Below are 71,658 nucleotides of genomic sequence, written 5' to 3'. Positions count from 1 at the left end.
GTAAACAATGATTTATACCTCAAATATGCGCAATTTTCGAAAAAACATAGATTTATTGTATACATGTTATAAGACTGTCATCTGATGAAGTGTTTCTTGGTTAGTGACTAATTATATCTCTATTGGTCAGTTTTTGTGATAGCTACCCTATGCGGTAAAAAAATTGTGAAAATATGCGGTTGAAGCTTTTGCTATGCTATTGTGTTTAGCTAATAGAAATACATATTGTGTTTTCGCTGTAAAACATTTTAAAAATCGGAACTGATGGCTGGATTCACAAGATGTGTATCTTTCATTTGGTGTCTTGGACTTGTGATTTCATGATATTTATATGCTAGTATTTACTTGTGGCGCTATGCTAGGCTATGCTAGTCAGCTTTTTTACTGATGAGGATGCTCCCGGATCCGGGATGGTGACCAAGTAGAAGTTAAGGTATGCACCTGATTGGCAACGACGTTCAGATATTCTGCGGCATTCAAACGTTTATCTTCCAGTATCGCTGGGGCCCATGTCTGCAACTAAATCATACCCTACAACCTCAAACTGCCACCACAGTAATTACGTTAGGTTTCAGCAGGGTCACTCTATTTCATGGAATCGGAGGTCTACCACGTGAAGTGGCCACTCGTTTATTGAAATGTTTTTACTCCAAACACACAGGGTCCCAGTGGAGAAATGGAAACAGTGCCAACAAAAGAGGAGAGTTGTTAAATGTTACCTTGATTAAGCAACTCTTTGTGTTTAAACACAAAAGGAGACTGAAGGTGACAACTATATTGACATGTACTTTAGCGGGCACGTTGTTCTAAAATAATATTCTGACTGAAGTAGTTATCTTGAAACAAGTAGCCATCTTTCAGCTGGCATAATATGGACATGTTACGCTTTGCAATGTTAATGACAATGGATTAGTGATCGAATAGCGGCAGACGTGACAAAATGTTTAGCAAATTCAATTTTACAGAGTTAAAATGTAATTACGTTAGGTCAAAGTTCACTGTAGTATCCTGTAAACTAGTGTTTTCCGTAACTCGTAGCTGACGTAATATGGACATGTTTTGCAATGTTACTGACAATGGATTTTTTTCTGATTTTTCAGGGGGTGCTGCAGCACCCTCAACACTCCTACTTCCCACGGATATGTCCTGATATGAAAGATGAGGTCATTATGCTTCCAAAACGTACTGCTAGCGATGAGTGTTAATGTTCAGATCGAGAGTTGGGGCTCTTAAAACTCTCCAGAAGACGCCTTCGTCCAATGACTTATGTTTCTCAAAGTCTGATTTAGCGTTTACTTGTGTAAATTACTGTTACATACCAAAGAAAATCAGGAAGCCTGTCTAGACTTGGATAGCTTTGAATTAGCTAAATAAACCAAGTTGAGTGAATGTTATTGTTTGTTAGCCATACTGTTACATAGCTAGCTAAGTTAGTTAACGTTGGCTTGCTAAATAATTCATGAAATAGTATGAAGCAAGTTAGTTAGTGAAATAAAAACATCTATTTAAGGTGTAAAGTGGTGTCTTTTCAATGTTATCAGCTGTGATTTATCGTAGCTACGTGTCTGGTTTATTTGTAAATGTGTTTAGAGTCAACACACTTGCCACAAAACAACTGGGAACTCAGAAAACGAGCTCCAACTGGGAAAAATAGATTTGATACGGTCATCCAACTCAGAATTCCAATATGGCTGCCAATGCAATGCCATATATGGATATGTGTGTGTGACGTCTGAACTCAGTAGCTCATTGGTCCTAACGATTTGTTTACGTTTTTTGCATCGTCACCCATCTAGTTATTTGTAGCTAGCTAGCTAGTGCTAGCTAAACAATTGCCAGCAGATCGTTTTGTGAATAGAACTCGTGTGCATCGCAATCAAATGAAACCGATGAAATCTATCTATACCTATTTCTAACGAGCCATATCTCTTGACTGTGTTGCAGGCTACATGCATATTTGTGGTGTTTAACAAGGTGTTAGAAGTGGTTTTATATCAAATTTACCTGCGCATGTACCTAGCTACCAGCCTGTAACTATATTGCAGTGTCTTTCAGAGTCGATATCAGAGATTCAACAAGGTTGTTCTGAGACCTAACAAACATTGTTTACCAAAACCAATTTAAAATACAAAAACAACAAACCACAACGGGACATTTCCTTAATCCCACCTGGCCTATCAGAGGTTAAGATGGAGCCACCAGCAAATTGCTTACACCTATCCAATACGTCTATATCTACACAACAAGTTTCTAAGGGCTACGGTTTATTTGGGTTTCAGGGATTAGTGCCAATGGTCCAAGACCCAGATCAACACTGCATTTATGTGGTCTAATGGCCAACCCCACAATAACAACAGACTCTATCTGCGCTATTAGGTATAATAGGCCTGACTATACTAGGGTTAGTAGGGATCAGGCTTTCCTGACCTRTCATGGTATGTAGGGCATTGGTCACCAACCCTGTTCCTGGAGAGCCACAGGGCATGCAGTGGAGGGTTTGTAAGTGTTGGGCTTGACCCCACTGCTTACCCCACAGCTCCACATGGTTAAACAGTGTCTAATGTGATGTCACAGCATGCTATTTAATTACTCTACAACATAGCTACAAGTTTAAGAGCAGGTAAGGTAAGTCGACTAGGCCTACTTATTATAGGCAGGGTTGGATGATGACCACTTAGTACCCGCAGGGCAGGTCATCAGTTACCTTGGTCTTTAAGGGGAGGGCAATATCTGTACTTGCAACGTCATCGTAGGTTAAGACTGATTCGTCAGTGTGTGTTAGCATTAATAACTGCATTAAAACCTGAAATGTTTATTTGTAAATGTTTCATGATGTATCTGATCATTTATGTGCCGGAGCGGTCTCAGGCACTGCATCTCAGTGCTAGAGGCGTCACTACAGACCCTGGTTCGATCCCAGGGTGTATCACAACCGGCCGTGATCGGGAGTCCCATAGGGCCGCTCACAATTGGCCCAGCATAGTCCAGGTTATTAGGGGAGGGTTTGGCCGGGGTAGGCCGTCATTGTAAAATAAGAATTTATTTTTAACTGACTTGCCTAGTTAAAAAAAGGTTAAATAAATAAATAATCATATTGATCTCTCTTTTTCTAGTTCAAGAGCCAAGGAGAGAGGATGTGCATGGAGAGGAGAGGCCCAACCCACAATGTATTTATGCACTTTTGTAGATCACTTGCTCTGACCCAAATGATAAAAGATTCCACCAGGATATGTGAAACAGTGCAAAGTACGATTGACTTGATATTGGTGTCTGATAAATCMAAAATATCKCAGAGTGGAGTAATAGTATATGGAATCAGTGATCATTTTATTACATTTTGCACAAGGAGGATTTTTAAAGATATATTTAAGTGTTACAAACGTTCGAATCAGAGGATCAAAAAAACTGTGTTGAAAAGTTTAGGGAGGAGGTAAAATTGACTGGTCACTGTGCTAGATAGTGTAGGGGTAGACAGTGCATGGGAAGTCTTTAAATGTAGATTCTTGATGTGGTGAATGTGATGGCTCACATTAAACGGGTCAGGGTAAAGCAGAGATCTAGCCCTTGGTTTAATCATGATCTAGAATCTATCCAAGCAAGGAATAAGGCCTTTAAAAAATGTAAGAACTCTCAAGAGCAGCCTGATTTTGTCCTATATAAACATCACAGAAATGAAGCACAGAGCAGGATGGATGAAGCTAAGAGGGGTTACTTTGCTGAGAAAATAATTGAGAACAAAAATGACCCTAAAAAGCTTTGGAAATCATTTAAGGAACTAGGCTGTAGTAGTACTACCAAAAACAAACTAAACAGTATTGGACTGAACATCAAGGGGGAGATGGTATATGAAAAAGCAGAGGTTGCCAATGAATTCAACTATTATTTTTTTTACTTCTGTTGCCAGCAAGCTGGTTAGCAAGCTGCCCACCAGTTCTGGTTTGTATGGAAGCAACCAGGTCAAGAAGTATTATGTAGAGTTAGGGGTTCAGCCAAACTCTTTTTATTTTGCAAAGGTAGCAACAGCCAAAATAGTCAGTATGCTGGCAGAGCTTAAACGCTCCAAAGCCACAGGCCTGGATAATATTCCTGCAAGGTTTCTTATAGATTCTGCTGAGCAAATTGGCCCTTGTATTATGCATATCGTTAATCTCTCTCTTGAACAAGGTACCTTTCCTAGGGACATGAAACAAGCTAAGTTATATCTCTGTATAAGAAGGGGATAAAGTCTGGCCCTGGGAATTATAGGCCTGTATCTATCCTCTGTGTAACATCAAAGATCCTGGAGAGAGTTGTACATGAGCAAATGTATGAATATGTTAACAAACAGGGTCTAATGTATGATTTTCAGTCGGGTTTTAGAAAAACATACTCCACTGATTCATGTYTACTTTACTTGACTGACTTCATCAGGAAAGAGATTGATGAGAGAAATCTGTTTTGAATGGTACTGCTTGGCCTACAGAAGGCCTTTGATACAGTTAACCACTGTCTCCTAATCTCCAAACTGGAGGCACTGGGGTTAAGCAGTATCCCTCTAGGTTGGGTAATGTCCTATTTATCAGGAAGGGAGCAAGTAGTAGAGGTTAATGGTTCACTGTCTCAGGCAAAACCAATGAGTTGTGGCATTCCGCAGGGGAGCGTGCTTGGGCCTCTGCTGTTTTTATTGTATATTAACGATATGAAAAATGCTTGTTCTTGCCATCTTTTTCTTTATGTGGATGACTTTACACTTCTGGTGTCTCACAAAAGTAAAACTATGTTGGAGAGCCTACTTAGCACTGTGCTTACTAATATTAGMAAATGGCTTGGAGATAATAAGCTATCTCTGCACTTAGGGAAAACTGAAGCAATTATTTTTGGATCCAGACCTAAATTGTGTAGGTTGTCTGAAATCAGAGTGGAGTTAGGGGGTGAGGTGCTGACTACTAAAACCTCTGTTAGCTACTTGGGATGTATCCTTGATGGAAGCTTGGGAGGTGTGAGCATGGCCAATAAAGTGCTAGAGAAGGTTAATGCCAGGACTAAGTTTTTGGCTAGAAAGTCCAAGCTGCTTGATAAGGACTCCATGAAAGTGCTAGCTACTGCCCTCATTCAATGCCATTTTGACTACGCTAGTACTTCCTGGTTTGGGGGTTTATCTAAATTTATGAAGGGGAAGGTTCAGATAGCCCAGAATAAGCTGATCAGGGTAGTATTGAAGGTGAGTCCACATACTCACATAGGCAGGAGCTGCTTTCAGGAACTAAACTGGCTGCCTGTTGAGGCTAGGGTGTCCCAGATTAGACTAGGTTTGGTTTACAGAGTATTTATGGTCCTGCGCCCAGATATCTAAGTGATTACTTTCTTCGTGTTAGGGATGCACACAGTCACAGCACCAGATCAGGTGTTGCTGATGTGTGCTTATACAGGTTCMGGAGTAATGCTGGGAAAGGTACTTTCTTGTATACTGGAGCCTCAGAATGGAATGAGTTGCCTCTGCCCATAAAAACAACGTCTTCTCTGGGCAGYTTTAAAAATAAAGTAAAAATATGTTTGATGTCTTCTGTGCCCATATGAATAACCCCTATGATGTAACTGGAATGATGAGATAGATGTTCTTCTTCTCTGTTTTTGTTTTATTATTTCACTGCCATACTGTGTTTCGATCATGTCTAGCCATCTGGCCTCAAGAGGACCACAATGGAAATAAGTCCCAGACTTCATTGTGTGTTATCCTCGATGATTTTATTCATGTGCATGTATGGCTTTTTCAAGTTTTATGTGTGCTTGTTTTTTTTAAATGGTCGAATTAATAAACTAAACTAAAAAAAAAGGAGGGACGTGGAGCGAAAGATGTATGTTAAATACAATTTCACCAATATGAAATGGTGGCAGCATCTCACACCAAGCAGTGAGATCTCCACTTCAAATTCAAAGCACACTGGACAACATGTCGCGATAGTAGCCTTCACACTGAGCAATTTCACAAGCTGATTGTTTACACTCGAGTCTCTTCCTTCCTTCTGTGTGTACGATAGCTGTAAATAYATCGGGAGACGATGAAGGCCATTCTAATAATGTTGTTGACCCAGCCATACTGTACTAGCAAGGGAGCCTTGTCCGCCGCATACAGCGCAATCTAGAAAATGTATCGGGATGCTGTGGCTTGTGGCAAATTCAGAGCTAAAATTACACAGTGACATATCGATTAGTCATGACTAGTGCTTAAGGCTGTTGCGGTGACCGTATTACCGCCACACTGGCGGTCACGAGTCACGAAGGCAGTCAAATTCCACGTGACCGTTTAGTTACTGTAATTAGGCTTCTCCAAGCTCTGATGCTGCTGATGGTCATTAGTAGCCTACCAAACTTGCTAACTTCCTGGTACTCAGCACTCTAGTGTCCATCTAATCACTCTGACATCAATACAAATGTAATAAAACACTTCATGAGAGCCCATGAGCTCATGTTGAGCGACATTTCTATAGGCCTCTATTAAAAAGAGGAGGATCCCATCAGCTTTCTATAGGCTAGGCCTACTRTATTTATTTCTCAACTTTCCTAATATTAAGCACATTGCTTATCTTTACGACAGGAGTATATCCTACCTGGCTGGCATGAAAATGGAAAAGCATTCTCCGTTCAATAATTATAATTATAATACTGGTTTTTCTCCCCAATTGGTAGTTACAGTCTTGTCCGATCGCTGCAACTTCTGTACGCACTCGGGAGAGCCATGCGTCCTCCGAAACATGACCCCGCCAAGCCGCACTGCTTCTTGACACACTGCTCGCTTAACCCGGAAGCCAGCCTCACCAATGTGTCGGAGAAAACACTGTACACCTGGGCGACCGTGTCAGCGTGCATGCGCCCGGCCCGCCACAGGAGTCGCTAGAGCGTGATGGGACAAGGACATCCCGGCCGGCCAAACCCTCCCCTAACCCGAAAGACGCTGGGCCAATGCGTTGCCTCATGGGTCTCCCGGTTGAGGYCTGCAGCGACACAGCAAGGGATCGAACCCGGATCTGTAGTGATGCCTCACGCACTGCAGTGCCTTAGACCGCTGCTCCACTCGGGAGGCCACTCCATTCGCTATTTAAGTGCACAGATGACATGTATTTTTTCCCGCTGGTCCTGTTTCAAGACAGGTGCATGATAATGGTCCATTCTAAATCAAAACAAATTTCACTCATATATTATTTAGTATATGTAAAGATAACATTAAATAAAAAATAGTCTGAAGGGTAACAATATCACTTGTGAATTATATTTTATCACTCGTGAATCATTCAGCATAAGCATAAGGCAAGAAACAATGCCTTTTTTTGTGTGACTTTTTCGAATCATAATCGCACACCTCATGTAGCCTAGCCCATAGGCCTATATGTTTTGATAAGTGATCAACTAAAGTGGCCAAATAACGTGTGAGTTTCAAGTTTGGGGAAGTTAATTTTCACCATAAAAAAATGCACCTTTATAATAAAAGCATTACATGCAATATTCCATCTGCGGTCACTTTTGATAATGGTGTTTTCCGCTAACGGAACATTCGCGTTTAGAAGGGGACAACGCAGCACTCCGCAAAAGGCATGGATTTTTTTAGGGTGCATTACGGCCACACAAAGGGGATGCCCCCTTTATCAAGTTCTTGTCAAATTTTTTCAAATCATCATTACAGTCGCATCTTGCAGCCTTACAATGTATAAAAAATCKAATCATATAGCGCAACGTTTGTAGCACAACATTAATAATGCTAAATTAAGCATATAGGAAGTTACCTGTTTCTTTGTTAACCGCTCAACACAGAATAGCCACATGTGCGCACTCCCTCAAATACTTTTGCGAAAATATCCTTTCTATTTTATTCAGCTTTGTTCACTTCTATATACCATAAAATAATATAAAATAAGCAAATCTTGTCTGTTAAATGGTTGGAATGATGGGTTGTAGGAAGCTCCTGTTTTCTGATTGGAGGAGATGGGGGGGGGGAAGGTAAACGTCATTATGACCGTTTCAGTTCCACRGTAGCCTGTCAAGTACAATATCATTTTGTTATTTGACAGATATAGTGACAATATAGGGCTGTAAAGGAACATTATAAATGAAGGCTAACAGATCATTTGACCTTATCGAACTAAGAATATGTTCAAATAGAATATTGCCTATATTTGYGACTTTATAAGTGTATTTAGCTCACATCGATTAAAGGACAGGATATCTTGTGGTAAACAGGGTCTGTGAAGTCTATAGTGTGCAACCCTTTTGGGTAATGTAGAACGGAATAGCATTCACAAATTTCAACAAATTCTCCAAAATAAGTAATGATCATCGTTGGGATAAGGGTTTAGTGTGTAATAATTAAGCAATAAGGCCCGAGGGGGCGTGCTATATGGCCAATATTTCACGGCTAAGGGTTGTTCTTATGTACAACACAACGTGGAGTGCCTGGACACAGCCCTTAGCCGTGGTATATTGGCCATATATCACAATCCCCAGAGGTGCCTTGCTGCTATTGTAAACTGTTTACCAACGGAATTAGAGCAATAAAAATAAGTGTTTTGTCATACTCGTGGTATACGGGCTGATATACCACAGCTGTCAGCCAATCAACATCCAGGGCTCGAACCACCAAGTTTACAATGGAGAATATACTACATTTGCATTACATTTAGTCTTCATTTCAGCTACCTCTCTTTCTAGCCCCTGGGCTTGTTGAGTTGTTCTCATTCCACAACCTCTTCTGCAAAACGTTATGATTTAGCTTTTTACCCGAAACCATCCCACCAGGTGCATAATGCCTGCAATCTTTCTGGACTTGCAAGAGGCAGAGTGACCTGATAATGGTGTTCTGGTTCCGCAACCAGAAAAGACCGTGCTTATCTGCGATGATTGCCTCATCCAAGCTCAACAATCTCTATAAGGTTTATCAACATACCGGGCACAAAAATGTGTTAACCTTACTGGAGTCAGGTCCAAAGTTATTGGCACCCTTGATAAAAAATKAGCAAAAAAGACGATGAAAGAAAAAATACAAATACTGAGCTATATTGAATGCTAAAAAKATATGGKRAWATTATATTATTTTTAGATTAATATATTGGCTTAGAGAAAAATATTTGGTTTCAACACCTTTCAATACCTCACCTTGCGAGGATGACTGCACTGAGCCTTTTCYTAAAATGTTTTATGAGATTGGAGAACACATTGGGAGGGATCTTAGACCATTCCTCCATACAGTATCTTTCCAGATCTTTGATATTCTTCGTCTGCGTTTATGGACTGCCCTCTTCACTTCAAACCACAGGTTTTCAGTGGGGTTCAAGTCCGGAGACTGAGATAGCCATTGCAAAATGTCAATTTCTTTGTGGTCAATTAACAATTTCTTTGTGGATTTTGATGTGTGCTTGGGGATATTKTCTTGCGGAAAAGTGTCAGCCTCCTGGCAGAGGCWACCAGGTTTTGGGCTAAAATGTCCTGGTACTGGGTAAAGTTCATRATGCCATTGAGCACATCTTGATCAAGGGTGTCAATCATTTTGGACCTGGCTGTACKCTGTCGTGGTGGGGCAGCATGMGTCACGTGTCTCCATGACCCTGTTGGCCRAACCCTCAGTGTTGCCGAGGCCATATGCTCCGCTAGGAGTTAAAAAGGAAAGCAAGTCACATGTCACCACCAGCCTATATATGACTTCACAAATCTCAAGCTYACTGAAATTACAGCTTGAATACTCAGTGTCTTTTTTTYCCCTTAATGGCCCCCGTACTCACTCAGGTTGTACCACCGATATACAAAGATTTGAGACAACGGTTTTGAAAATATTTTGTGCCAAACAACTGTTGTGTTAAATGTGTTGTATAACCTAAGCGTGTATGTGTTTGTTTTTCAGGTTTGATAGATGCCTACATCCAGCCCTCTACAAGAGTAGCGTGTGTGTATATTTATAGGTATGTTATTTCTTATTAATTCTTGTATCCATATTAGACCCAAAGGTTGTCAGGTCAAGCTGTTTTTCATATATACATACAAATGATGGACATTTAACCAGAGGAATGGAGAATTAAATTTATTGTCTGAGTGAATAACATAAAAATTCCACTTTTGTATATGCAATAGGTTATGACAATTCTGAATAATTGAAGTGACCTCATGGTGAGAGCAACAGTGAGACAATGATTGGATTATTATTTACATTCTTTAATTCAAGTTCTGTTTATACACATCTCTCTATACACGCAAAAACAACCCCAATATGAATGAGAAAGTCCGTGGAAGGGTCCAAAAGGGTAAGTTAGTTGGTTGCATTAAAACAGTGAAAAACATATCCACATTTGGCTTTGTATTCGCACCACATCTATTCCCAGCTCTTAAGCAAGAGGGCTGAGCTCATTACATCCACATGGTCATAATAACTTAACATTGAATTCAGTTTTGACCAGTTCAGCCAGGCTGAAACTCTCCCCCAAAATAGTCTTTATCAACAGGTCATGTTGCCCTTTGAGGGTAGAATGTGGTTTATTAAACATCAAGGAGTACAACTGTGGGTTACGAGACCTCTATGGGGTCGTTAACTGAGACCTCTATGGGTTAACTGAGACCTCTATGGGTTAACTGAGACCTCTATGGGTTAACTGAGACCTCTATGGGTTAACTGAGACCTCTATGGGTTAACTGAGACCTCTATGGGTTAACTGAGACCTCTATGGGTTAACTGAGACCTCTATGGGTTAACTGAGACCTCTATGGGTTAACTGAGACCTCTATGGGTTAACTGAGACCTCTATGGGTTAACTGAGACCTCTATGGGTTAACTGAGACCTCTATGGGTTAACTGAGACCTCTATGGGTTAACTGAGACCTCTATGGGTTAACTGAGACCTCTATGGGTTAACTGAGACCTCTATGGGTTAACTGAGACCTCTATGGGTTAACTGAGACCTCTATGGGTTAACTGAGACCTCTATGGGTTAACTGAAGACCTCTATGGGTTAACTGAGACCTCTATGGGTTAACTGAGACCTCTATGGGTTAACTGAGACCTCTATGGGTTAACTGAGACCTACTCTTTGATTTTTGGAGGAACGGCTCTGCATGTAAGTCCATCTCTCGTGAGTTATTAGCTACAATATCTGCTGTACAGAGACTATTCCACAATGGGGGGGTACTATGTACACATAGTTCTGCAGTAGACTAAAAACACCTGTTGCCAGTCAACATATATAAGGACCGGTCTAATCTAATCTAGTTTGCCTGTCCTCTGATCATGCAGGTAACGTCAGTGTCACGCCCTGGCCATAGAGAGGGTTTTAGTCTCTATTTTGGTTAGGCCACCTGTGCTTTGTGGGTAGTTGTTTTCTGTTTTGTGTCTGCACCAGACAGAACTGTTTCGTTCTGTTCTATTTTGTTTCAGCGTTCAGTTTGAATAAATTATCATGAACACGTACCACGCTGCGCTTTGGTCCTCTTCTTCAGACGAGCGTTAGACAGTGGAACAATTCTCTATATGGTGTCAAGGGGGAAGGATACTGACGATTAAAAAACAACATGTACAGAAATACTGAGATGAAAAAAAGTACATTTTTAAAAAGCACGAGTAAAAACACTGACCAAGCTCTGTCCCACTCCCAAAATAATATCACCCAATAATACACTGGGTAAGTACAACACCGCTCATTCAGCTCTCCTCTCCTTCTTTCCACTCTTCTTTCAGCTCATCCTCCACTCTCATCCCAATCTAGGTCAAGTTACCTTCCCCATTGGCAATGGCATCAYCGAGTCCCTCTTCCCTTCTCCCCACCCTGGGTTCCTAATATGACTGCCCCATCTGGTGGCGGAGTGCTGGAACAACAACTCTTTTTTCCCCGGGCCAGACTGGGGAGKTTCTCTCGAATCCACAGGTAAATTGTGGGAAAGTCATTGGTTGGCCACGCTCCAGGTGGCCGGGGGATCAAACACAGCAGGTTGGATGGCAGCGGTAGGTACAGTTGGCAGACCCCCTCAACTGGAGACTCTGAAACAGAGACAGAACGAGTTTAGGATCTTGGAAATCAAAGCTCTTCGCTAAAACGTACTTGTTTTCGTTTTAGTGAGTGAGAACGATCATAGTTTTAGTAAGTGAGACATTTTTTTTGCTGTTCCACTACATGCCATTCTACTGGGTCGTGCTGTGAGCCACTGACCTGTGTGTTCCTCAGGCAGCAGCAGGTGTCTTCTACAGGGGCWGGGWGGTCTGGCTGGGATCCTCCTATCTGGTCCCCAGCTACAGACGCTTTGTGACGGACCACCGCTGTGACATTAAACGCTTGCTGCAGGACCAAACACATTCCCATCAGAGACTTACGCATTTATAAATGATTCATTAACCATTCATAAACTAATTACAAACCCCTTGTGAAGGGAGCCTTATTGTAAAATGCCATTTTGCACCATAAAGCTCACAAAATGTTACATGAAGTTATAATAGCTGATAGTAGGAGAGTGCAGTAAGAGTGACCCACTCTCCATTTGTTCTTGGCAAAGTTCTTGTTCTTGGCGCTGACAGACTCACACGGATGTTCTTATCCAGGGCTGTGTCTCCAGTCATCCTGAGGGAGGGTGAGAGACATGAGAGCCAGGCTCTGCTGGGGGGGGGGCGCAATAATATGTGGAAGATGGTGTTGTGTCTTAGGCAAAAAAAAACACCACAGGGACACACACAACGATTTATGCATCTCTCTCAATTGAGAGTGGAGGACTACCGTACCTGAGTCGAAGATATCGTGGAGAAAGGGGGTGGAGAGAGAGGCACGTGAAAAAAGAATAATCCCAGTTAAACGAGATGTAAAAGACTGAAGACTGGACATACTTACATTAGGAGTTGTGATGAGGGGGGGGGGGGGGGGGGGGGAATCGATACAGTAAATATCGCAATATTATTTTATATTGATATATATCGTATCGTATTATTTTGACAATGTCGCTTTATTATTTTTGCGCTAATTAGCTGTACCTGCACCAAAACTCCAGTGTTTTTCCATATACTGAGCAATATGTTTGGCACATCGAATTGCAATAAAATCACAGTATCGAATCGCAATACATATTGTATCGGCACCTAACTATCATGATAATATTGTATTGTGAAGTCCCTGGCAATTCCCAGCTCTAACCAGGAGTGGGCAATCTTAGGCCAATTTATGACTAGTCCATAATGTAATAACTGCCAATAATGTAATTGCTTTTTAAATTTACAATGTAATAACCAGTCTCCTGACCCCTAGCGATRAATAAAGAGAAAAATAAATAGATAGCTGTAGTACCCATGATACTATAATCCACACCAGCCTCCCCTGCCAGTATCATAGTTAGGTGGTCCATCAGATGGAAGTACATCAGAGAGATCAGACAACATAAACAGACTGAAGGAATGAGTGTGTGTGTATTCACCAGGTAGGTGGAGGCAGGAGGTGGCTGTGTGTGTGCGACTGCGTGCAGGTGTATGTGTCTATGTTACGACTAACCAGAAACGTGGAGGCTGCGGGATGATTGCAAAGGTACCACCACACGGTCCTTTAGATGTCGATGTACTGAACGAACAGCGCCACCAGCAGGTAGAGGAAGAGCAAGGAACTCAAACAGTTGGCTGCTGTCCAACGTGAGGTCATGGAGCCCGGGAGGGACGGACATGTTCCGGAGTGATGATGGCCGAGAGGGGCAGAGCCGAGAGACCCACATAGTTACTGCTCCTAGACGGAGGGGGACATACAGGTAGTGGGGTTAGTGTGTGTGTTTGTGGTGCAGTGTGAGTTGTCTACAGGAATAAACCTAGGTGTCTGTAGCCTGGTCATAGATTTGGGCTCTTGCCAAGTTAAATGTAAAGGCCACTACAGAGGCGGACAGAGAAGAAGTCAATAAAGGACAGGGTAATGTTCCCGAAGGCACAACACGTGAGGAAAAACAGTGAAACAGGAGGTACTGTCTGAACTTGTGCAATATCAAATGCTTGTTTAGTTTTTTCCGTTGCAACACGTTTGGTTGTGGTGTGTGCTCTAATGAACACAACCCAGCTTCAGTTTTATTTTATTTTATTTATTTTTTATTTCACCTTTATTTAACCAGGTAGGCAAGTTGAGAAAAAGTTCTCATTTACAACTGCGACCTGGCCAAGATAAAGCAAAGCAGTTCGACACATAAAACAACACAGAGTTACACATGGAGTAAAAAAAACATACAGTCAATAATACAGTAGAAAAATAAGTCTATATACAATGTGAGCAAATGAGGTGAGATAAGGGAGGTAAAGGCAATATATAGGTCATGGTGGCGAAGTAAATACAACATAGCAATTAAAACACTGGAATTTTAAATTTTTTGGGGAATGGAACAGTAAAGAACATCAATAGAGGACAGCATCAACARGGTTGAGTTCAGGTGGATGACAATGTACACGTTGAAGATAGTASTAGGCCTAATGTAATGAATAGAGATGATAAGATTAATTGCTAGATCTACTTGGCAGAGACGCATAAGACAATATCTAGACAAATCATTTCTTTCTGAACTTTCGACAATRTTGTTTTCTACTGAACACAGCCTGGGCACACACACACCAACGAGAGTAGACCTACTGTGTTCGGACGTTACACATAACATGTCCATATATGGCATTTCGTTGGCAGCATTATTGGATTTTCTATCCGGTGATGTCCCTGGAACSCGGACCACGTTATACCTCACCTTCCAACCTGAAGATCACTGATGTCATGATTGAACTTTTTTCCCAGAGTTCCCAGTTCTTTTGAGCGCGGCAACTGACTCTTTCAAACAAGACAACCGCGTTAGCTYTTCTAACACGTCACTTCCTGCTTCTAGGGGACTGCAGTAGTACATTTCTTCACTAGGGGGTAGTAAAAGCATAGGGAGCAAGGATAGGGAGGGACAGTCCATATTTTTGAGTTTGAGGGAAAACATAATAAAGRAAAGGGGGTGGAAGATGGGCGTCGGCGGTAAAATGGCGGACAGGGAAAAAAGGAGGAAAGAGGGACATTTGTTTAATTATGGAGTGTTGGAGTGCACAMGCCTCCTGGAAGATTTGGTGAAGGAGAAGATGGTGGACAGAAAAAAAGTGGACCCTTGCCTAATGGCAGATCTCTTTGCGGTTTCAGGGTGGGTGAGAAAGGAGTTGGGCGCAGTTGAATCAGTGAAGGTAACCTGTAGTGCTTGTGATATTTGTTTGTGTCTCTCCTGATCAGAGGGAGCAGGCGTTCCGTGTCACGCAACTTGGGCAGGATCTGTTTCCTGCTTTGGTATTAGGAGCAGGGCACCATTGAAAAGAGTGATTTCTGGGGTAGCGTTAATTGTGTAGATGGAGCAATTGAAGTTGAAGATTCCTGGTGTTTGTGACGCCCGCCGCTTGGTGCGTCGCAGACCTGGTGGGGAGCGTGGTGAAACAGCAGTGTCACTGTCAGTCCTTTTGAGTTTCGAGTCAGAGTCTCTACCCGACAAAGTCATGTTTAGGATTTATCAGATATCCTGTTAAGAGTTTTTGTGCCAAATCCGCTGCTTTGTTTCAGGTTCAACGTTTATGGTCACGTCGCAGCAGTGTGTAGGAAGGAGATTCCAAGATGTGGGAAGTGTGCAGGCGGGCATGGGACAGAGGATTTTGTCGTTTGGTGGATAATTGTGTGTTTTAACTGTAGGGGTGCTCATGCTGCTGTGGAGTCAGAGGAGTGGCCAGAGAGGTCAGAGTCAGAGTGGTGCAGAAGGTTCTGAGGCAATGAAGAAAGTAGAGGAGGATGGGTCAAGGGTGAGGGATCCTGAGAGGATTCCAGTGAGTAGTAGACTTGTGCCTGTACAGAGGGATTGGCCAACGAGTGATTTATGCTTTGGTAAGGTTGGATTCTTAGCGTTCATAGCAATGGTTATCAACTGTACCACAGAAATCACAGAAAATAGATGGYGGCAGCTGTATTTGGGTATGTGAGATTTGACTACAGGAAAGATGCAGGGCGTGATGAGGGGTTGTGTCCCATCGTCCCAGGCCGTTGGCATGGTGCAGTAGCAAATAGGGTCAAAGTAGTGGAATGGGGTCGTGGGTTTTTAATGAGTGTAGGTGGTGGTGTCTAGGGCTATATTTCACTTTCTTAGAGGAACAATACTAATGAAGAGAATTTAATGTAGGTAGGCCGTGACTGGCCTCACACCCCAGTACAGTAGGTGGCGGTGTATGCACCTAAAAGTTGGATGCGATCCGCCAACCAAATCCCAAAGAAGAAGAAGAAGCATAATAAATCACAATTTCCAGGCTCAATGGATCCGATCCGTGTACTGTTCGTTCAATCAATATCCAAATTTAAACAACAAAGACGGATAATCACCCTGAACTACACCCCGTCGTTCTCTGCAAACATCAAAGCAGTGACTCGCTCCTGCAGGTTCACGCTCTACAGTCTACAACATCCCTAGAGTACGACCCTACCGCACACCGGAAGCAGCACAGGTCCTAATCCAGGCACTTGTCATCTCACATCTGGACTACTGCAGCTTGTTGGATGGGCTACCTGCTTGTGCCATCAAACCCCTGCAACTTATCCAGAACGTTGCAGCATGCCTGGTTTTCAACCGTCTCAAGTTTTCCCATGTCACCCCGCTCCGTCGCACACTCCACTGGCTTCCAGTCGAAGCTCGCATTCCACAAGCTCGCAGCAATAGGAACTGCCCCTCCCTACCTTCAGGCTATGCTCAAACCCTACACCCCAACCCGAGCACTCCATTCTGCCACCTCTGGTCTCTTGGCCCTCCCCCACCCTACAGGAGGGCAGCTCCCACTCAGCCCAGTCCAAGCACTCCTCTGTCCTGGCACCCCAATGGTGGAACCAGCTTCCCCGTGAAGCTAGGACAGCAGAGTCCCTTACCCATCTTCTGAAAGCACTTGAAACGTTACCTCTTTAAAGAGTATCTTAAACAATCCCCCCTCCTCAACTCGACCCCCCCCCCCCTTCTAGCTCTTACTTTGCCGATAACAATTTTATAGAGGAAAAGCTATTGAGATGGATTGTTCAATCATTCAATTATTCTCAATGGTAATTAGTGAGTATAGGTGAGTATATCTGTAGAGAAACAGGTGTGCATACTGCGTATGCCTGCTTATGCCCACCACTATATCTGCACCCACTGGGTGAGATTGAAGCTGGCAGTGTTGACAGTGACACTACACATATAGAGGCCYACAGYGGAGGTCTCATAATACCCAGACGGGATTTTAGAAACACTTCAACTAAGGGCGTTGTTGTCAGGACCAGCGGTGCCCTTTATGTCCCAGGTTGCTCTGGTGCAGGCAGGKTCGGCGTAAAAGCMSTTTGTGACAACTGCTGATGTAAAAACAAAAAAGGCTGTGTGTCATTTTGMTTGATTGTAGTAGAAGTAGAAGTGACGTCCTCTTACCTGTCAGGTAGGAAACAGCAGTGCCAAAACATCAAAATGGCTGGGATGTCCATTGTCCTCTCCACCCCAAACACCTCCCCTCCCACCGTCTTCTGTCTGCCGTCCGCACCCCAGCATTGACCACACAACATGGTCAATACACAGTCAAACCAAACAGAACCTCATCCCCGGGCTATTGCGCACGGCGCATGTTAGCCTGGGGTATCAACCACTCAAAGTTGGCCTTACARCGAGTGACCACAGAATTCCACGGGACCTACTGAGTAAAGTATTTGTCAWTATTYCAKTTTAKCRAATAACACGAATGCGAGGCGTGCCTCTGTGCTTCTGGTGTGCTTGTGTACAGRGGAGGGTTTGTTGGTAGATTAAACAAATGTCTATATCCTGGGACATTCCCCCGGCACTCTGTATTGGCTAACGAAGGCCGAGTTTGACACGTTGGCCCACCAGACTCTTCGCGCATGTGGGGCGGAAGTGTCTGCGCACGAAGGCAACAGGCAACAGTAAAAGTGTTGATACAGCGTGCAAGGGTATGACACAGTCTGCCTCCTCACCTTCTCACCTCCTACACACACACATAAACACACACACAAAACAAACACACAGTTAGTGCCTACATACACCTTACAGACCCATGCAAACACACACAAAGAAACATAAATAAATCTAATAGGTTTATCGGTGCAGACTTTAAGCCTTTCTATGTGGAGAATGATGACCAAGTGTGTGTCTGTGTGTGCTCAGGGATTGTAAGGGACTGTAATTCAGCATCTAGCATCTCTATGGAGAATGAAGATTCTACACAAAGAGTCAAATACAAAATCAWTTTAGTTAATCGCACACTGTCCCTGTCCCTCTCTAGAAAAACAGAGGGAAATGAGTATACAAAAYAATAAGAACACCTGTTCTTTCCATGACAGACTGACCAGGTGAATCCAGGTGAAAGCTATGATCCCTTATTGATGTCACTTGTTAAATCCACTTCAATCAGTGTAGATGAAGGGGAGGAGACCGGTTAAAGAAGGATTTTTAAGCCTTGAGGTGATTGAGACATGGAATTGTGTATGTGTGCCATTCAAAGGGTGAATGGGCAACACAAAAGATTTAAGTGCCTTTAATTGGGGTATGGTAATAGGTAGGTGCCAGGTGCACCGGTTTGTGTCAAGAACTGCAACGCTGCTGGGTTTTTTGTGCCAGCCAACTTGGCACAACTGTCGGAAGCATTGGTGTCAACATGGGCCAGCATCCCTGTGGAACGCTTTCGAAAACTATAGTCCATCCCCGACGAATTGAGACTGTTCTGAGGGCAAAAGGGGGGCGGTGCAACTCAATTTTAGGAATGTGATCCTAATGTTTGGTATGTCATTATACTCTAGTATATATAGAGCCGTACCATGCAAGGTCAGGGAAGGACAGAAGTGTTGTGCCTGCCGGTATGTGTAGTGTCACTGTCAACACTGACAGCTTCAATCTCACCCAGTGGTGCAGGTGTAGTGGTGGCCATATGCAGGCATACGTAGTATGCACACCTATTTCTATACAGATATAGAGTATACTCACCTATACTCACTAATTGCCATTAAGAACGATTGAATGATTTAACTATTGAACCATAGATCTTAATTCCTTTCTCCTCTGTCATTATTAGGGGGAAGACTAGCTATAGCTAGCTATCAACACCATAACAGACAATTGCTGATAATTCATTCATACTCACCTGATGGGAGAGAGAGGGTGATGGTCAAAACCTGTTATGACAAGGCGTGTCAGTTGGGGCTGGATAGTCTTGAATGACGGTGTACACACACACACAGACAGACACACGCCTGTTTGACATGATAGCTAGATAGCTTTAAATATAGGCTCCCTGTCTTGTCTGTCAGTAAAGCCACCAAGCATTGAAGGAAGGCAGCTAGCTAGTTAGCTTGCTAACTAACTAACATTACTTGTTGGTGGCCCTTATTATAACTAACCTGGCGAAAGCTAGCTAGCTGGAGGGATGGTCAGGTAATGTTAGTCACACAGTTTTCCCATTGAAAAACCACTAGCACACGTATCCTGTTGCACCCCTCCTCCCCACGTCCATACCGTGTCGGTTCATTAATTACATTTTGTGCACAACATTAGAGAAATTAATTCATGCAGTAGAAACAGCGAGGAACAGGAAGAGAGGCGCAACTCGGCTGAAAATCCGTCTCTATCCAGCAGGTGGCGTTTTTTCATTGTTTCGCCCACCAAGCAAGGAGTTTTTGTATGGCGGTCGATGAGAGAGTGTGGAATATGGTCCACAACAAAAATGTATGGCTTATTTGCTACATGAGGTTTATTTGATCGAATAGAAGTTTCATAATTCTTAAGTTGTTAYGAGTGTACTGATATAAGTAGGACACGTGACATCCCGGGCAACTATGAGAAAAACGACTTTATATTGGAATTGTCTAGAGATGGCAATGCATATTCATGCTATGAGGCTAGTAGCATAGCATCTCTCTCCATTGAATACAGGCGGTTGACGTCAACAAGCATCATCGAATATTCAAAAAAGGATTACAATAATGAGATATGTCCACCAATCCAAAGAAAGGATAGGCGGGAGCTAGACAAGCCACAGTGCTGCTTTGTGGACAATGATTCCCATTGTTAGGAAGGAGAGACGTGTATTTTTTCCAGTATATCCATAATCTTTGGTAGAAATGATTATCCGTCTTCGTTGTTTAAGTGCGGATATTGATTGAACGAACGGTACACGGATCCGATCGGTTACACGGTCAGATCGGTACATGGATCTGATCGGTATACGGGTCAAATCTGGCCTACAAATGATGATGTGTCATACTCTAAATTCAGCAGTACTACCCAAAAATAAAATGCTTTGTTATAAAGAAAACACAAATTTTATTTTATTAGTTAAATATTTTGAAAATACAWGTCTAACTATCAATTAATTCTCTCACACCGCACCTGTCCCTTGGCATTAAATTGGTGACACAGGTATAAATAAATACATTCTAACAATCTAATATGACTTTTTAAATTTAAATTTTACTTTAGATTTGTCTGTAATGGCTGCAAGTACAATAGAGAAACCAAATGCACAAAAAAGGCTTGGTTGTTGAAAGTGACATATTGTAATGAACACGATGGGAGACAGAGAGCTGGTTTCAAGCGCAGGGCGCAGCAGGTGTTTATTTGTAAAGGACCACAGGAGGAGGCAGGTAGCTKGGTCCAGGGGCAGGCAGAAGGTCATACACAGGGGGTCCAAAAGGGCAACAGTACAGGCAGGGAAAAGGCTAGTAACGTCATCCGGGAGATCAGGCAATAGGTAGATAACAGGAAAACCGAAAGTACAGGCAGGGAATAGGCAAAAGGCGTCGTTAGTGAGGCAGGCAAAAACTATCATACACAGGAGGAGTAACTCACAGGAAAAACAGCGCTTTGAAAGACGTGTGTCACAAAACAAACAATGCCTCACAATGATGGGGTGCAAAGAACTGACCTGAATAATGTGTGATAATGACATACAGGTGTGTGAACAGGTCATCAGAATTCACGCAGCGTTCAGGGGATCTAGGTGTTTGAGAGTGTGAGCTGGAAAGTGGGCTGGAAAGGGAGCTGCGTTCAGGGGATCTAGGTGTTTGAGGGTGTGAGTTGGAAGCAGACGTTACACAGATCAACAGAGAGGGAGGGAGTTAGCCATGCACTTTAAAAAGCAGAATTTGCATTTGTACTGTCTCACCACTCTTAAGGTCACGGTGTACAGGGAACTTGTGCCCGTAAATCACATCGAAGGAACAAATTCAATATAAATGTTCTAAAATATCATGCTTTTCAGTATACAGCGTTTTGAGAATGCTTCAAGGGATATTGTTTGTATTTCATGTGAGTTCGYGCAACATATCCGTGTAAGAAGAACTCTACCACACCTTGAGGGAATGTTAATGATCAAGTGAAGCTTAAGTTGCGTTTCTGGAGAAAACAAAACGTTGTTTACCAACCCCTTCCCTCCCTCTCTCTGATCTTCTTGGCTGCATTTTACTGCCTCAGAGCAAAGAGCAGTGCATTGTTTTCATTAGGCCAGATTCTGATAGCTTTACTAATATGATGCACCGGCTATTCACACGCTGTAAATAGGAGTGTGTAGGGCAGAGAATCAAATTTATAAGATAGATGCAGACAGTAGGCTACTACAATTTTACCCATTTACTCAAAAAGGCAGCTGTAGKCCTACTCCGCCTGCCTGTCTCCCTTTCTATTTGTAATGAGTTCAGCTATCGCTCATTAATAAGGATTTGCCACAATAAAGGGGAATTATCCCCCAAAAGCAGTGAAATTAGATTTACATTTGCAATCATGTAGATGCCTTTTTTGAGAATATTCTTTCTTTAAATAGTATCAAGTGAGGCATAACGCTTCAACTGTTGGCACTAACAGCACAGATAACATTGTGACAACGTGTCCCATACTGTGTGACAACATGCCGATAGATCATTTCCTCGTCCGACATGGTGGGATCTTTTTGTGTTGGTAAAATGTATAATGCGAGAAACGCCGATGGAAATTGATATGATAACCACGATATCGAAGTAAACCTGGAGTGATGCGATGATATGGTGTGTGGTCATCCCAATACGTCTCGGGAAGCCATGCAATTTATTAGGCTACAGATGAAATAAGATATGATGATTTTCACAGGGTGGTGAAAGTGCACGGTGATCTTTCCTATAAATATCGAGGGTCTTATTCTGGTGACATGACGATCGATGCTTGACTGCCGTTTGACAACTACAAATATTCTCGCTCTTATCCATAATAATCTCATGATTACCATACCCGCACAGCCTACACACACTGTSTCTGCGATCTGTTGGCTAAAKCGCACGTGCCAAAATGAGACGAGGTACATTTGCTTGTGACAGTACTATTTGTAGAGTTGAAAATGCAAWGGAAACATATTGAACTTTCGATTTTTATTCGTTACACGGAAACTTAAGCTAAAAGTACATTTTGTGTGCACTACGCCATCACGCACTGATTTGTATCTGCAAAAAAAGTTAATTTGGTGGAAACAAATTGGAAACTGGTGGGAAAATGCTGATATTTTCTTTATGTGGTTTTCAAAGTATTTGCATGAAAATTGATCGGCAATTATATGGAAACCTAGCTATAGACATAAGTGTCCTGTACCAGGAAATGTTGGTGGGATGATAAGGCAGGTGATAAGGCTCTCCTACAAAGCCTTTGCATTGTCCAACAGTGCCTTCACACTTGGTGGGAGTACAGTGTGTTACAGGAAAAAAGGCATTTCCCTCTTCAAACCTGCTGTGTCAGTGCCACCTCAACAGGTGAGAAATGGAGGGAAATGTGTTGAATGATGTCTCCATGGACCAAACCAAGTTGAAACTCTCCCTCTCTTCATATACATGCTATTTGGAGCATGTAAACAGGGGTCTTACCACTCTCATTGGCTTCCAGTCAAACAACACKAATGCTAAACTAATGGCTAAGAAAACAGACACAGTCTTGAGTTGTCAACTGTCCAGATACGTAGACGACACTCCGCTGTAGGTATCTGTACGGCGTACTTTTTTCAATTTGGATGAACAGTCCCTTTAAGTTATTTCCTCAGTGACCCCAGTGACGATGACGCATAAGGAAACTCAAACAATACGTTTTATTGCATTGGTTTTTACAACCTGAGATTCAATCAATATTGGCTAGGAGGAAAGTTCTCCATATGAAGTTTATGACCTGCGACATGTTTCTTATCAGAGCAAAACATGACAAATCAAGGACATCRCCGTAAGAGCTTAATAATTATCCAAGCCTTAAGTTGTGGTTAATGAATAGTAATGAGTGCTATTTGTCAGGAGCGACATTCACTTTGCCAAGTCACAGTTMATTTCATGTCAACCTCCTCTTTGCRTCTCATAGATAAAAGAAGTKTCTTCTTTGGTAACAGGTGGTTTCAGTGAATATGAATTGTCATTATCCAGCCTGGTATCAGTTTATATGCATCACATTGTGAAGCTTTTGCAAAAAAAGATGTTGGTTACGATCATTATCTCAGGAACTGCAAACAGTAAAACTCTGATAGGAAACTRTATCACAGTAGCATACACACTTACTGCTAACTAATTCTATTCAGATAATTGAGAACAGGGATTTTGAAAAAAAACTAGCAAAATGAGTTCTTGGTCAAAAATTCCTTATCATAATATCAACGGTCGATTATTACAATTTTGAGCAAACAGTTGGGAGAATGTAAAGTAATACACCAGGAGTCAGGAAGYAGGTGCAGAAGGTGAGTTTAATAAAGAAATGGCACAGATGACCAAACATGAGACGCGTACAGAATGTGAGAGAAAGCAATAACACCCAATGACTGGTGTCAACTGAGGGCTAAATAAAGGGGGAGTAATCACGGGGGAAATGATGACCAGGTGTGCGCAATGGTGGGGAGAGTGTGTTGGTTTTTATGGTCGCATTCCAGGTTCAGTCCACTGTTGGTATTTCCGGGAGGTGACTCTAATTATGCTATAATATCAGTCTGTTTTGGTACAAAAAAAATTGCTAACATTATTTACACGTTTAATGATGTTTTGGTAAGAATTAAGTTGATATTATGCTATTATTGTGGCTTTTTTCAGTACTTTCTTCTTGTGGTCAAAATGACCCCAGTTGGTAGTCCATGTATGTAAAATRTGTTGGTAGCATTGTTCTAAAATATGATGCTTTTTAAATAATCAACATTCTAATTGTAAGTTACTCTGGATAGGAGCGTCTGCTATATTCCTTAAAGGTAAATGTATACTGTACAAAAATATAAACGCAACATGTGAAGTGTTGGTCCCATGTTCCATGAGTTGAAATAAAATATCTCTGAATTTTTCCAYARGCACAAAAAGCTTATTTCTGTCTTTTAGCGCACAAATGTGTTCACATCCCTGTTAGTGAGCATTTCTCCTTTGCCAAGATAATCCATCCACCTGACAGGTGTGGCAGATCAAGAAGCTGATGATTAAACAGCATGTACATTACACAGGTKCACCTTGTGCTGGGGGACAATAAAAGGCCACTCTAAAATGTGCAGTTTTGTCACACAACACAATGCCACAGATGTCTCAAGTTTTGAGGGAGCGTGCAATTGGCATGCTGACTGCAGGAATGTCCACTAGAGCTGTTGCCAGAGAATGTAATGTTAATTTCTCTACCAATGGTGTTTTAAAGAATTTGTCAGTACGTCCAACCGGCCTCACAACCGCAGACCACGTGTAACCACGCCAGCCCAGGACCTCCACATCCGGCTTCTTCACCTGTGGGATCGTCTGTGACCAGCCAACCGGACAGCTGATGACACTAAGGAGTATTTCTGTCTGTAATAAGCCCTTTTGTGGGGGGAAAAAAGAATGCTATGCCTATGCCCTCCCAGGCCCACCCATGGCTGYGCCCCTGCCCAGTCATGTGAAATCCATAGCTTAGGGCCTAATGCATTTATTTCAATTGACTGATTTCCTTATGGACTGTAACTCAGTAAAGTCTTTGAAATTGTTGCAAGTTGCGTTTATATTTTTGATCAGTAACAATTCTGAGAATGCCTCAAGTGATATTTGTTTGTATTTCATGTGAGTTCCTGCAACATGTCCATGTAGAAGGACCTCTAGGGCCACACCTTTAAGGAAGCTTTAGGGATTGTTCTTGATGAAGGTACATTTACTCTAATCTGCCATATCTAAGACAAACCATCCAATCTTTTAGCCCTATTAAGCTAACAATACACTTTACTGCATTATCATTTGGCATTTTCATGCTCTATGTGTTTGTTTTTTTCACRAGGTGAAGTTGCATTTATGGAAGAAACAAAACTTACTGTACCAATCCCTCCCCTCCTCTCTACCTCTGATGTTCTTGGCTGCATTTCACTGCGTCAGTGCAAACGGCAGATTTTTTCCCCCCCACATTGGATTCTGACATGATAAATCAACTATTCATACGCCGGAAATAGAGAAGCGTTTAGGGCAGAGAATCAAATATATGAGATTGATACAGATAGTACTAGATACAATTTGGTAAAAGACTGTATATTTCCAATGAACACCGTGATCTTCACTAACTGTTGGGATATCGTGTCAGAAGTAGCAGCAGCAACGGTAACTACTGTTATGGAATGCGAGCAGTGGCTTATCTCTCTAATAGACAATAAAGTGCCCTATACCAGGTAGTGTGTTTGGGATGACAATACGGGTGATAAGGCTCTCCTACAAAGGCTTCGTCTACTGGGCACAGACGTCAATTCAACGTCTATTCCACGTTGGTTCAAAGTAACGTCATTTAAGTGACATTTCATCCATGTTGATTCAACCAGCGTGTGTCCAGTGTGTGCTTTTGTCCAGCTGATATGGGTCACGGTCATTGAGTCAGGAACTGCGACCAACAGCAGCTGATATACTAATTCAAATAGGAAACAATATCAGAGACATATTACAATTTTGAGCAAACAAGTGGGACTAAGCACTGCCAGACATCAATGTGGTCCAGACAATCCATGTTGGTTTTTGTGGTCACATTCCAGCCCATGTGGTTTGGTTTACAGTGCGTTTGGAAAGTATTGACTTGTTACAGCATTATTCTAAAATTGATCAAATACATTTTTTGCCTCATCAATCTACACACAATCCCCATAATGACAAAGTGAAAACAGGTATTTAGATTTTTTGCACATTTATTAGAAATAAAAAATATAAAACCTACATAAGTTTTCAGACCCTTTGCTATGAGACTCGAAATTGAGCTCAGGTGCACCCTGTTTCCATTGATCATCCTTGAGATGTTTCTACAACTTGATTGAAGTCCACCTGTGGTGAATTCAATTGAATTGGACATTCAATTGATTGGTCATGATTTGGAAGGGCACACACTTGTCTATGTAAGGTCCCACAGTTGACAGTGCATGTCAGAGCAAAAACCAAGCCATGAGATCTAAGGAATTGTCAGTAGAGCTCCGAGAAGGGATTGTGTCGAGGCACAGATCTGGGGAAGGGTACCAAAAAATGTTCTGCAGCATTGAATTTCCCCAAGAACACATTGGCCTCCATTATTCTTAAATGGAAGAAGTTTGGAACCACCAATACTCTTCCTAGAGCTGGCTGCCTGGCCAAAATGAGCAATCGGGGGAGAAGGGCCTTGGTCAGAGAGGTGATCAAGGTCACTCTGACAGAGCTCCAGAGTTCCTCTGTGGAGATGGCAGAACCTTCCAGAAGAACAACCATCTCTGCAGCACTCCACTAATCAGGCTGTCACGCCCTGACCTTAGAGAGCCTTTTTATTTCTCTATTTGGTTAGGTCAGGGTGTGATTTGGGTGGGCATTCTAGTTTTCTATTTCTTTGTTGGCCGGGTATGGTTCCCAATCAGAGGCAGCTGTCTATCGTTGTCTCTGATTGGGAATCATACTTAGGCAGCCTGTTTTCCACCCTAGTTTGTGGGATCTTGTTTTTGCACAGTTGCTGTCTAGCCCTGCAGAACTTTACGTTCGTTTTGTGTTTTGTTGTTTTTTTTTTGAAAAATGAAGTAAAATGTACGCCTACCACGCTGCACCTTGGTCTCCTTCTAACAACGCACGTAACACAGGCCTTTATGGTAGAGTGGCCAGAGGAAAGCCACTCCTCAGTAAAAGGCACATGACACCCCGATTGGAGTTTTCCAAAAGGCACCTAAAAGACTCTCAGACCATGAGAAACAAGATTCTCTAGTCTGATGAAATCAAGATTGAAGTCTTTGGCCTGAATGACACGCATCATAACAGGAAGAAACCTTGCACCATTATTTGGTGAAGCATGGTGGTGGCAGCATCATGCTGTGGAAATGTTTTTCAGCGGCAGGGACTGGGAGACTAGTCTCGATTGAGGGAAAGATGAACAGATCAAAGTACAGAGAGATCCTTGATGAAAACCAGCTGCAGAGCGCTCAGGACCTCAGACTTGGGTGAAGGTTCACCTTCTAACAGGACAATGACCCTAAGCACACAGCCAAGACAATGCAGGAGTGGCTTCGAGACAAGTCTCTGAATGTCCTTGAGTGGCCCAGCCAGAGCTCAGACTTAAACTCGATCGAACATCTCCTGGGAGAAACTATCCAAATACAGGTGTGCCAAGTTTCATACCCGAGAAGACTCGAGGCTTTAATCACTAGGTGCTTTAACAAAGTACTGARGAAAGAGTCTGAATAGTTATGTAAATGTAATATTTCCGTTTTTTTTTTATTTTTATTATTAGCAGAGATTTCTAAAAACCTGCTTTTGCTTTGTCATTATGGGTATTGTGTGTAGATTGATGAGGATTTTTAATTTTTTTTAATCAATTTTAGAATAAGGCTGTAATGTAACAAAATGTCAAAAATGTCAAGGAGTCTGAATACTTTCCGAATGCACTGTATCTGATCGACTCTCTCAAATCCAGGTTCAGTCACTGTTGGTTTTTCATGGAGGTGATTTCAGGTTCAACTTGGTGATGAAGTTTGACGACTTTTTACTAGATGTCAAACACAGCAGGYAGATTGCCGGCCAGCACGGTAGCAAGCCGCTCCCCTGCCTGGCACAATAATAGGTAACACCTGGCTGTGTGCTCGACGAACTGCARCTTCTCTGGAAACAGGCATTACGTCCATCCGAGCCTAATACCCATTTCAGACAGAAGATATAAGGCAATGTTTTTATGACCCGCTTTCAAACAGCAGTTTATTTACCACTTTCTTGTCATTTCATACATATCAGTGGGTAACTGGTCGATTGGGAGCGGTAGCGGGTGTTGTTAAACTATGGGGGCTGTTTGCGTTTCAAATTAGGGAAGTGTTAAACAGTGGACGCGCTACTGAATTTACTTRCAAAAACGCAGAGAACCATTCACACAGCCCGCATACCTGTATTTTGGTTACCGGGTCTGTGAAAATGCAGGAATCATGACGAGGTCTTTAAGTGGGTTTTAATTTGCCATGCTTTTTTCCCCCCTACCCCTTTCAGATTTAACAAAAAGCAGGTAAAAAGAAGCAAGCAGGGTAAAGAAATGGACATTAAAAGTTCTCTCATCCGAACCTCCACTGCCACCAAAACGCTAAAGCCGTGTACACTATTACATCCTCCACTTCAGTCCACAGAACKTTTCTTGACTGCAAGAGAGAGAGGCCCAAGTCTGACTTAAATTGTGGTGCAGTACAGATGCCCTGTGGTAGGGAACATGTCCAGTGCTCTAAATTCAAATAGCATCGTTCTMTCTAGTCATGATAAAAAGGTCCCATGGTCAATAGTTGTTACAGTATGTGGGAATAGTTGSAAGACTAATGCATTCCTAATTAGAGATGCTGCCTATCTAGTTGAGTCACATTCATCTTCTTTAGTGTCCTCAACTCAGCTACCCCCCTGGGCCATGTCATGTTATGTTCACAACACATCACTCATTTGCTTCCTTTTTTGCATATCGGGCACATTTCAGTATCTGCTCTCTCTGTATCCAAACCCTAATGGAGCGAACTGGCATCAGTCCATTTAGTACGTGATTATCGTGACGTAAGACGTGCCCATTTGTCCCTCCGTCCGYGACAATGGGACCATATCACTTTTAGGGACCTGGTAGTATAAAAGGCCAGAGAGAAGTCCGGGCTCTGCCACATAGACAGGGGGAAACCGCTGGAGAACGACTGGGAGAGAGATGGGGAAGTTTGTACTGTTTACCTGTCTGGCCTTTCTGCCAATGGTTCTCATTGAGGTAGGTGATGCTGTGTACTGTACTGTATCTTTGKTCCCCTTTATRGGCACTGGTTGGCACACAGATTCAAGCAAGGCAATTCTATTACGTATTACAATCTGGAATTTGTCTCTTTAAATTGGTSTTTGCAGTAGCTAAACATAATACTTTTAAATTCACATTGACTTTGCTTATTTAAAACATAGCAAACAAAAGTGAGCTGTCCACAAGCTGTTTCATTGCTTTGTCAAATTAGTTCTGTTTGAATTTTTCAAATCACAGTGAAGGGAACAGTTTWATATTACAAACCCAAATGTWATATATAATAATAATATATACCATTTAGTAGATGTCTTTATCCAAAGCGACTTACAGTGATGCGTGCATACATTTCACGTATGGTTGGTMCCAGGATTCAAACCCACAATCCTGGCCTKGCAAGCACCGTGCTGTACCTACTGAGGTCCAGTGGACCGATGTGTTTTGTAACCTAAAATGCATTATTATAGCTAATGTAGACAAATGACATGATAGGATAGCATTAATATATACTTGGTCTTACTAACTATACTTAGTCAATGCCATCAGTGACAGTGATAAGAAATACACCGTTTTTTGGAGGGCATTTTCATACTATACATAATTCTATTATTTGCGTTATCTCACTTCCTTTTGTAAAGTCTTAGAGGATTATAACAGCTATCAATTGAAACAACTGCAGTCCGTATGTAAATAGACATGACAATATTAAAATCATGCATATCAGTTGATACGATATSGTAACAATACAATATCTAGGCTGCTTAATGATCTGGGTTTCAGYAAACGTGTTCAACCCAGAGCTAGAGAGCACAGAAAAAGAACATAGATCCTCTGGGCACTAGTGCTTGTTCTGTTATTTGTCTAATGAACAGTGTTTGATCACCACAGTGTTAATCTGAGTGTTCAAAACATTRTGAACACCTGCTCTTTCAATGACAGACTGACCAAGTGAAACCAGGTGAACACTATGATTCCTAATTGATGTCACTTGTTAAATCCACTCCAATCAGTGTAAATGAAGGGGAGGACACRGGTTAAAGAAGGATTTKTTTTATTGTGTGTGTGTGCCATTCAGAGGGTGAATGGGCAAGACAAAAGATTTAACTGCCTTTGAACGGGGTATGGTAGTAGGTGCCAGGCGCACCGGTTTGTGTCTAGAACTGCAATGCTGCTGGGATTTTCCACACTCAACAGTTTCCCGTATGTATCAAGAMTGGTCCACCACCTAAAGGAMATCCAGCCAACTTGACACAACCGTGGGAAGCATTGGATTCAAGATGGTCCAGCACAGCATCCCGTGGAAYGCTTTTGACTCCTTGTAGAGGTGCTTTAAGTGTTCAAATCGGACGAAGTGCTATTTATAACCAATCAAGGCAACAATGTCCCTGTCACCAATTTCTCCTCTCCCTCCGGGCGGCAGGTAGCCTAGCAGTTAAGAGCGTTGGGCCAGTATGCGAAAGGTCACTGGTTTGAATCCACGAGTTGACTGTGTGAAAGATCTGTTGATGTGCCCTTGTCTCTAATTGCTCCTGTAAGTCGCTCGGGATAGGAGCGTCTGCTAAATGACAACAATGTAAATGTGTGTATGATGGTGTAATGGGAAGCTCAGGTGAGAGGAGATGAAGAGATAGGAYTTATCTGTAAAAACAAAACAGACTGCTAGATTAGACCAGATGAAAGGCAGAGGAGAGAGTGAACACTTATGTAACACTGAGAGTACAGACTGCAACTGTCAACCGATGCGAACCGGAGCCAAATGCAAAGTAAGTGTGGCTGGTGCAGTCAGGTAGGGTCATGGGTGGTTGACCTTTGGTGGCATAGCCGTGAGTCATTGTCGACCACTCGGAGACAGAGTGTGGGAGGACTTTATCTCAGCCATCAGACAATTGGAGCCGATCCTCGGCTAAAGGCCGCTACAAACGCAGCGACGGGTGCGTCGTTTTCACATGTATTTCTACATACTTTGCGTGGCTCAAATTCTGGAACGAACCGCATACGACGCTCTGTCACGTGAAGTGTGTAGCTGCCTTAACACAGTCCAGTCTGTCCAGTCCCCAACCACCTCTCACACATCACCATAATGGATACTTACTGTGGGAATGTGCTTTTATCAATGCATCTTTGCTTGAAATGAATTGGCATAATAATTAATGACGTAGATATGAAATTACAAATTATAATTTCATATTGGCCATGATGTTATTTTTTCTTTAAAAAWWWWWTTTCACCTTTATTTAACCAGGTAGGCCAGTTGAGAACAAGTTCTCATTTACAAATGCGACCTGGCCAAGATAAAGCAAAGCAGTGCGACAAAAACAACAACACACATGGGATAAACAAACGTACAGTCAGTTATGCCTGTAATCATATGACGACTGACATTACATTTAGATACATTACCATTTATGCATCATGACATAGTGTATATAAGAGCGCTATAGCAGGGCACCTCAATTAGCTTATTGCTCGTTGCTTGTTTCATAAATTACAATGACGTGATATACATTGCCTTCAAAAAGTATTTATACCACTTGAATTATTCCACATTTTGTTGTGTTACAGTCTGAATTCAAAATGTATTTAATAGATTTGTTTCKCACCCATCTATACACAATACCCGATAATGACAAAGTGAAAACATGTTTAAAATTAAATATATAAATATCTAATTTACATAAGTGTTCACACCACTGAGTCAATACATGTTAGAATCACCTTTGGCAGCGATTACAACTGTCTTTCTGGGTAAGTCTCTAGGTGCTTTGCACACCTTGGATTGTACAATATTTGCACATTATTCTTTAGAAAATTCTTCAAGCTCTGTCAAATTGGTTGTTGATCATTACTAGACAGCCATTTTCAAGTCTTGCCATAGATTTTACAGCTGATTTAAGTACTCAGTGATGTGTTGTGTTGGATTAGCCCCACACAGAAGGCTTTGTATTCAGGACATGAAGTTCATAGCAGTTTAACTTCAGTGCCTTATTGTAAATAGGATGTATATTTTGGAATATTTTTATTATGTACAGGCTTCCTTCTTTTCACTCTGTCATTTAGGTTAGTATTGTGGAGTAACGACAATGTTGTTGATCCATCCTCAGTTATCCCCTATCACAGTCATTAAACTCTGTAACTGTTTTAAAGTCACCATTGGCCTCATGTTGAAATCCCTGAGCGGTTTCCTTCCCCTTCGGCAACTGAGTTAGGAAGGACGCCTGTATCTTTGTAGTGACTGGGTGTATTGATACACCATCCAAAGTGTAATTAATAACTTCACCATGCTCAAAAGGATATTCAATGTCTGCTTTTTTATTTTTACCCATCTACCAATAGGTGCCCTTCCTTGCGAGGCATTGAAAAATCTCCCTGGTCTTTGTGGTTAAATCTGTGTTTGAAATTCACTGCTCAACTGAGGGACCTYACAGATAATTATGTGTGGGGTACAGAGAATAGGTAGTCATTCAAAAATCATGTTTTAAACACTATTATTGCACACAGAGTGAGTCCATGCAACTTATTATGTGACTTGTTGAACAAATGTTTACTCCTGAACTTATTTAGGCTTGCCACAACAAAGGGGTTAGACATTTCAGCTTATCATTTTTTATTAATATGTTTAAAAAAAATTGTATCGTGTGTAGGCTAGTGACACAAAATCTCAATTTAATATCTTTTAAATTCAGAATGTAATATCTGATTTATCTTTCTCCTCTGATCTTTGACAGGCTACCAACATAACTACCAGCACAGCTGTTGTCCCTGCAAACATTACGACAGTACCAGCAACTATCTCCTCAAACCCAGTCAGCAACCAACCCTTAAAAAACACCACGGTTCCAAACAATTCCTCCATGATGACAACCTCCAATAACAACATCAGCAGTAATGTTACCATTGGACCTCCGACCACACCTGTCTCCAATCATACAACTACGGCCGCTAGAACCCTGGGCCCGCAGTCCACACACTCTACTCAAGTCACTCACATCACCGCCACCACAACCACCCAAACCCCCACAACCCTTGAGTCCCTGCAGACCACTGAGTACACCGCAGCAAACCAAACCAACATAACTGCTACCAGCCATATGTCACCAACACCCCATGGAGGTACATCAGCCCCGCTGGGCTCTTGCAGTCTCCTCCTGGGGCCCCTGATCTCCATCATGATCCAAATGGTATAGGACTAAGAACACAGCCCTGTGGAACACTTTACTGGCCCATGTTTCCCGTTTCCTTCTACAGATCTTGACCTATGAAAATGCAATCTAAAAGAGTACATTAATTCACTAAGACCTGTGTGCAGTTTCACAGGTGCAGGCTTAGTAATAATGAATAATAATAATGGAAAATGAATAATAACAATGAATAATAATAATGAATAATAATTACGAAGTTGCTATATAAAAAGTGGAAATTGTAGTAGGTGAGCTGTGTATACTATTTATAAGGCATGGGTATGTACCTTGCTAATGTCACACACCTTGCATTTATTGTATGAAGGAGCTATGAAGTGCTTTGGGACTGAGAAAGACAGATCGAAATGACGAGTACTGAGCCTCACCCCCCGATTCACCACTGCCAATGACTGGTCCCCACCACCATGAATATTCATATCACTCATACGCAATATTCCCGAAAACATAATCAGGAGCACAAGCTACAAAAATTCTTACAATTTACATACGCAAAGGACATGTGAAACGTTTGATTGTATTGTAGCTGTAAATAAAAAAACATACTTGTAAAGTACTACCATTGTACTGTATTGTATTACCATTGTATTGTAGTACTTAAAAAATATAGATATTTTAATTTTGTCCTATCTATGTGGTAAAAATGACTGCCATTTAATGGGTACAGCAACATTTGAAATATGGTTATATCCATTGACCTTGAGAGACAATGACCAAAAATATTGCTTGCTTTTCTTCATTTACTTACCCCACAGCCAGCATTAGCATCGCTGTTAGTGAAACACTGGTAGTGGTAGRGCCTATGGCAGGATCCCTCAAAAAGCATGCCTAAATCCTCAAAGTCAMTTCAAACCAAATGTTACAGCAACTCAAACACCATAACAAGTTGCACATATAGAATATTGGATGATATTCTAGAAATGTGTGTATTTATATAACATTTCCCTTAGAATAACCAAAAATCTGAAAATACACACAAACACAGCCCTATGTGTACATTTAGAGGGAAGCTGGTATTTGTATTACAGTTCTACCAAGTATTCATACCACTGACAGACTTGTATGAGCTGTTTTGACTGCAACTAAGCATACATGGGTCATTTGGATTTGGTACCAATTATACCATAGGCGAGTATATAAGGTGCTCCATCTCTGCAGGTGATCTGTCTGGTTAAATTGACTGATGTAGGTCCCCCTTCACCCTCTGATAATAGGTATAACTTAATATCATGATTCCAGAGAAACCTAGATTCAAATAAAAAATGTTTTTTTTTAGATTTGCCCTAGAATAACTACAGGTTGGTTGTTTAGCGACAAAACCGACACGTGCGCAAACATGGGGGAAAACAGACGGGGTTGGCTTTGTGAGGACAGACGCGGGGAGACAAGAAGCGAGTACAGGGAGTGACTATTTAATAAATAACCGACGTGAAACAAAACAAGGACAGCGTCTGGACAGGGGKAACAAAACGACATTAATGCAGACACGGGGAAGAAACTGAGGAAGTGACAGATATACGGGAGGCAATTAATAAGGTAATAGAGTCTAGGTGAGTCCCATGAAGCGCTGATGCGCGTAATGATRGTGACAGGTGTGCGTAATGATGGGCCGCCTGGCGCCCTCGAGCGCCAGAGTGGGGGAGCGGGAGCAGGCGTGACAGCCTTAGACTGTTGACAACATGTAAACATGTTCTGTCTCCAAAGGTTTATCGAAAACATAAAAATATTTGCATAATGAGAACTTGTCTCTCAAATAAATCGRTACAGTTGTTGGTTAGCTAGCTAGCAAATTTTTCACATATTAGTATAGACATGACATCAGTCAAAACACCTCATAACAACACATGGTATCAATAACAAGATACAAGGAGCTGAAACGAGCCACCGACTCGTTTAGAATCATAACAGCGCACACCTTGCGGCCACATCGATTTGGACTCATTAATTTTGTGAAGTTGTCTTCTGTACTGTACTCACCTGTACTGACCTCGCCTTCTGGATGATAGCGGGGTGAACAGGCAGTGGCTCGGGTGGTTGTTGTCCTTGATTATATTTTTGGCCTTCCTGTGACATCGGGTGTTGTAGTCACACAGTTACAAGATACGTGGTATAGAAAAAAATGGGAACGATGCCAAAATTGGGAACGAGAGACTGAAAAACAGCTTCTATCTCAAGGCGAGTAAATATGGTGTTATATCTCTGCAGGTGATCTGTTTATCTGGTCCAAATCACTGATACAGGTCCTATCTATCAAATTCCTATAGGCGGAATTAGGTATTTTTGACTGGGGTCAAAATGACCCCAAATGACTTGTATTTTTAATAAGTCCATATTGATAAAGAAACACTATACCGTAACTATATTTATTAAGAAGAAGTTGATTGACAAAGTCATGAAAAAATCTAAGAATTGAATAAACCACCTTTGGACTATGATCAAAACTGTGCCTCTGGAGTCAGAATGACCCCAGTTAGCAGTAACTAGCAATACAAACACTACACAAACTCAAACAAAATGCTTACTAGGAGGACAAGCCCAATTCAAGAGAACACGAAACGACATAGTTACACTATTAATTGTGACATGAAACTACTCTTGAATACTCTTACGGACAATAGTTGTTAGCCTGATAGTAAATAAACTATTTGAGCTGTTTTGGGAGTTTGAGGGAGATACTGTTAACTTGGAAATTAACTAAATTGAATTCGGGAAATTGGGAGAGAATACATTTACTGACTTGTTGAAAAAATACTTTTTGTGGTTTTGCAACCCATGCAACAATGTAGCATTGTTGACCGCAGAAAGAGTCAGGTAGCCAGACAAAGTGTTTCATGTCTCAGTCATAAGGAAACAGGTGAAGTGGTGAGGGAGCCATTCTAACGACTTTCCGTAGCTTGGAGGGTGGTATGGATTACCAAGTAACTGTCATTTATAATCTGGTTCATGTCAATCATACCAGATTAAAGCACTCACATTTTCCTCAAGGGTTCAACAGAATGTTATAAACTGGGTGGTTCGAGCCCTGAATGCTGATTGGCTGAAAGCCGTGGTATATCAGACCGTAGACCGTATGACAAAACATGTATTGTTACTGCTCTAATTACGATGGTAACCAGTTTATAATAGCAATAAGGCACCTCTGGGGTTTGTGGTGTATCGGGCCGTATTGCTTAGTTAGCCTAAGTATCTGGTCCGTTATGTACGCATGTAATAAGTGATAAGCAGCGTCTAGCCGACATGGGGTCGACTCGACACCTGTGTGAATCTTAGAATCTAATCAGGTAATTGTTTTTTCTTGGTTACTAAGGGGCTTCCCAAATGAAACCCCTAATGCCTATAGTGCACACTACTATGGGCCCTGGTCAAAATGGGATCGATGCGCAATCTCAAGCACTTTAAAATGGGCATTCATCTCCATTGTTACTGAGGTAGACATCTGCCAAAATCTACACAGCACAACTTAGAATTATTACAAGTATCGAACTACAAGGCAGGTAAAATGAAATATGAAGTCAAGTTTATTGGTGCAACATTTTGAATGCCTGACATCATCGACATTGTTACTGCTGGAAAACATATTATATTGCACGGAACAAGGAAACAGAGATACACAACAGTAAATTATAGATTCAGACAGTGAATCAGTGTCCTTGAGAATTAATGGACAATGCTTTGGCAACTTTGCATTTATTGTCCCCCTTATCTAATGTTAGCTGGTCAGGGCTGTTTCCTGGACAGCCGGTGTCTAAGGTGGGGAGGGTTATTTTGACACATTATATAAGACCAGGCTCACTTTCAGCTGGAGTCTCAACAACAACCAGATCAGATCAACGATAGCACACCCAGGATAGTCAACCCAGGACAGCAGTTTCCTCTAGTATCTGGCCCATGAGACACCTCGCCTCTCTGCAATATGAAGTACCTGGTTCTGGGACTCGGCACACTGGCCTTGCTGGCATCCAGCATGGCACAGGTAATGTACTTATTCCTTATTCAGAAATAATAGCTGAACAAGTTTTAAACTCATTAGCATCCCTCTCTCTTAGCAAGGCTCTGCAGGGGGAGAAAGAGAAAGAAACGATGGAGACCTGATTAGATCTAGAGTGTTTGGTGAACTCAACAATTCTGATTATAGCTGATGCAGTATGTTGAAATTTGAGGATCAATAATTTGAGGGTCATTCAATGAGTAAATGTAGTTATAGAACAATGTTTTTATTTGGACTGTTTATAAGCTCAACAGTGACATTAGGTCAGGGGCGTTCAACCTTTTCATGCCCAGGGACCCCAATCCAGGCCAACAGTCAAACCAGGAGCCCCTGTCWTATATCTGCACCAACATGTTTCCCCATGCAGTTTTAATAACACAAAGGTGGAAAATTGCAATGTTTAAAATGGATAGCCTAAGGGTCAGTAAAAATAATTACTGGGGGGTGGGGGGGTCCAACTCGAGGTTTCATAAAACAAATGCACCCCCTCCCCAACATGAAAAATATTTTCACATGACCCTCCCCTTGTACTTTAAAAATAAAACTGCACAACCTCCCCCCGCATTGAATTAACTCAAAAAGAATGATTATGACCAAAAATAACAATACCTGTAGTGACTCTATGTTTATAAAAACAGCATGCTTTTGTGGCACAGCTGATGCCACGCAGGGCTACGGGCCAGAATGTTGAGGGTTCACCAACCACCACAGACGAGCTCACTCTCCCTGCCTGTGTCATTACACTACAATCAGAGGCGGTTGCAAAAAATGATCAGCTGGGGGAAATCAGATTTTCAAAATGTTTATGTTATATTTATGATTATAAACTGAGTGGTGCGAGCCCAGAATGCTGATTGGCTGAAAGCCGTGGCATATCAGACCGTATACCATGGGTATGACAAAAGGATTTATATTTACTGCTCTCCGCGTTGCGTCGCGCATAAGAACACCCCTTAGCCGTGGTATATTGGCCATATACCACACCCCCTCGAGCATTATTGCTTAATTATACAAAATATATGCACCCAATTAATATACAACGAACAGCCAATAAGAAGACCACATCTGCATACCGATTTCGGGCGCTTCAACATCATGATTTGCGGTTTCAACACCACAATCAAATAGACTACGCCTATGTCAATCTCCACAAAAACAAAATACATCCCTCCCTACCTTGTACCCACTATCAAAGGCTTGGCTTGACAATCTCCCAATGTCATTCAAAAATGTTGGGGTTTTGTGACAGATGTCTCTTTCCATACATGAAATAGCCGGTGCACAGTTTGGATGCTTGAATTATATTAGAGTGGAGTGGACGAACGTGAGCAGGTAGCCTACAGGAGACTTTTGAAGTAGCCTAATCCAATTWAAAAATTGTAACTGGTTGTGTTTAAAACAAAAAGTGAAATGGTAAATATTTCGGCTATTTTGAAGTGTTAGGTTCCAGGTGTGGGAGGAATAGCCACTCGGATCGGCGAGGAGGCAGAGCGCGCATTGAGTTTTCCTGAATAACTGCAGGGATTATATGTGGCCACATTATTCTAGGACAACTTGGGAGAATGATTATCCCCCACAGACAGCGCATCTCAGTATCAGAAGTAAAAAATGAAGCCAGACTGGCCTGCTGCTGTGCCTTTCTAGACCTTATAAACGGTCGAGAGTAGACCCACTCATCCAAATCGAATGGAACATTCAAATCACAGAGCTTTTCCGCTGTTATTCAAATGACTTTTTGTTGTTGTTGCAGTTTACAGCCTAGAGTAGAATGTTATACTCACTTGAAAAGAATAATGCAATTATTAATTGCATTGTGGTGTTGTAGACTAGTCTAAGTAGGATCATTGTATTATCCCTAAACAAGATCAACAGGGGAGCTTTTTGAGCTGCGTGTCTCACGTCTTCACTGTTCTTTCTTGAGCAACGACATGACACACCTGCATCTCTGCTGCCTATCACCTACTCGCCTTGTTTTTGTGGATGTATATAGAAAACTGGTGCGCCTTTGAATGATTTTATGTGTGGTGTGATTGTTAGTTAGCCTATTGCAGATCTGGACCAACGATCCACCTACCACTATGAATGGTGGATAGAGGGCAGGACAGACAGTGAGACTGGCAGACTATATTGACCTGTGGTATAGTGTGTGGAAAAGCGTAGTGCAGGCAAGCAGATTAGGACATTTGGCAAGGATGCAAGAAGTTAAACAGTAAAACCTGAAAAGTTATATTGTAATCCCCCCCAGTAATTTCAAACTGTCCCTAATTCATTTTTATTTTTTATTTATTTCACCTTTATTTAACCAGGTAGGCTAGTTGAGAACAAGTTCTCATTTGCAACTGCGACCTGGCCAAGATAAAGCATAGCAGTGTGAACAGACAACACAGAGTTACACATGGAGTAAACAATAAACAAGTCCAATAACATGGTAGAAAAAAAAAGAGAATCTATATACAATGTGTGGCAAAAGGCATGAGGTAGGCAATAAATCGAATAATTACAATTTAGCAGATTAACACTGGAGTGATAAATCATCAGATGATTATGTGCAAGAAGAGATACTGTGGTGTGCAAAAGAGCGAAAAGAAATAAATAAAAGCAGTATGGGGGTGAGGTAGGTAAATTGGGTGGGTAGTTTTACAGATGGACTATGTACAGCTGCAGCGATCGGTTAGCTGCTCGGATAGCAGATTTTTAAAGTTGTTGAGGGAGATAAAAGTCTCCAACTTCAGAGATTTTTGCAATTCGTTCCAGTCGCAGGCAGCAGAGAACTGGAAGGAAAGGCGTCCAAATGAGGTTTTGGCTTTAGGGATATCAGTGAGATACACCTGCTGGAGCGCGTGCTGCGGTAGTGGGTGTAGCCATCGTGACCAGTGAACTGAGATAAGGGCGGGCACTTTCTAGCATAGCTTGTAGATGACCTGGAGCCAGTGGGTCTGACGACGAACATTGTAGCGGAGGGCCAGGCCGACTAGGGCATACAGGTCGCAGTGGTGGGTTCGTATAAGGTGCTTTAGTACAAAACGAATGGCACTGTGATAAACTGCATCCAGTTTGCTGAGTAGAGTATTGGAAGCTATTTTGTAGATGACATCGCCGAGTCGAGGATCGTAGGATAGTCCGTTTTACTAGGGTAAGTTTGGCGGCCCTGTGGTACCCCATAGAGACTGCCAGAGGACCGGACAACATGCCCTCCGATTTGACACCACTGAACTCTGTCTGCAAAGTAGTTGGTGAACCAGGCAAGGCAGTCATTAGAAAAACCGAGGCTACTGAGTCTGCCGATAAGAATATGGTGATTGACAGAGTCGAAGCCTTGGCCAGGTCGATGAAGACGGCTGACAGTAATGTCTTTTTATCGATGGCGCGTTATGATATCGTTTAGTACCTTGAGCGTGGCTGGAGGTGCACCCGTATACCGGCTCGGAACCGGATTGCACAGCGGGAGAAGGTACGGTGGGATTCGAGAATGGTCAGTGATCTGTTTGTTGACTTGGCTTTCGAACCTTAGATAGGCAGGGCAGGATGGATATAGGTCTGTAACAGTTTTGGGTCCAGGGTGTCTCCCCTTTGAAGAGGGGGATGACCGCGGCAGCTTTCCAATCCTTGGGGATCTCAGATGATACGAAGGAGAGGTTGAACAGGCTGGTAATAGGGGGTGCGACAATGGCGGCGGACAGTTTCAGAAATAGGGGGTCAGATTGTCAAGCCCAGCTGATTGTATGGGTCCAGGTTTTCCAGCTCTTTCAGAACATCTGATATCTGGATTTGGGGTAAAGGAGAAGCTGGGGAGGCTTTGGGCGAGTGCAGCAGGGGCGGGCGCGGTCGGGGCTGTTGGCCAAGGTTGGAGTCGCAGGAGGAAGGCATGGCCAGCCATTGAGAAATGCTTGTTGAAGTCTTCGATTATCACGGATTTATCGGTGGTGACCGTGTTTACCTAGCCTCAGTGCAGTGGGCAGTGGGAGAGCGTGCTTCATTGGTTCTTCCATGGACTTTACAGTATCCCAGAACTTTTTGGAGTTAGAGCTACAGGATGCAAATTTCTGCTTGAAAAAGCTGGCCTTTGCTTTCCTGACTGACTGCGTGTATTGGTTCCTGACTTCCCTGAACAGTTGCATATCGCGGGGGCTCTTCGATGCTATTGCAGTTTGCCACAGGATGTTTTTGTGCTGGTCGAGGGCAGTCAGGTCTGGAGTGAACCAAGGGCTATATCTGTTCTTGGTTCTGCATTTTTTGAACGGAGCATGCYTGTCTAATATGGTGAGGAAGTAACTTTTAAAGAATGACCAGGCATCCTCAACTGACGGGATGAGGTCAATATCCTTCCAGGGTACCCGGGCCAGATCGATTAGAAAGGCCTGCTCGCAGAAGTGTTTTAGGGAGCGTTTGACAGTGAAACATTTCAGTTTCAAATAGACATGGGTAAATTAATGCTTAATGAACATGAAGCCTAATGTAAATAATTCAATTTCATCCAACAGAATTCTACAATAGGACCAACAACCGACCAACAGAATTCTACAATAGGACCAACAACTGACCAACAGAATTCTACAACAGGACCAACAACCGACCAACAGAATTCTACAATAGGACCAGCAACCGCCACAACTGCCACAACCGCCACATGGCCATCCACAGCAGTAATTTTCAGACTGTCCCTAATTAATTTCAGTTAATAAACTTGGGTGAAATAATCCTGAAGTAACATGTAGCCTAATGTAAATACTTCAATTTCATCCAACAGAATTCTACAATAGGACCAACAACCGACCAACAGAATTCTACAATCGCCACATTGCCAACCACTCTCACCACACCAGCAGGAGGCAGCTATGTCTTCAGTTACTCCATGACTTTACTGTTTGGTTCGACAGCCAGCCTAATCATGCATTCACTATTACATTGAGCGCCACATAGAGGGCAAGAGTCACATTGACTGCACTTTCCTGAGAGTGTTAAAGGCATACTTTGGGATTTTGGTAATGAGGCCCGGTACCTACTTTCCCAGAGTCAGATGAACTCATGGATACCAGTTTTAAGTCTCTGCGTGCGGTTTGAATAAAGTTGCTAACTTGCGCAATTGTTAACTTCCTTTCAGCTCAATGACTGCTAACGCTAGTTGTTAACTAGCGCTAGCACAATTGCTAATTAGCGTTAGCGCAATGACATGAACACTAGTTAGCATTGGCCTCGCAAAACTACCTCTAACTTCCTTCATACTGGACTCAAAGACATACAAATGGTATCCACGAGTTCATCTGATTCTGGGAAAGATGATAAAGGACACCATTGCCAAATCCTAAAGTATCCCTTTAAAAACCGAATAAGAGCGTAGGAGAACGATCTTTTTCTCTGACAATTTGTGTGTTTTACAATGACCTGATGGAGGTTTATGTGTGCTCTGTGTATTTCAAAATGTAGAATTAAAACACTGGTTGATAGGGTTGCAATGCCAAAAATTGGTGTATATTAATGTTTTATATTCAATCAAGCGGTAAGTTCCTTGATATAGGTCTTTATACAAATGGTAAATTATTTAATTTCTCATTGTACAAATGTTGAAATGTACCCAAATAAAATATTTTTTTTGTATTTCTATTTGACCGAGTGAAATATTTACATATACATTTATTAAAATCCCGATATTTTATCACAGTAAATAGGTTTATCGGAATTACTCTTGCTTTTAATCTTAATATCAGTTCCATTTTTCTGCTTTTCAGGGCACTTTAAGATTTGTGTATAAAAAAAGTCCACCACAAAAGTTCCTTCATAGGTGAAAATAAATGCATTCTAATTTAATATAAGATGAAGTTATTAATTAACAATGAAAGAATTATAAAAATCTATAACATATGATGTGACGTATCAATACAGGTAAGGAAGGAGCATTCAATCAATCAATCAAATTTATTGATAAAGCCCTTTTTACATCAGCTGATGTCACAAAGTGCTGTACAGAAACCCAGCCTAAAACAGCAAGAAATGCAGATGTAGAAGCACGTTGGCTAGGAAAAAACTCCCTAGAACCTAGGAAGAAACCTAGAGAGGAACCAGGCTCTGAGGGGTGGCCATATCAATGCCGTCAATGCTAACATTTCTTTGCTACCTGCCAACTTTACGGTTTTTACTTTTTAATTACCGTTTATAATTGTTCTTTTTTCCTTCGCTCAACTTTTTTCATTCAACTTTTTCACCCCGGACACTTTATCTGGACATGGTTCTATGCGACCTCCACCAGCCGAAGCTAAGTAGTAATATAAAGCCTTTTAATTACAGTCGCTGTACTGTACTGTAATATACAGGAGAACAATCGCCTTATGGTGAGGATAGCCTTGCTGCAAGTCCAGCTTCAGACGCAATCGTTAGGCAGGGGTCATTTAAGTGTAAGAAAGGATAAAACAGCGTCTGTGCCACCAATAAGCACAGATAGTAGTATAAATTCCCTCGCACAGTCCCCACAGCCTGACAATTTTCTCATGGCTTCTGGAAGGAAATGCTGTAGGAATGCTCTACCGGTGTTGCTCATTCAGGAGACAGAAACTACTTAATGTTAGATCCCTCACTTCCAAGCCAGTTATAGTCAATGAACTAATAATCACTGATCATAATCTTGATGTGATTGGCCTGACTGAAACGTGGCTTAAGCCTGATGAATTTACTGTGTTAAATGAGGCCTCTCCTCCTGGTTACACTTGCGACCATATCCCCCGCGCATCCCTCAAAKGCGGTGGTGCTAACATTTTCCATAGCAAATTTAAATTTACCAAAACAAAGACTGTGTTTGTCTTTTCAGCTTCTAGTCATGAAATCTATGCAGCCTTCTCAATTACTTTTTATAGCTACTGTTTACAGGCCTTCTGGGCCGTATTGTAATGGCTTTCTTCTGTGGACGAAGGAGAGGACCAAAGCGCAGTGCGGTTAGTGTTCAACATGTTTTAATAAAGATGATAAACGTGAACACTACAAAATTACAAAACAACAAATGTGAAAAACTGAAACAGTCCTATCTGGTGCATAGACACAAAGACAGAAGACAACCACCCACAAACCCCAACACAAAACAGGCTACCTAAATATGGTTCCCAATCAGAGACAATGACTAACACCTGCCTCTGATTGAGAACCATATCAGGCCAAACAAGAAACCCCACATAGAAACAGACAACACAGCTCACGTATTGACCAACACTAAAACAACGAAAACACAAAAGAACTATGGTCAGAACGTGACACGTATACAACTTTCCTCACTGAGTTCCCTGAATTCCTATCGGACCTTGTAGTCATGGCAGATAATATTCACATTTTTGGGGACTTTAATATTCATTTGGAAAAGTCCACAGACCCACACCAAAAGGCTTCCGGAGCCATCATCAACTCAGTGGGTTTTTTCCAACATGTTTCCGGACCTACTCACTGCCACAGTCATACTCTGGACCTAGTTTTTTCCAGTGGAATAAATATTGTGGATCTTAATGTTTTTCCTCACAATCCTGGACTATCGGACCACCATTTTGTTACGTTTGCGATCGCATCAAATAATCTGCTCAGACCTCAACCAAGGGTCATCAAAAGCCGTCTCAGACAACCCAAAGATTCCTAGATGCCCTTCCAAACTCCCTCCACCTACCCAAGGACGTTAGAGTACAAAAATCGGTTAACCACCTAACTGAGGAACTACATTTAACCTTGCGTAATACCGTAGATGCAGTCACACCGTGAACGTCTGTTCCACCTTAGGCAGGAGACGAGGAGCGCCCAGGACTTCGCGCTGGAGTTCCGGACCTTGGCCGCTGGGGCCGGATGGAATGACAGGGCCCTGATAGACCACTACTGGTGCAGCCTCCGGGAGGACGTCCGCAAGGAGCCAGCTTTTCGGGTTGCCACTCTCTCCCTCGATGAACTCATAAACATGTCGATCCGGCTGGACAATCTGCTAGCTGCCCGCGGGTGTTCAGAAAGGGTCCTGTCAGTTCCACCTCCTGGCCCTCCCGCTCCCATACCTATGGAGTTAGGAGGGGCGCATCGAGGGGTACCGGAGGAGGAGGCTCCTCCTGAACCAGCTGTGGTCGGAGAGGACACACTTCCGACCGGTGCTGGAGTAGCCAGTCTGGGAGTCGAGAGGGCAGGCAGAACACTTCTCGGTCACCCCAGGTGAGTCAGCACCAAACTCACCCAAAGCTCCCTGTTGGTCACATGTTTGTATTATTATTTTTTTCTGAGTTTTCTCCCTCTCTCCAGCATAAGGCGCTAGTCAATTCAGGCGCAGCTGGGAACTTTATGTATCGCGGACTCGTCCGTAAGCTGGGGATTCCGCTGGTGCCGATAGATCCCCCCTTCCCCGTGCACTCCTTAGATAGCCGACCATTAGGGTCAGGGCTGGTCAGGGAGGCCACGGTTCCACTGGACATGGTAACGCAGGGGGATCATAGGGAGCGGATTAGTCTCTTCCTTATCGATTCACCTGCGTTTCCAGTGGTGCTGGGGGTTCCCTGGCTGGCCAGTCACAATCCCAGGATTTCATGGAAACAGGGGACTCTCCAGGGGTGGTCAGAGGAGTGTTCAGGTAGGTGTAGGGGAGTTTCCATCGGTGCCACGTCGGTGGAGAGTCCAGACCAGGTTTCCACTRTGCGCATTCCCTCTGAGTTTGCCGATTTGGCTATCGCCTTCTGTAAGAAGAGGGCAACCAAATTACCACCTCATCGACAGGGGGATTGTGCCATAAACCTCCAGGTAAACGCTACACTTCCCAGGAGTCACGTGTACCCATTGTCACAGGAGGAGACGTTGGTTATGGAGACATATGTCACGGAATCTCTGGGACGGGGGTACATTCGGCCCTCCACGTCACCCGTCTCCTCGAGTTTCTTTTTTGTGAAAAAAAAGGAGGGAGGTCCATCCCCGACCCAATCCGATGGAGGATGGTCGTATGATGGAGGACGCGCAAAGAGGGGTGGTCGCTGCTCCTGCTGACTCCATGTATGGGTGCGGGCTTCTGTCATGCAATCTATGCGTAGTGGGTGCGGAGTCAGGCGCAGGAAGCAGAGGTTAAAGAACAATGTTTTATTCCGGTGCAGGGAAAATGGTCACGCCAAAACACCAGGCGCAAATAACAAGACCGGCCCAAAACCAGGACCCAACCAGTCCGGAGGAAAAATAAAGGAAGTCGCACAAAAACAAACATGAACAGAGGAAAAATAAGCCCGCACAAAGAGCAGGCGGGCATACCGGCTTAAATAGCCCAACTAAAACCTAAACAAGAAACATGTGTAACCAATAAGACAAAACCAAGAGTAATGGGAAAAAGGGATCGTGGCAGCTAGTAGACCGGTGACGACGACCGCCGAGCGCCGCCCGAACAGGAGAGGAGCCACCTTCGGTGGGAGTCGTGACAAATCCAAAAATATTTGTCATAAGAAACTAGCTCCCTGGTCTACAGAAAATACCTGAGCCCTGAAGCAAACTTCCAGAAAATTGGAACGGAAATGGTGCTACACCAAACTGGAAATCTTCCGACTAGCTTGGAAAGACAGTACCGTGCAGTATCGAAGAGCCCTCACTGCTGCTTGATCATCCTATTTTTCCAGCTTAATTGAGGAGAATATGAACAATCGAAAATTTATTTTTGATACTGTCGCGAAACTAACTAAAAAGCAGCATTCTCCAAGAGAGGATGGCTTTCACTTCAGCAGTGATAAATTCTTGAACTTCTTTGACGAAAATATCATGATCATTAGAAAGCAAATTACGGACTCCTCTTTAAATCTGCGTATTTCTCCAAAGCTCAGTTGTTTGCACAACACTGCCAGGACACAAGATGCAGGCCTCCTTACTGTCCCTAGAATTTCTAAGCAAACAGCTGGAGGCAAAGCTTTCTCCTATAGAGCTCAATTTTTATGGAATGGTCTGCCTATCCATGTGAGAGATGTAGACTCGGTCTCGACCTTTAAGTCTTTATTGAAGACTCATCTCTTTAGTAGGTCCTCTGATTGAGTGTAGTCTGGCCCAGGGGTGTGAAGGTGACGGAAAGGCACTGGAGCGACGAACCGCCCTTGTTGTCTCAACAGAATAAACAGCCTTGGTTTCCATAATGACTAACTCGCCTGGTTCGCTAACAACTTCTCAGATAGAGTTCAGTGTGTCAAATCGGAGGGCCTGTTGTCCGGACCTCTGGCAGTCTCTATGGGGGTGCCACAGGGTTAAATTCTCAGGCAGACTATTTTCTTTGTATATATCATTGATGTCGCTCGTGCTGCTGGTGATTCTTTGATCCACCTCTATGCAAACAACACCATTCTGTATACATCTGGCCCTTCTTTGGACACTGTGTTAACAAACCTCCAAACGAGCTTCAACGCTATACAACTCTCCTTCCGTGGCTCCAACTGCTTCTTAAATGCTAGTAAAACGAAATGCTTGTTCTTCAACCGATCGCTGCCCGCACCCGCCTCCCGACTAGCATCACTACTCTGGACGGTTCTCGCTTAGAATATGTGAACAACTATAAATACTAGGTGTCTGGCTAGACTGTAAACTCTCCTTTCAGACTCACATTAAGCATCTCCAATTCAAAGTTAAATCTAGAATCGGCTTCCTATTTCACAACAAATGTAACGATTGTTCTCCTCCTCGTCTAACCCCACTCGATTAAGGGGCAGCACCGGACTAAGGGGCAGCACCGGACTGGGGCAGCACCGGACTGAGGGGCAGCTCCGGACTGAGGGCAGCTCCGGACTGAGGGGCAGCTCCGGACTGAAGGGCAGCTCCGGACTGAAGGGCAGTTCATGACTGGCTGACGGCTCTGGCTGGTCAGGCAGGCTGACGGCTCTGGCTGGCATGGCTGGCTGACGGCTCTGGCTGGTCATGGCTGGCTGACGGCTCTGGCTGGTCATGGCTGGCTGACGGCTCTGGCTGGTCATGGCTGGCTGACGGCTCTGGCTGGTCATGGCTGGCTGACGGTCTGGGTCATGGCTGGCTGACGGCTCTGGCTGGTCATGGCTCGCTGCGGCTCTGGCTGGTCATGGCTCGCTGACGGCTCTGCTGGTCATGGCTGGCTGACGGCTCTGGCTGTCATGGCTGGCTGACGCTCTGGCTGGCATGGCTGGCGGGCGGATCTGGCTGCTCCTTCTGGCGGGCGGCTCTGGCTGCTCCTGTCTGGCGGGCGCTCTGGCTGCTCCTAACTGGCGGCGGCTCTGGCTGCTCCTGTCTGGCGGGCGGCTCTAGCGGCTCCTGTCTGGCGGAAGGCTCTAGCGGCTCCTGTCTGGCGGACGGCTCTAGCGGCTCTGTCTAGCGGACGGCTCTAGCAGCTCCTGACTGACGCGCTCTGAAGCTCGGACAGACGGCGCTTGAAGGCTCAGGACAGACGGGCGGCTTTGAAGGCTCAGGACAGACGGGCGGCTTTGAAGGCTCAGGGCAGACGGGCGACTTGAAGGCTCAGGACAGACTGGCAGCTCAGACGGTGCTAGGCAGACGGGCAGCGCAGGCGGCGCTTGGCAGACGGACAGCTCAGACGGCGTTGGGCAGACGGGCAGTGCAGGCGACGCTGGGCAGACGGCAGACTCTGGCCGGCTGAGGAGCACTGTAGGGCTGGTGCGTGGTGCCGGAACTGCAGGTACCGGGCTAAGGACATGCACCTAAGGCTAGTGCGGGAGCAGCAACAGGACGCACAGGACTCTGGAGACGCACAGGAGGCTTGGTGCGTGGTGCCGGAACTGGTGGTACCGGGCTGGAGACACGCACCATAGGGCTAGTGCGTTGAGGAGGAACAGGGCTCTGGAGACGCACAGGAGGCTTGGTGCGTGGTGCCGGAACTGGTGGTACCAGGCTGGAGACACGCACCACAGGGAGAGTGCGTGGAGGAGGAACAGGGCTCTGGAGATGCACTGGAAGCCTGGTGCGTGGTGTAGGCACTGGTGGTACTGGGCTGGGGCGGGGAGGTGGCGCCGGATATACCGGACCGTGCAGGCGTACTGGCTCCCTTGAGCACCGAGCCTGCCCAACCTTACCTGGTTGTATGCTCCCCGTAGCCCGACCAGTGCGGGGAGGTGGAATAACCCGCACTGGGCTGTGTTGGCGAACCGGGGACACCATGCGTAAGGCTGGTGCCATGTATGCCGGCCCGAGGAGACGCRCTGGAGACCAGACGCGTTGAGCCGGCTTCATGGCACCTGGCTCAATGCCCAATCTAGCCCTGCCAGTGCGGGGAGGTGGAATAACCCGCACCGGGCTTTGCACACGTACAGGAGACACCGTGCGCTCTACCGCATAACACGGTGTCTGCCCGTACTCTCGCTCTCCACGGTAAGATCGGGCAGTTGGCACAGGTCTCCTACCTGACTTCGCCACACTTTAGCCACCCCCCAAGAAATTTTTGGGCTTGACTTACAGGCTTCCTACCGCGTCGTCGTGCTGCCTCCATTCGCCGGTATCCTACTGATCCTTGACTTCGGCGATGTCATTTACAAAATAGCCTCCAACACTCTACTTATCAAATTGTATGCAATCTATCACAGTGCCATCCGTTTTGTCACCAAAGCCCCACATACTACCCACCACAGCGACCTGTATGCTCTCGTTGGCTGGCCCTCGCTACATATTTTTCGCCAAACCCACTGGCTCCTGGTCATCTATAAGTCTTTGCTAGGTAAAGCTCCACCTTATCTCAGCTAAATGGTCACCATAGCAACACCCACCCGTAGCACGCGCTCCAGCAGGTAAATTTCACTGGTCAATCCCAAAGCCAACACCTATTTTGGCCGCCTTTCCTTCCAGTTCTCTGCTGCCAATGACAACCGCAATGCAAAAATTATGGAAGTTGGAGACTTACAGTTGTCGGAAGTTTACATACACTTAGGTTGGAGTCATTAAAACTCGTTTTTCAACCACTCCACAAATGTATTGTTAACAAACTATAGTTTGCAAGTCGGCTAGGACATCTACTTTGTGCACGACACAAGTAATTTTTCGATAATTGTTTACAGACAGATCATTCCAGAAAATGATGTCATGGCTTTTGAAGCTTCTGATAGGCTAATTGACATCATTTGAGTCAGTTCGAGGTGTACCTGTGGATGCATTTCAAGGCCTACCTTCAAACTCTGTGCCTCTTTGCTTGACATTATGGGGAAATCAAAAGAAATCAGCCAAGACCTCAGAAAGAAAATTGTAGACCTCGACAAGTCTGGTTCATCCTTTGGAGCAATTTCCAAATGCCTGAAGGTACCACGTTCATCTGTACGAACAATAGTACGCAAGTATAAACACCATGGGACCACACAGCCGTCATATGGCTCAGGAAGGAGACGTGTTCTGTCTCCTAGAGATGAAAGTACTTTGGTGCGAAAAGTGCAAATCAATTCCAGAACAACAGCAAATGACCTTGTGAAGATGCTGGAGGAAACAGGTACAAAACGATCTATATCCACAGTAAAACGAGTCCTATATTGACATAACCTGAAAGGCCGCTCAGCATGGAAGAAGCCACTGCTCAAAAACTGCCATAAAAAAGCTAGACTACGCTTTGCAATTGCACATGTGGACAAAGTTCGTACTTTTTGGAGAAACGTCCTCTGGTCTGATGAAACAAAATAGAACTGTTTGGCCATAATGACCATAGTTTATGTTTGGAGGAAATAGCAAGCCGAAGTACACCATCCCAACCGGGAAGCACGTGGGTGGCAGCATCATGTGGTGGTGGTGCTTTGCTGCAGGAGGGMCTGGTGCACTTCACAAAATAGATGGCATCATGAGGCAGGACAATTATGTGGATATATTGAAGTAACATCTCAAGACATCAGTCAGGAAGTTAAGCTTGGTCGCAAATGGGTCTTCCAAATGGACAATGACCCCAAGCATACTTTCAAAGTTGTGGAAAAATGGCTTAAGGACAACAGACCCAATGTATTAGAGTGGCCATCCCAAAGCCCTATAGAACATTTTTGGGCAGAACTGAAAAAGCGTGTGCGAGCAAGGAGGCCTACAAACCCGACTCAATTACACTAGCTCTGTCAGAAGGAATGGGCCAAAATTCACCCAGCTTGTGGAAGGCTACCCAAAATGTTTGACCCAAGTTAAACTATTTAAAGTTAATGCTACCAAATACTAATTGAGTGTATGTAAACTTCTGACCCACTGGGCATGTGATGAAAGAAATAAAAGCTGAAATAAATCATTCTCTCTTCTATTATTCTGACATTTCACATTCTTAAAATAAAGTGGTGATCATAACTGACATAAGACAGGGAATTTTTACGAGGATTAAATGTCAGGAAATGTGAAAAACTGAGTTTAAATGTATTTGGCTAAGGTGTATGTAAACTTCCGACTTCAACTGTACCACGGCTAAGGGCTGTGTCCTAGCATGTTGCATTGTGCATAAGAACAGCCCTTGTCCGTGGTGTATTGACCATATACCTCCCGCCCCCCCCCCCCCCCCCCCCCGGCCTTGGGAGAAAGTGATTGCTTAAATATACACCCAGTGGCCAGTTTATTAGGTACAACGCCCCGTTCACGAAAATGGTTTGCTCCTACAGACAGTGAGTCAAGTGGCCGTGGCTTGCTATATAAAACAGGCAGACAGACATCAAGGCATTCAGTGTATGTTCGATTGAATGTTAGAACGGGCAAAATGAGGGTATGATCGTTGCGCGCCGGTTCCAGCGTCTCAGAAACGTCTGGCCTCTTCTGCGGTTCACGCACTAGGGTTTACCGAGAATGATACGACAAACAAAAACATTCAGTCAGCTCCAGTCAGCTGGATCCAGTACTATATAGATGGGTGTACCTAATAAACTAGCCACTGAGTGTCTATTTGTTAATATGTTACTGCATGGTGTAATAAGTAATAAATACATGAGGAAGTAGTGTGCATTGAGTTCTAAAGAGAGAGACCAAAGAGGGGGAAGTGAAAGTATACACTCCRGCAATAACAATGTCCTGTTGTTCGCAAACAGCCAAAGGGCAATTATTAAACTACTGTTTTCTACTTCCCCCCCTTACTGGTAAATGTTGCACGTCTTCTCACTTCTATTAATAAACCTATCAAACAATAACGTACTCGCATGCTGTTATCAGGTTGTTACAGACCTGATGGGCCAATTTATGTTTTTATGTAGTGATATGAGTTTGTGGTTGTGACACGAACACCCTATTAGATATTGTTTGATGTGCGTATTGGCATGTCACTATTGTCTGTAATGACAACTCCACTACACTGACAAACTAAACAATATCTCAAAAGTACATACAAGCGAGTTTTTTTGTTTGTGCTCATAACGCACCATGGCCATTAGAAGAGTGTGTGTCTATAGTCTGAAATTGCCAGGGGGAAACTTGGTGTGTGTGTGTGCATGCATGTGCATCCACGTTATTAGATCATTGGATTGATAAGTGTGAGTGCGCAGTGACGCCTGTTTGAACGAGTGTATTAGATCATTCAAAAATTATTTGTTTTGCTCCTACTCTTTGCTGCTCACACACACCTGCATACACACACAACCCGTCCATTTCTAACCATGTATGTAACCATGGTTCCTTCTGAAAAGAATCTGTGGCACAACCTCTTCCTGCTCCTAATACTTATAACAACATGGTTATTATGTGCTAGAAGAGAGGATATCCTTGTTACTAAAACCAATTCTAAAGTATAGTTTCACCAGGTCATCTAACTCAGCCATTTCTACAGTGGCGGCCACAGCAACGGGGAGCCAGGGAGACATGCAATTAACCAAATCCCCTACGTTAATCTCGAAATATAACTGAGACTTCATTCTCGAAATATTGACACTTTATTCTCTGAATATTGCCACTGTTTTAAAGTATGATCATACCAAAATGTTTTATCCAAGTACCAACACCTGGCACCGTTTTTTAACTCTCCCCTTGGCCCTAATACTTCCGTAGTTGTTGTGGGCTAGTCTAGGTTGGATCATTTTATTTTCCCTAAACAAGATCAACAGGGGAGCTTTTTGAGCTGCGTGTCTCACGTCTTCACTGTTCTTTCATGAGCAACGACATGACACACCTGCCTCTCCGCTGCCTATCACCTACTCCCCTTGTTCTTGTGGATTTATATAGAAAATTTATGCAGCTTTGACTGATTTTACGTGTGGTATGATTGACAGCCTATTACAGATCCACCTACCACTATTGCCACTATGAATGGTGGATAGAGAGCAGGACAGACTGTGAGACTGGCGGACTATATTGACCTGTGGTATAGTAAAAGCGTAGTGCATAAGGGAAGTACCAAAACACCTTGATTGGGGAGGCGCAGGCAAGCAGATGAGGACATTTGGCTAGGATGGAAGAAGTTATATAGTGAAACCTGAAAAAATATTTAGTAACCCGCCCCCCAGTAATTTTTTAACTGTCCCTAATTAATTTCAGCTTCAAATAAACTTGGGTGAATTAATGCTGAAGTTACATGCAGCCTAATGTAAATTATTCGATATCATCCAACAGTATTCTACAATAGGACCAACAATCGGCCAACAGAATTCTACAATAGGAACAACAACTGACCAACAGAATTCTACAATAGGACCAGCAACCGACCAACAGAATCCTACAACAGGACCAACAACCAACAACAGAATTCTGCAATAGGCCAACAACCAACAACAGAATTCTGCAATAGGCCAACAACCGCTGCCACAAACGCTACAACCGCCACATGGTCAACCACTCTCACCACACCAGCATAGGGCAGCCATGTCTTCAGTTACTCCATGACTTTACTGTTTGGTTCGACAGCCAGCCTAATCATGCATTCACTATTACATTGAGCGCCACATAGAGGGCAAGAGTCACATTGACCGCACTTTCCTGAGAGTGTTAAAGGGTAACTATGGGATTTTGGCAATGAGGCCCGGTACCTACTTTCCCAGAGTCAGATGAACTCATGGATACCATTTTTTTGTCTCTGCGTGCGGTTTGAATAAAGTTGCTAACTTGCGCAATTGCTAACTAGCGTTAGTTAGCGTTGTCTCGCAAAACGACYTCTAACTTCCTTCATACTGGACACAAAGATAGAAAAATGGTATCCACGAGTTCGTATGACTCTGGGGAAGAAGATAAATGGTCTCATTATCAAAATTCTGAAGTATYCCTTCAAAAACTGAAAGATCTTTCTCTCTGACGTGTTTTACAATGACCTGCTTGAGGTTTGTTTGTGCTTTGTGTATTTCAAGATGCAGAATGAACATACTTTGGTTGATAGGGTATGTTGCAGTGCACAAAATCGGTTTATATTCATGTATTATATTCAATCAAGCTGTGAGTTCCTTTGAACAAAATAGCCATTTATACAAATTCTAAATGATTGCTTTTCTCATTGTACAAATGTTGAAAATTACCCAAATATTTGTATTTATTTTTTAACAATGGAAGCATTATCATCATCTATAACATACAATGTGACTTATCAATGCAGGTACAGAAGGAGCATTGACGGCATAGATAGAAGCTAAACTGACTATAATAAGGTTTATCATCTTTAACTAACTATGATAAAGTTTATCATCTTATCAGTGATTGCTTAAATATACACCCAGTGGCCAGTTTATTAGGTACACCACCCCTTACACGAAAATGGTTCGCTCCTACTGACAGTGAGTCACATGGCCGTGACTTGCTATATAAAGCAGGCAGACAGGCATCGAGGCATTCAGTTACTGTTCGATTGAATGTTAGAAATTACAAAACTAGTGACCTAAGTGACTTTGAGAGTGGTATGATTGTCGGTTCCTGTATCTCAGAAACGGCCGCCCTCCAGGGATTTTCACACACGATAGTGTCTAGGATTTACCGAAAATGGTGCGACAAACAGAAACATCCTGTCAGCGACAGTCCTGTGGTCGAAAACAACTCATTGATGAGAGGTTGAAGAAGAATGTCAAGAATCGTGCACGCTAACAGGCAGGCCACAAACAGGCAAATAACAGTGCAGTACAAAACCCGACTCTATAGGGGATGGTCCGGGTGGGCATCTACTTTGGTGGCGGCTCCGGTGCGGGACACAGACCCTGCACCACCTCTGGCTCCCCCCACTTTGGTGGCGCCTCTGGACTGGGGACCCTCGCTGCAGGCCCCGGACTGGGAACCCTCGCTGCAGGCCCCGGACTGGGGACCCTCGCTGCAGGCCCCGGACTGGGGACCCTCGCTGCAGGCCCCGGACTGGGGACCCTCGTTGCAAGCCCGGACTGGGGGCCCTCGCTGCAGGCCCCGGACTGGGGACCGTCGCTGGCGGCTCCGGACTGGGGACCGTCGCTGGAGGCTCCGGACTGGGGACCGTCGCTGGAGGCTCCGGACTGGAGGCCGTCGTTGGAGGCTCTGGACTGGAGGCCGTCGCTAGATGCTCCGGACTAGAGACCGTCGTTGGAGGCTCCTGACTGGAGACCGTCGCTGCAGGCTCCGGACCGCGGATCAATACTGGAGGCTTCGTGCCATGGATCCTCATTGCAGGCTCCGGGCCATGGACCATCACTGGAGGCTTCGTGCCATGAATCATCACTGGAGGCTTCGTGCCATGGATCATCACTGGAGGCTTCGTGCCATGGATCATCACTGGAATGAGGAGACGTATGGACAGCCTGGTGCATGGATCATCCTGGGGCTTCGTGCCATGGATCATCACTGGAGGCTTCGTGCCATGGATCATCACCGGAGGCTTCGTGCCATGGATCATCAACCGGAGGCTTTCGTGCCATGGATCACCACCGGAGGCTTCGTGCCATGGATCACCACTGGAGGCTTCGTGCCATGGATTACCACTGGGCTTCGTGCATGGACTCATGGAGGCTTCGTGCCATGGATCATCACTGGTGGCTTCGTGCCATGGATCATCACTGGAGGCTTCGTGTCATGGATCATCACTGGAGGCTTCGTGCCATGGATCACCACTGGAGGCTTCGTGCCATGGATCACCACTGGAGGCTTCGTGCCATGGATCACCACTGGAGGCTTTGTGCCATGGATCATCACTGGAGGCTACGTGCCATGGATCATCACTGGTGGCTTCGTGCCATGGATCATCACTGGAGGCTTCGTGCCATGGATCATCACTGGAGGCTTCGTGCCATGGATCACCACTGGAGGCTTCGTGCCATGGATTATCACTGGAGTTAGGACGTATGGACAGCCTGGTGCGTGGAGCTGCCGCAGGGCTTACCAGGCTGGGGAGACATACAGGAGGCCTGGTTCTGGGACCAGCACATGACTCACCAGGCTGGGGAGACAAACTGGAGGCCTGGTTCTTGGAGCAGGCACCGGATACACTGGGCCGTGGAGGCGCACTAGAGGGTTTGAGCGTTAGAGCCTGCACAACCCGTCCTGGCTGGATGGTTACCTTCGCCCGGCAAAGGCGGGGCGCTGGCACAGGACGCACTGGGCTGTGCAGATGCACCGCAGACACAGTGCGCAGAGCCGGCGCAGGATATCCTGGGCCGTAGAGACACACTGGCGGCCATATGCGCTGATCCGGCACCATCCGTCCTGGTTGGATGCCCACTCTAGCCCGGCCGATGCGGGGAGCTGGAATATAGCGCACCGGGCTGTGAACGCGCACTGGAGGAACCGTGCGCTCCACCGCATAACACGGTGCATGACCAGTACCACGCTTCCTACGGTAAGCACGAGAAGTTGGCTCAGGTCTCCAACCTGACTCAGCCAATCTCCTCGTGTCCCCCCTCCCCCCCATTTTGTTGGGGAGTGGCCCCCCGGTCTTTCGTGCCAGCCTTGACCCTGTGTAATCCTGGGCCCTTTTACTCGCTGCCTCCGCCTTCCTCGCTGCTTCCACCTGCTCCCACGGCAGGTGATCCTTTCCTGCCAGGATCTCCTCCCACGTCGGGGATCCTTTCCCTTTCAGGATGTCCTCCCATGTCCAGTCCTCCTTGCCACGCTGCTTGGTCCGTTTGCGGTGGGTAGTTCTGTCACGAACGTCGTCAGGGTGGAAATGACAGGACCAAGGTGCAGCGTGGTGGCGTACATTTCTTTTTATTTATGAATGTCGCCAACAAAAACAACAAACAACAAAACGAACGTGAAGCTGACTAGGGCTATACAGGCCACTAACACAGACAACTAAGGTGGAAAAACAGGCTGTCTAAGTATGATTCCCAATCAGAGACAACGATAGACAGCTGTCCCTGATTGAGAACCATACCCGGCCAAAACATAGAAACAGAAAACATAGACATAAATAAACTAGTATGCCCACCCTAGTCACACCCTGGCCTAACCAAAATAGAGAATAAAAGCCTCTCTATGGCCAGGGCGTGACAGAGGTGGTGTAATGGTGTGGGGAATGTGTTCCTGGCACACGTTAGGTCCCTCACTTACTCTCAATGTATTGATAACAAACAAAACAGTGGATTGTAGGCATGCGTGATCTAAATATATTGTGGATTATGGGCATACATGATCTAAATATAGAATTATGCTTTCATTTCTGAGAGTGAAATTTCAGGAAGGAGATGGGAAGTCATTTGGGAGAAAGTGATTTGGTCATCTCTGTAATAAAAATAGACTTGATGCCATGGAATTTGYGAAGAAAAGATTTTCCATTAACAGCAACAATAGAGTGAAGTGTAATGGAAAGGGAGTTTCAAATGAATTCCCGAGTTCAAGAAACATTGGGAAACGGGCAGCACTTCAAAAAGTTGATTTAAAAAAGGACAAAAAGACGTCACCTCATTTCACCGTGTTATTTTCATCCGGACAGGCTAATGTGTTTCGGCAGTCGTGGCTTCATCAGTGTAACGACATTCATATTCGTTCTCCTCCTCAGACGAGGAGGAGCATGGGTCGGACCAACACGCAGCGAGGTATGTAGACATAAATGATTTATTGAATGGAGACGAACACGAAAAAACACTTGCATAAACTACAAAACAWCAAACGACGTTAAACAGACCTGAACTTGTGAACATAAAAAACAATGAACGCACGAACAGGAAAGAACGAACGAAATGAATGAATGAAATGAAATGAACGAACTAGACGAGACAGTACCGTGTGGTGCAATAAACACAGACACAGCGACAATCACCCACAAACAAACAGTGAGAACAGCCTACCTTAAATATGGTTCTCAATCAGAGGAACGTCAAACACCTGCCTCTAATTGAGAACCATATCAGGCACATTAAACCCAACATAGAAACACATAACATAGAAATGCCCACCCACACTCACGCCCTGACCGACTAACACATACAAAACAACAGAAAACAGGTCAGGAACGTGACAATCAGAGAATGGGAAGTTGATGGAAAGGGAGTGTAAGTGTTGAACCCTGACTCTGCTGTTTTGTACACTGACATGATATGCCCGCCGAAACTGTACATGTGTACATGTACACACACACACACACACACACAGACACACACAGACACACACAGTCTTCCTGGAACCAGAGGAACATGGTGTGCTCACACCTCGGCCCATGCACGGGCGATATATAAGAGCAGTCAAACTCCGAAAAGGACATAGACTCTACAGCACTCGATACACTGAGGACTATCTCTGGAAACATAGACCAGGACAGACCATCAACAGCTCTTCAAGCCTCCTGCAGTATTTTACTCTTAGGACACCTCACCTACTCTCCAACATAATGTATCTTCTGGGACTCTGTACACTGGCCCTGCTGGCCTCCACCATCGCACAGGTAATGGAATGGACACTACTCCACAGAGTCGGGGTCAATTCCATTTCAAATCAGTTAGTTCGGGAGATGACTTAAGATTCCACTTCAAGAATTCAAAAGTGGCATTCGTTTTTCATGTGCATTTTTCAAAATCACTTTTGTGAATTATTTGACGTAGATATGGAACTGACCCCAGTCCTTCTATTTACTCAGAAAATATCTGAATGACTGTATAATGCTTCAGATGGGTTGCATCTGATTTTGATGACAGTGAGGTTTATTTTTATTTTTGGGAAAGCAACTTGTAGTATGCTATTGTGTACCTTGAAAGTTACCATTTCTGGTGTCACGGCAGTGGAGGGCAACCTACTAACCCGGAAAGAAGTCAATTCCATTCCATTAAGTGACATTATTTCCAATAAGGATTGTTACATTTTGGAATTAGAATTTCAATTCACTAACTGGATTGAAATGGAATTGACCCCAATCTCAGTGTTAGTACATGCCTTAAAGCTAGAATCCATTATTGAAACAACAACAAAGCCGTCACCCGCCTGGTAAAAAGCTGAGGGATGGGCTTGGAGAAATGGAGCCACTCTCAAATTCTTACCCAGAGCTATGGATGCAAGGACTAACCATCCATGAAATAAAAATGATAGTTTTACCTATGGGCTTGATTCAATCCGTGTCGTAGTAGTATCATGGAAGATCTTGAAAGGTAATTACCGATTGAGCCGGCATATGCAGCGTTTACCGTGAATGCCTCATGAGCTTAAGGCTATATTCAATCTGTATCGCTGAAGTGTTACAGATTGAGTAATAGCCGACATACAATGCATTTGGAAAGTATTCAGACCCCTTGACTTTTTCCACATTTAGTTACATTACAGCCTTATTCTAAAATGTATTAAGTCATTTTTTCCCCTCGTCAATCTACACACAATACTCCATAATGACAAAGCAAAAACAGGTTTTTAGAAATGTTTTAAAATGTATTAAAAATAAAGAACTGAAATATCACATTTACATGAGTATTCAGACCCTTTACTCAGTACTTTGTTGAAGCATCTTTGGCAGCGATTACGGCCTTGAGTCTTCTTGGGTATGACGCTACAAGCTTGGCACACCTGTATTTTGGGAGTTTCTCCCATTCTCTGCAGATCCTCTCAAGTTCTGTCAGGTTGGATGGGGAAATTCCCTGCACAGATATTTTCAGGTCTCTCCAGAGAAGTTCGATCGGGTTCAAGTCCAGGCTCTGGTTGGGCCAATCAAGGACATTCAGAGACTTGTCCTGAAGCCACTCCTGCGTTGTCTTGGCTGTGTGCTTAGGGTCGTTGTCATATTGGAAGGTGAACCTTCACCCCAGTCTGAGGTCCTGAACCCTTTGGAGCAGGTTTTCATCAAGGATCTCTCTGTTCTTTGCTCCTTCCCTCAATCCTGACTAGTCTCCCATTCCTTGCCACTGAAAAACATCTCCACAGCATGATTCTGCCACCACCATGCTTCCACGTTTCTTCCAGATGTGAAGCTTGGCATTCAGGCCAGAGTTCAATCTTGGTTTCATCAGACCAGAGAATCTTGTTTCTCGTGGTCTGAGAGTCTTTAGGTGCCTTTTGGAAAACTCCAAGCGGGCTGTCGTGTGCCTTTTACTGAGGAGCGGTTTCCATCTGGCCACTCTACCATAAAGATCTGATTGGTGGAGTGCTGCAGAGATGGTTGTCCTTCTGGAAGGTTCTCCCATGTCAGAGTGACCACTGGGTTTTTGGTCACCGTCCTGACCAAGGCCCTTCTCCCCTGATTGCTCAGTTTGGCCGGGCGGCCAGCTCTAGGAAGAGTATTGGTGGTTCCAAATTTCTTCCATTTAAGAATGATGGAGGCCACTGTGTTCTTGGGGACATTCAATGCTGCAGAAAGTTTTTGATACTCTTTCCCAGATCTGTGCCTCGACACAATCCTGTCTCGGAGCTCTACTGACAATTCCTTCGACTTTATGGCTTGGTTTTTGCTCTGACATGCACTGTCAATTGTGGGACCTTATATAGACAGGTGCGTGCCTTTCCAAATCATGTCCAATCAATTGAATTTACCACAGGTGGACTCCAATCAAGTTGTAGAAACATATAAAGGATGATCAATGGAAACAGGATGCACCTGAGCTCAATTGCAAGTCTCATAGCAAAGGGTCTGAATAGCTATGTAAATCAGGTATTTTGTTTTTCATTTTTTATAAATGTGCAAAAAAATCTAAAAACCCGTTTTCACTTTGTCTTTATGRGGTATTGTGTGTAGAAGGATAAGGAAAAGTAATCATTTAAGAATGATTTTAGAATAAGGCATTAACGTAACAAAATGTGGGAAAAGTCAAGGGGTGTGATTACTTTCCGAACACACTGTATGCTGTGTTTACCGTTGATGCTGTCTCTACCACCACGGTAACATTGCTTTTAATTGTCAATTGTGCAAGATCCCCAGCGCTATGGGTTGAATAGAGCCCTATGTTTTGAGCAATAGAGTGTTTGTTTATTGGGTTCTGACGGGGTACAACAGTTGAACCAAGGGCTCTATACAGTCCGTATTATGGACATTCAGCACTGTGATTGAAATGTATAGGCAATGTTCCCGCATTAGTGGAGACTGCATTCACAGTAAACGCTGCATACGTCGGCTCCATCGGAAATGACCTTAAAATGTATATTGTGCAATCTGCAACGCCATGAGTTATATTCTTCAAGAATCAACGGGTATATATCATTCATTTCATAAGTCCAAAAATTGATGTAGCAACTAAGGATTCAAGCTTTAGAGGTACATTACACTTTCAGATTAAAGTTTGTTCGTCTCTTTCCGACCTCTAAAGTAGTCTAATGTCAAGATGACACTACGTCCTCTCAGGTTTCAGGTATGACCCAGATGCAGACAGTGTCGAAGAAACCAAAGTTTATTTCTAATGCAGGGCCAGGCAAACGACAGGTTAAAGGCAGGCAGGCGTCAGTGATCCAGAGAGGGTGCAAAAGGTCCAGAACGGCACGCAGTCTCAGGGTCAGGGCAGGCAGGTGTCAACAATCCAGTGAGGTGGGGCAAGGTATAGAATGACAGGCAGGCTCAGGGTCAGGGCAGGCAGAACGGTCAAAACCGGGAAGGACTAGAATACAGGAGCAAGAACAGACGCTGGTAGCCAGGGAGCCAGGGAACAAACGCTGGTAGGTTTCACGAAACAAAACGAACTGGCAACAGACAAACAGAGAACACAGGTATAAATACACTGGGGATAATGGGGAAGATGGGCGGTCCATGGAGGGGGGTGGAGACAATCACAAAGACAGGTGACACAGATCAGGGTGTGACACGTCCAATGACATCGGTTGTGTAGATCCAGCTATATGCCTCCGTTCCAAATGAATGGAAAAGATGAGCGCCGAATAAAACCAGGAAATCCAGGAAATTAGACAGTGCTAATCTTTTCCATTCATTTGGGACTGAGGCCTATAGTTGGATCCACACAAGCAATGTTTAATCTGGACATTAGTCTTCTTTTGAGGTCTGAAAACATCTGACAACCTTTAATTTATGAGTGAAATGTCCCTTTAAGAATTATTTGCAGTCCACATTGACATTGACTCAATTGTCTTTTCTATCATTCTCTGCATTCAGAATTTTTCAACAATAGCTTCTGTTACTCCTACAATGGCTGTTTCTGCTCCTACAATCACTGGTTCTGCTCCTACAACCGCTGGTTCTGTTGCTCCTACAACCGCTGGTCCTGTTGCTCCTACAACCGCTGGTCCTGTTGCTCCTACAACCGCTCGTCCTGTTGCTCCTACAACCGCTCGTCCTGTTGCTCCTACAACCGCTGGGCCTGTTGCTCCTACAACCGCTGGGCCTGTTGCTCCTACAACCGCTGGTCCTGTTGCTCCTACAACCGCTGGGCCTGTTGCTCCTACAACCGCTGGGCTGTTAGCTCCTACAAACGCTGGGCCTGTTGCTCCTACAACCGCTGGGCCTGTTGCTCCTACAACCGCTGGCCTGTTGCCTCTCACAACCGCTGGGCCTGTTGCTTCCTACAACCGCTTGGCCTGTTGCTCCTACAACCGCTGGGCCTGTTGCTCCTACAACCGCTGGGCCTGTTGCTCCTACAACCGCTCGTCCTGTTGCTCCTACAACCGCTGTGCCAGCTCTTATAACCACATCCTCCAAACCAAGTGGCAGCCCAGCAACCGGAGCGTCTCTGCTGTGTTCTGTGGTGATTCTTCTGCTCTACAGCCTGTGGTACTAAGTGGTGAACCCCCTCTGGCTTGGAGTTTGTATTGTTCAGGACAAATAGACTGGCTATAATAGTGGCTATGTCAACCCAGCGCCAATGAACAAAGCAAATATGTATCTGGAAGAATGGATTTTCCTCTACTGGAACACCAGTCATTGATGTTTCATGTTAGAGGTTCATCTTTGTATATGGAGACGTTATGAGAGAAGCAAATTCTTCTTCAATTTGAATTTGGGTGGGTGGATTGGAGGGAGGGAGGGGGGGGGGGGGGGTTGGGGTTGTACTGTTTTTCTGTTCTCATATCTGAAAATCTATAAAGAAAGTACAACAAATGGGTAAAAACCTTTGGGCAAAGTGATATTGGTTGTGTTTTGAGCACTGATGGTTTTAGGAACTTGCTTCCACTGCCCTTTTAGACTTATTTTTGTCTGTTTGTTTTTTAAAGTTGAAATTCACTGATTGGAGGGAATGAGTTCATGTTGTAGACAATATACTTGATTGTAATCCAATTTCTATTTTAATAAATGCATGTATGGAACTACACTTCAAACAATATAATAAAATAATAGAAAGTGTGTGACTACTTTCATATTAAGCATTATGAGCATTAGCAATAGAACAAAGTTGTATTTTCTTGTGTTACTGTGTAAGACTGAGACATAAAGCAATAGGATCATAATTTGATCACCCTGTTGCAGGAGAACTTTCCTGCACTGCAGGACATTTAAACAAAATGTTGTAGTGTATTTGAGGGGAGAGAGACTAAAGTTTAAATTGAGTAAGGACAGGACATTACTTGGCCTCTGAGTACATTGGTGATTACTTGATTAGAACATATCACAATAGAACTGTATTGATGAAAGTGCAATTCTGCAATGTGATGTTATGAAGGGATTGCAGTGATATAGATAATGATGTCTTTATAATGTCCTTGAACTGTTGTAACTTAAACTCTGTGTAGGCAGAGGTGATGTTAGCAAACTCCCTGGGTAACCTGGTGCACAGAATCTCTGGCATACCCTCCTCTGTACCAATACCATGTACATAAAAAAAACAGGTATTTGACTTTCTCATTTTAAATACTGTATGTTGCTCATCTCTAAATTTACAGTATGTGTGCTCAATGTTCCATGCACTCTCTCTCCGTTTCTCTCTCTCTCTCTCATTCTCTCCGTTTCTTTCTCTCTCTCTCTCTCTCTCTCTCTCTCTCTCTCTCTCTCTCTCTCTCTCTCTCTCTCTCTCTCTCTCTCTCTCTCTCCTTCTCTCTCTCTCTCTCCGTTTCTCTCTCTCTCCGTTTCTGTCTCTCTCGCCGTTTCTGTCTCTCTCGCCGTTTCTCTCTCTCACCGTTTCTCTCTCTCTCTCCATTTCTCTCTCTCTCTCCATTTCTCTCTCTCTCCCTTTCTCTCTCTCTCTCACTAATAGACATCACTAGGATTTATGATCAGGATCTTGGACTCATTTCTATAGATCAAGCAAAAGCTTTTGATAGTATCATAACGATCTGTTTAGGGCCATGAAAGGTTTTGACCTGGGTAGCAGGTTTAAGATCATGGGTCAAGCTAATGTACTCTGGGCTGGGCTGGGCTGGCCAGTCCCAGTTAGGAGAGGGATTAGGCAGGAGTGTCCACTCTCGGGTCAGCTCTACTGTCTAGCCATATAACCACTGCTATGTAGGCTGAAGGAGAGGCTGCAGGGAATGTCAGTTCCCGGGGCAGCAGGTGGGGAATCGGTTTCAGTGTTGGATGCTGCTGATGATGTGATAGTGTCAAGAGGGAGGGAGATGTGGAGCAGGTTAGCAGGGTTTTATGTTGTTTGATGTGAACTGGGAAAGGAGTGAGAGGTTGATTATGGGGAGATGGGCCAGAACAGGATGTCCCAGTCTTACTGGGGGGCTTCGGTGGGGCAGAGTAGGGAAGAAGTTCCCAGTGGTGGAAAAAGTACCCAATTGTCATACTTGAGTAAAAGTAAAGATACCTCCATAGAAAATGAGTCAAGTAAAAGTGAAAGTCACCCAGTAAAATACTACTTGAGTAAACGTCTGAAAGTATTTGTTTTTACATATACTTAAGTATCAAAAGTAAAAGTAGAAATTATTTCGAATTCCTTATATTATGCAAATCAGATGGCACGATTTTCTAGTTTTTTTAAACTTTCAGACATCATTAAGTTGAGTGACTCCGTCAGATCAGAGGCAACAGTGATGACCAGGCATGTTCTCTTGATAAGTGTGCGAATTTGACGTTTTTCCTGTCCCGCTAAGCATTCAAAATGTAATGTAAGAACTTTTGGGTGCCCAGGGAAAATGTACGGAGTAAAAAGTACATCATTGTCTTTAGGACTGTAGTGAAGTGAAAGTAAAAGTTGTCCGAAAGTACACCTAGGGGTGTTCTCGGGGATCTAAGAATTTCAGGAGTGAAACTGGGAGGAGTTGGTGGACAAGGTTGCGGCTAAGGGGTCTAAACGGCGGTGGTTGTTGCCACTGGTCAAAATAAATCATCAAATCACATTTTATTAGTCCCATTCTTCATAAACAGCAGGTGTATACTAACAGTRACATGTTTACTTACCAACAATGCAGAGAGAAAAATAATAGAAAAATAATAATACARGGAATAAATACACMATGAGTAAGTATAATTTGTCGATATACACAGGGTACCAGTACCGAGTCATTGTGCAGGGGTACGAGGTAATTGAGGTAGATATGTACATATTGGTAGGGATAAAGTGACTAGGCAACAAGATAGATAATAAAAAAATAACAGCAGCGTATGTGATGAGTCAAAAGARTGCAAAAAGGGTCAGCTATCTGGTTAACTATTTAACTAGAGGTTAGAGTGTTGGGCCAGGAGCTGAAAGGTCGCTGGTTCGAATACCCGAGTCGACAAGGTGAAAAAGCTGCCCATGTGCCTTTAAGCAAGGCACTTAACCCTAATTTGCATCATGGGCGCCGTACTACTACGGCCGACCCTGTAAAACAACACATTTCACTGCCAATAAACAATAAAACKTATATATATATATTAAAGCAACTGCAAAAAGTATTATTTTTTGGTCTGGTCAACACTGGACATGCCAGCAGTGTTGCACCAGCCTTTGCACCAGGGGGACAAGGGCTGGTGGATATTGGGTCCAGAGTCACAGCTTTCTGCCTACAAGCTGCACAGAGCCTATTTTACCAGCAGGGGGTGTGTGGTGAGACACAGCATTGGCTGTTCTAATGAGGTCGGGGGGCCTTGAATGTGACAGGCACTTGTTCCTTTTGGATCTGAAGCAGGTCGATATGTCAACCATTACTCCGTTCTGCCGCGCTGTGCTTCGGGCGTGGAAAGAGACTCTTAACTGTTCACAGAGATGTTTCACGGCCAGGGGCATGGCTAATGGAGGAGCTACTGTTCTACAACCCACTCCTCCAGACCAGAGTGCTGACCTCTGCGAGATTGCGAGCCAGACTTGTGAGAACGGGGTTCACTAAGTTGGGTGACCTGAGAGAGGAGGCTTCCTCCATAAAGTCATCCAGGCTGCTGCAGCAGGTGGTGGAGGGGGTCCATGCTGCAGCAGGTAGTGGAGAGGGGTCCATGCTGCAGCAGGTGGTGGGAGGGGGTCCATGCTGCAGCAGTGGTGGAAGCGGTCATGTTGCAGCAGGTGTGGAGGGGGTCCATGCTGCAGCAGGTGGTGGAGGGGGTCCATGCTGCAGCAGGTAGTGGAGGGGGTCTATGCTGCAGCAGGTGTGGAGGGGGTCCATGCTGCAGCAGGTGGTGGAAGGGGTCATGCTGCAGCAGGTGGTGGAGGGGTCCATGCTGCAGCAGGTGGTGGAGGGGGTCCATGCTGCAGCAGGTGGTGGAGGGGGTCCATGCTGCACTAGCTGGCTCCTTCAGAGAGTTACTGGGAAACAGCAGAGACTGGGCCATTTAACCGCAAATTAAACTGATCTGCTTCCTTTTACCACCTACCTCCTTTTCCCCCCCAGCTGCTGCAGGGGAACACCAGGAGGGTGAGGATATTATTTTATTGTTCAGGACTGAGGGGCTTTTGTACAGCCAGCAAAAAGGCTTTGTATACGGTGGCTATCAAGTTGGCTCAGAAAGACAATTTGCATGGGCTGAGGGCAACAGAGTGGCAGGGGGGTTTGGGACCGGGCACTTCTCTGAGAGGATGGTGGCGCTCCCTGTATAAGACTCCCATAGAGAAGTGTAAAGCTGATCTACAGGGGAGGATTATTCAGGGGTCTATCGCTACGAACAGATATGTGTCGCACCTCGATTCATCAGTGGGAAGGGGGTGTCTATCCTGTGGGGAGGAGGAGACAGTGCAGCATCTGTTTTCCTTTTGTTCAAGGCTGACAGGGCTGTTTTCTGTCCTGGGGTGGTGGCGCACAGGGCTGACTTGGGACCTATACATTGGAGGGCCTAGGTTTAGTGTGGCTAGCAAGCTAAGGGACTGCATTGTAAACTACCTGTTGGGRCAGGCAAAAATTGGCAGTGTGGAAGACCAGGAAGAATGAGATGAAGGGGGCGGGTGTACGGACCCCAGAGCTATGCTACTAGGGCTGGTGAACCATCTGGGGTACTGTGTAGAGTTGTGTGGTGTCAGGGGGGGGATCTGTGTGCAGTGGACGAGGAGGGGTGGCTTGGTTTGAACTTTTTAGTACTGTTACAATGGAGGAAAGAGTGTGATGGGACAGGTAGGTTGAAGGAACACTGACAAAACTTAGATGATGAGTTTGTCGACAGCTAAAGAAGAGATGAAAGGTTGATAGACAAAGGAAACAAAGGTTCCTCACACTTACATACGACGGCAAGCACTCAATTTCCACGTCTGAATTTCCCCTTCCAAAAGAGGGAACAAGAAATAGCATTTAATACAACTGCACCATTGTTTCATGCACGAATGAAGACCCGTGAGGAAGGATGGAATGTGTCAACTCCGATTTGATCACAAAATAAGTCACGAGGTCTCCTGAGTACTGAGGTTGTGTGAGATGCATTTTGAATGCGCTTCTAGCCTTTTTAGAAGGGTGTTTTACGGAATCATAACCTGTAATTAATGTTTATTAAGTCTAAAAATGCCTTACAGGGTAGAAGGCACTATAAAGGCATTAATGATGCATTATGTACAGGTGGTTCATAGAAAGTGTAACCAATGTCCCATTTCTTTATTTGTTGAGTTTCTCCTGTTTTCTTTATTATATACTCTATAGATTTTTTTTAATGAGTTATACTATTTTGATATTGATTACTGCAAGTTAAGCATTTCACTGTACTTGTGCACGTGACAAWAAAATTGAACTTGGAACTTGGAAGCCTGCAACATAAGATTCAGAAATTCCATAAAGGATGCCTGCGCAAAAGGCAATAACCACTCCAAAGCCACTCACAATCAGTACTTAACATGGTTACTAATACGCACAAGCTACAAGGCTTCCTCAAAAGAGCTGTCMGACAAATAATGATAGTAATAGTTCCTACCTGGGACAAAGAAAACCAGTGGTCAGAAACAAAAGGTGAGCAAGTAGCTAAGTATCTGACAACAACTGAACTGCTCTTACTAGACCCGCCTCCCTGTCTGTGACTCAAATTCCTCTTGCGAAAATTGWATTTTTGGACCAATTGAGAGCTCAGAACCCACACTCACTTCATTGCCATTGGTCCATCAAATAACTACAGAAACCCGTGTAGATAACTAGTAAATATTTAACATTCCTAGCTAAGGAGGCATCTGGACCATCTGGCTAAGACAAAGCGACCCGTACATAGTAAAAGTGTAACTAATAAGGGTCCGTAATAGATATTGGAAGGCCAGTTGGTTTACATACATTATGCATATAGTATCTTTAAGCAGGGGATATTTTGCTTGGGGTAAAGGAAGATATCATGAACAGTATACAAGATACTGTACAAGAACAGTATGAACTCACCATGCAACATACCAAACCAGCTCACAATCTAAGGGTCTATTTCATGATGGACGAACTACGATCACGTATATCCTACCAACGAGACATTAAAAACTGTAATATCTCATGTTTCACCGAGTCGTGGCTGAACGCCGACATGAATAATATACAGCTGGCGGAGTTTTAAGCATTTTCGGCAGGATAGAACTGCGGCCTCTGGTAAGACAAGGGGTGGCAGTCTATGTATATTTGTAAACAACAGCTGGTCTCAAGGTTTTGTTCGCCTGAGGTAGAGTATCTCATCATAAGCTGTAGACCACACTATTTACCAAGAGAGTTTTCATCTGTAGTTTTTGTAGCTGTCTATATACCAACACAAAACGATRCTGSCACTAAGACCGCACTCAATGAGCTGTACACGGACAAAAGCAAACGGGAAAACACTCATCCAGAGGCAGCACTCCTAGTCGCCGGGGACTTTAATGCAGGGAAACTCAAATCCGTTTTACCTCATTTCTATCAGCATGTTAAATGTTCAACCACAAGGGAAACAACTCTAGACCACCTTTACTCCACACACAGAGATGCGTACAAAGCTCTCCCTCGCCCTCCATTTGGCAAATCTGACCATAATTATATTCTCCTGATTCCTGCTTACAAGCAAAAACAAAAGCAGGAAGCACCAGTGACTCGGTCAATAAGAAAGTTGTCAGATGAAGCAGATRCTAAGCTACAGGACTGTTTTGCTAGCACAGACTGGAATATGTTCCGGGATTCTTCCGATGGCATTGAGGAGTGCACCACATCAGTCACTGGCTTCATCAATATGGATTACAGGCAACATCCGTACTGAGGTAAAGGGTAGAACTGCTGCTTTCAAGGAGCGGGACTCTAACCCGGAAGCGTGTAAGAAATCCCACTATGTCCTCCGACGAACCATCAAACAGACAAAGCGTCAATACAGGACTAAGATTGAATTGTACTACACCGGATCCGACACTCTTCGGATGTGGCAGGGCTTGCAAACTACTACAGACCACAAAGGGAAGCACAGCCGCGAGCTGCCCAGTGACACAAGCTTACCGGACGAGCTAAATTACTTCTATGCTCGATTTTAGGCAAGTGACACTGAAGCATGCGTGAGAGCATCAGCTGTTCCGGACGACTGTGTGATCAAGCTCTCCGCAGCCGATGTGAGTAAGACCTTTAAACAGGTCAACATTCAYAAGGCCGCAGGGCCAGACGGAGTACCAGGACGTGTACTCTGAGCATGCGCTGACCAACTTCACTGACATTTTCAACCTCTCCCTGACTGAGTCTGTAATAGCAACATGTTTCAAGCTAACCACCATAGTCCCTGTGCCCAAGAACACTAAGGCAACCTGCCTAAATGACTACCGACCCGAAGCACTCATGTCTGTAGCCATGAAGTGCGTTGAAAGGCTGGTCATGGCTCACATCAACATCCATAATCCCAGAAACCCTAGACCCACTCCAATTTGCATACCGCCCCAACAGATCCACAGATGATGCAATCTCTATTGCACTCCACACGGCCCTTTCCACCTGGACAAAAGGAACACCTATGTTAGAATGCTATTCATTGACTACAGCTCAGCATTCAACACCATAGTGCCCTCAAAGCTCATCACTAAGCTAAGGACCTTGGGACTAAACACCACCCTCTGCAACTGGATCCTGGACTTCCTGATGGGCCGCCCCAGGTGGTAAGGGTAGGTAACAACACATCCACCATGCTAATCATCAACACATTGGCGCCACAGGGGTGCTTGCTCAGTCCCCTCCTGTACTCCCTGTTCACTCATGACTGTATGGCCAGGTACGACTCCAACACCATCATTAAGTTTGCTGATGACACAACAGTGGTAGGCCTGATCACCGACAACGATGAGACAGCCTATAGGGAGGAGGTCAGAGACCTGGCCGTGTGGTGCCAGGACAACAACCTCTCCCTCAACATGATCAAGACAAAGGAAATGATTGTGGACTACAGGAAAAGGAGTACCGAGCACGCCCCCATTCTCATCGACGGGGCTGCAGTGGAGCAGGTTGAGAGCTTCAAGGTCCTTGGTATCCACATCACCAACAAACTATCATGATCCAAACACACTAAGACAGTCGTGAAGATGGCACGACAAAACCTATTCCCCMTCAGGAGACTGAAAAGATTTGGCATGGGTCCYCAGATCCTCAAAAGGTTCTACAGCTGCACCATCGTGAGCATCCTGACTGGTTGCATCACTGCCTGGTATGGCAACTGCTCGGCCTCYGACCGCAAGGCACTACAGAGGGTAGTGCGTACKGCCCAGTACATCACTGGGATCAAGTTTCCTGCCATCCAGGACCTCTATACCAGGCGCTGTCAGAGGAAGGCCCTAAAAATTGTCAAAGACTCCAGCCACCCTAGTCATAGACTGTTCTCTCTGCTWCCGCACGGCAAGTAGTATTGGCACACCAGTCTTGGAGAAGGAG

The 71,658-nt window shown here is 44.1% G+C and overlaps 3 long non-coding RNA genes across 4 annotated transcripts; 2 read left to right on the top strand and 1 right to left on the bottom strand.

Annotated features, from left to right (window-relative positions):
• Nucleotides 1–10,961: 10,961 nt before the first annotated feature.
• On the bottom strand, nucleotides 10,962–16,299 carry LOC111955248 (uncharacterized). 2 transcript variants are annotated; one of them, XR_002876093.3, is made up of 3 exons: nucleotides 13,476–16,299; nucleotides 12,156–12,281; nucleotides 10,962–11,986 (listed from the first exon to the last, which is right to left on the bottom strand). It is a non-coding gene; the product is annotated as an uncharacterized lncRNA (long non-coding RNA). The 2 variants fall into 2 exon arrangements; XR_002876094.3 differs by lacking the exon at nucleotides 13,476–16,299 and adding an exon at nucleotides 12,474–12,842.
• Nucleotides 16,300–37,170: 20,871 nt separating this feature from the next.
• LOC111954895 (uncharacterized) lies at nucleotides 37,171–42,188 on the top strand. Its single transcript, XR_002876043.2, has 3 exons — nucleotides 37,171–37,341; nucleotides 41,838–41,999; nucleotides 42,104–42,188. It is a non-coding gene; the product is annotated as an uncharacterized lncRNA (long non-coding RNA).
• Nucleotides 42,189–58,847: 16,659 nt separating this feature from the next.
• On the top strand, nucleotides 58,848–63,129 carry LOC139023284 (uncharacterized). Its single transcript, XR_011474425.1, has 2 exons — nucleotides 58,848–59,029; nucleotides 62,660–63,129. It is a non-coding gene; the product is annotated as an uncharacterized lncRNA (long non-coding RNA).
• The last annotated feature ends 8,529 nt before the right edge of the window (nucleotides 63,130–71,658 follow it).

Source organism: Salvelinus sp. IW2-2015, linkage group LG30 (assembly GCF_002910315.2).
Source record: "Salvelinus sp. IW2-2015 linkage group LG30, ASM291031v2, whole genome shotgun sequence".
Taxonomy (NCBI): Eukaryota; Metazoa; Chordata; class Actinopteri; order Salmoniformes; family Salmonidae; genus Salvelinus; species Salvelinus sp. IW2-2015.
This window is presented reverse-complemented; position numbering and strand designations above follow the sequence as displayed.